Raw genomic sequence first — 61584 nt, forward strand, 5'->3', positions numbered from 1 at the left:
CCTCCTGCCACGCAACACAGCTGGGGAATTCAGTAACACCACCTGATGTTGTGGAGAGAAATGAATGAAAGACTAATTAAACTCACTGTTTTCACAAAGATTTTGGTAAGGGAAACCTCAGTTTACCAGAAGTGAAAGATACCTTAAGGGAAAGACCAATTTGTACAGATCTTCTATAGTCAGTATGTTTCTACAGATGCTGACACTGTATTTCTACTGAAGGTTATACATTGGGCTGGCTCAGTATTTGGTCTGTCTCAGGAAAGCTCTTCTTTAATAAGTCTACTAATTAGAAAAAGCGTTTCAGCATATTACTCCAAGATCTGAATTTGGCCTCCTACCTTAAATCTGAAAGACCGCTCTAAGACTGTACTTCAATACTAATTAAAATATCTGTTTCAGAATTAAAATTTTGAAATTTCTTGCATGTTTAAGATGATACCTATTTTTGCTGGGAACAACAGAGACATTTTTCTGTGTTAGCAACTCAGTTAGTTTCTGTCTGATTTCATTCACCTGCCGCTTACCCATTTGCACCCTGTTCCACAGGACGTCTAGGACAGGAACTTTCTTAGCATCTTTTGCTTATTTCTTTCCTACTACAGTAGCGTCCTGAGCAACAGCGTGTAGGCAATATTAAAATAAATCGCTAAAAGCAAACTGGTTATTTTGTAATGACGTTGTACAAAGGCGCAAAACTAGAAAGACCCTTAGAAGGCAGACGTCTGCCCACAAGAAGAGATGCCATCACTGGGAATGAGTCATTGAAAGACATTGTCTTTCAAGAACCAAGTGCATTGCAAAACTCAAACCCCGAAATTGTTAAACACCAAAGCAGTTCAGGAACAGAAAAGTCTTCTAATTATTTCGCCACCCAGTAAGTAATTCAGTACTGTAAATAATTTACTGACTCCATAATTTGCCTGCAGGCTAAAATACAACTGAAGATTCCCTAAAGCTTTGCAATGTATACAAATAAATGAGTATCGATGACTGCATAGGGCTTACTGACTACAGGCAAAAAACGCAACTGAAGATTCCCTAATGCTTTAAAATGTATACCAGCACTCACTAGCTCACCAAAACAAAAGTCCACTGAATGGGAGCCCAGGCACATAACAATCTCAACAGACCTTTATTGTAAGTATTAGAATGCAGTCAACATTATTGCTATTATAAAAAACAAATCACAGAAGAAAGTATTTTGCTTCTCTCATAGAAGATTTAATAATAGTGCACTGCTGCCTCTCTCAGAGTGTTTAGTGACAATACACTGACACACATGGCTACAGCTGAACAGAGGTGGCTCTGGCCAGTTTTAAAGAAAGGAAGGCTGCTGTTTGAAATAAACAGCGATTGAACTAGCTTTAGTTATTCAATCCATAGAATGAGGCTGGCTCATGTAGTGCTTACACACAGGCCTAGTGTGTATGGGAAGGGAAATTCACTCCTGAATGATTTTTCACGCTAGTTCATTTTCTCCATGTGGACTCCAATTTTTTCATTTGAGTTGTTCAGGCTGGTGCAGAATGGCTGCCAAATGCACAATCTGCTCTCTGTGCAGTGTATTTTCACCATCATTACATGCTCCATATTTGTTTTCCATATATAAACAGATATACACATAGTGTATAATACTTATTGCTAAAGACAGACCCCCACACCCAGTGCCCAGGACATAACAGAGTATAATAAAAACCATTACTGAAGTATTTCAAACATCCTCTGTAAAATGATCACCTAGAGCCATATGGACTCAGTACAACAGAAACAAAGAGTGTCAGCTAATAAAATGTGAGAATAGCAATGGGCATTTCAAAAGTGATTAAGCCTCTGACCTTAATACAGCCCCCCAAAATTAAGGTGCATGTACTGTAACACTTCTAAGCAGTAGAGAGAAAACCTACGGTTCCAGTGTTCTAAACCTGACATGGCAAAGATGGGTCCTGTTTGCAAATGAATGGCATCATTGCATGCACCCCGTTTACACATATAACTACTAACAGGGCGAAGTAGTCAAGATGGCCTGACTGCACACTTCTTGTTATGAAGCCCCTGTTTGCAGAGTGCTTCCCACCCCCTACTTTTGATGTTGATTTTTACATCAAGCTCCAGTTCAGTTCAGGACCTCTTTTGTGTCTAAATTTTAAAGTTTCAGTAAAGAAAAATAGTTGCAGTTTCCCTTCAAGTACAAAAGGACAACATTCTGGTTTGCAAACATCAAAATACTTCTATAATTTTATTGTGATCTTCGAGTGACTCCTTTACATCCCAACCTTCAGTTTGGTAAGGAGTGCTGGGGCCAAACAGTGCCAGAGAGGTTTTACTGTAATATGCGTTCAAGTCTAGTTAAGTTAGAAGCCAGATGGGAGTAGAGGCAGATCACCACTTGCCCAGGATCAGAAGAGACTCCCTAAAGGCAGGCAGCAAAAACATCTGAACTTTTTGATCACGGTACACACACTCCAACCGTGCACAGCTCATAGGACACACTGGAGGCTGAGGACAGGAGAGCAGAGACCTTTCCCTACGACTGCTTCCCACAGCAGCCAGAAAGAACTGGGCACAAGAACAGAGGAGTGAAACCCTCTGGGCATCACGGAAGAAGCCAGTATACAGTAGAGTATGCAGAAAGCTGAAGAACAAAAGGAGAAACAGGTGCAAGCTCCAGAACAGATGAGGAGCACATGTAGAAGCTCAGAGACAAAATCGAGACAGGTGCATGTCAGCCATACAAGAAGACTGCATCCATGGAAGAACAGTTTCAATTCTTTGCCACCAAGCAAGTACGTGAAATCCATCAGAAAACTGCAACCCACCTTCTTTGACTATTTTAAAGAGAACGACAGGCTTCTACCACTGTAAATTACTCCACAGTTGAACAAAGATCTACGCATCTAAGGCCAGAATACCCAAAATATGGGCACTACTCAACCTACAGCTACCCAAGAAAAGGGTTAGCTGGAAGCATCTTCCAACCCATTCCCTGCCACATCACTTAAAGTACCTCCACTTTGTCACTGAAACACAGGCAGCCCCATCATGTGGTACCTGATCATGTCAAGACTACATTTCATTTATGACTGCAATACTGATGTCCTACTGCCATCACTGCAACTGAAAATGCAGAATTCCTGATGTAGATGCCTACAGTATGGTCACAGGAAGGAGGAGGCTTTGAAATGAATCACCCTGATACCTCCATGAAAAAAACAACCAGCAGACAAAAAGCTGGGCATTTAAAGGCACCGCAAGTTTGCCATTTAGCCCTGTGAAACAGCATTTCCCTTTTGTTTATTACTATTGAAAACTTATATTAAGTTAAAAGAAGGCTGCAAATTTAAAACTTTTACTTCAAAAAGAAGTCCTTACATTGCCGTATACTATTTCTTCCTCAGAGAGGGTCTGCCTCCATCATCATACAGCACAAGCAATTGCAATTCACACCCCAATATATGATGCTGCAAATAGACTGCATGTAGATCCCTGGCTTATTTACAGAGGAAGTAGGAAGACAGATGGAAAACGATGCCTACAGGAAAAAGAGTCTCTCGATAAGGCCAACTAGAAGAAATACCGGTACGAGCCAGATCACATCAGGTTTGACTGGCACACAAGCAAAGCAATCAACTGTAGGTTACATTCTGTGCAAAACACTTAGCATTTTTATGGCACTTGACTTGTAAGTGTTTAAAGAAAAACTTCCAAAAGCATCCCAAACCTTTGAATACTTGAGAAACTGGGGCCAAAACTAATGTGCACGTTACAGACTAACATCACACTTCGAGAAAGCAAACTCAGACAAGTTTGTGAAGCATTCAAGCAATACACAATGCATCATAGCACTGTCCATAAGGACACTGAGACTGTATTTCTTAGAAGATATGAAAGCTAGCAGAAATTTTTATAATACATGACTACACAAGAAATGAAGATAAAAAAATAACGAACAGATTATTTGTTTTTGTAAGCACAGCCCATCCTGAATAAGGCAGGATCCTGAGGGATAAAATTACATACTCATGTAAATTTAGAGACCATTACATATACAAACAGAAGACAAGTTAAAGCTGCAAGGGCAACCTTAACTTTGACCTTACGATTTCCTTTTCAGAATACCATTCCTCCATCTCTGTAAAAATGAAACCTCCGTCCTCCCACCTGGAATCTCTCGGTCCAGCTAACCTTCAGCAACATTTACAATTATATTACATCACACGCATGCACACACATTGCATAATATTGCTACAGTGTATGCTGTATAAATTATGTAAATACACTCCACTTTGTTTCAAAGTAATTCATCCGGATTTACACTTCTCTTATACAGTACACACAGTACCACATTCAAGGATATGCAGCAAGTGAATAATATATAAAAGTCTCACATATCCAAAAGCAAGTAGGTCACTCAACTATTCATATTGTTTGAAGCAGTTATTTAAGCATCCAACTATATAACACAGAGTATTTTATTTATTAACAGTTGCTATAAAAATGTCAACAACTCCTCAGCTCTTGTATTCTTTCTGCATTATGAAGTTGCCAATCATGATTCCATAATTAACTTCCATGTTACCATGCAGCTCTGTAATGTCTCCTATAAGCTTGATGCGGCAAGACTTTTTAAATAGCAACCACTCTGTAACAGGGGTTTACAGTTTGCTTTGGACATCAAGAGTGATAATTTCAGATATGATAGACAGATAGGAAATGTCAGGGTAGGTTTATTTTAGCAATGAACCAGCCATGCTGCTTTCTTTCTCAATAATGGTTTTATCATGAAAGTTCAATGCACTGGTTGCAAAGTCTTTCCCAGATAATCCATCTTTGGCACATTTTAAAATTTTATGCATCCTCAAAAGGCATTCCAGGATTTTTTGATTTTTGATGGTCTGTACATTATAACAATCACTTTTTTACATTTGTATGTAGATCAGGAAGAAAAGTGGAAAATGTAGAGTATGCAGAATAGTTTTAATAAACAGTTTTACATACAGTACCTTACATATAGAACAGTGTGTTTGCAAATTTAAATAATTTTTGAATGTACAGTGGCTTGTACTCTTATCAAAAGGTAAATTCAAGTTTACTGTCTATCGGTTCTAAAATGCATTTATACAGATAACTAGAACTGATAAACAGATGTGAGGCATAAAATGTTCAAGTATCTTAATGTCATCAGTTAAATAGCCTCCTTTTAACAGTCATATTTTACAAATTTCAAAACCTGTACATACATTATTTTCAATTTTAGAAACTGCTTGTTAAAAGGTAACATTTCATGTTAACCACCAGTTCTTAAAGTCTATTGTAATAAAACTAGACATGTGTAGATATAAATGTATATAGTATGTATATATGTACATGTGTATCTATACACATATACATACACATACAAATATGTATGTAGCACTGGGTACAACGGCAACTTATAAGCACAGGGAAAGTCCTGGGCTCAAAATCCAGCAAGAGCTAACAGAGCAAGTAGGTTGCCTTTGGTTTCAGGACATTTCATTCACTGAAGCTGAAAGATTTTATAAAAACATCTTGGATAATCTATTTTGTGATATTTATTCTAGTGGTTTAGTATATTCAAAGCCACAGAGTTTTGCTGCTCTTGTCATTCCTCATCCCAGCTGAGGATGGTAAAGTTTCAGAGGGCCAACACCAGAACAAAGCTACCCAGGACAAAAATTGTACCTTAAATCCTGAATACTGCAATAGAACATAAAAAAAATATAAACTAGACACAATTTTGGATGGATTGCTGGCACCAAGTAGGACTTTGGAAAAGCCTTCATTTAAGTCGTAATTAAATTCTCATCCCAGTGGTTTTAATATTGTTTGGCACATCTGACCACTATTTGCCACTTATATTTTACAAGGAGCCTAAGGGTGCTGTAATAAGGATTTCTATTTAAAAAAATATTTTAAAAAGGAGACCATGATAAGTAATTTCTTTCAAAAAAAAAACAACAAAGCTAGTATGTTCGTTTTCCTGAACATTCACGAGAGAAGGAAATAATCTAAAAACTTTCCTTGTAGAGAGGATACATATCTCTCTGTGTCTATCTTTCACTAGCAAGATAAGAGGAATTCATTAAAAAAGCAGTTCCCAAGAATTTTTAGTCAGCTGAATTCTGCAAATTAATAATTTTTTGCCAAAGGTTTCAAGATAGTAGCATTGTTCTTCGCAGAGTTTTTGTTTGTTCAACTTTCTTGTATGCGGGCATTTTCTTGTTTATCATGTTAAAATGATATCAACATTTCTCAGTATGTAATATATTACATTTTGAAGCCTGGACATTGAATATTCAGATTTTCAATATACCAGATTCCTTACTCTAAATTTCCTCTCCCCTCTCTAAAGCTTCAGGCTATTAATGTAATCAGCAAAGAACCAGATAAATGCTCAGCTTTTTGCTGTCTTCCTGTCAGTCTTGTGGCTAGTAAGAAAATTCACTGTGAAGAATCTATTTGTATTTATTTATTCTTCCTTTTGTCATACAGAGCAAAGCGTTGCTATTTGCTGTACTTTTCCCATGTCAACTAAGAGCTGTTTGATACGTCGCTTGAGCTGAGGCAATCTTGCCAGAGGATCTGGTGGTTCCAGTTCTCCAGTGAAATCAAGCCAGCTTTCTAAAACTACAGAAGGAAAAGGAAGAAGCTGATTAGAAAAAGTCTTCAAGAAACAGTTTACATAAAAATTAAACTTTTCTTTCTTATTCTGTCTTTTATAAGAAGGGAAAATATACTGAGGCTGGGATTTTTAACAAAAGCAATTTTGATTAGGGAAACACCAATTAAGTCCGTGTTTCACTCAAACGATCCAAACATTTCTTCTGATTTGATTGTTACTATAAAAAGGTAACCTCGGAGCAAATTATACCCTTGGCTAACAATTTACCTTCTACACACATATAAGAAACTTTAGTTCATGATCTTCTTGCTATGACAGTTCTGCAACAGAAAAAGCAACCCTTAAATGCAAGGCTTGCTTCTGTCACTTTAACAGGCTCCTACTTAAAAGGTCCAGATTACAGAATGGTTTTCCAATCTTCAACAAACATTTTCAAGGAATTGCTATGCTTGTAGAGGCAGAGAAGGGAAAAGGTCAACCCTGTTAGCCTAGAAATACTGCCTAGTATGAGCAGGAATATTGAAAGTAAAACTGCAAATAGGAATAAGACAACTTTATTTGTCAAAAGATAATGAGACTCCTATGACTAGACTACAAACTCACCTCATTCTTAATTTTTATGACTCGTGACTAAACTTACGTGCTGTAATATTTACACCTACACTGTAATTTCATTCAGGTTTTCTCATGAAGCCTGATTTGCCTTCCCGAAACCAGTTACTTACTAATATATAGCAAACCAAAGTTGAAGGCAGAACGAATGCATTTTTTTTTCCTAAACATTGTCAATTACTAAACCAATCAGGCCAAAAACACTCCAGGCATAGAAAAATCCATCAACTTCATGATCCTTATCCAGACAAAGACTAGACAAGTTATCTAAGCTTTCTGAAGTCTGCCTAATATCACAAACTTGAGCCAAATTTTCAGGGGTCCTGAGTGCTTAAGCTACTTTATTGGGCACTGAAAACTTGTGGAAGGCGGTGGGGGGGGATCAAGGGTACAAGCTCTGGTTATAATTTTGGGTACCCAAATTTGAATACAATACTTAAAAAATCCATCCTCAGTGCCTTCAACACAGTGGCTATGAAATATGCTGTTACAGGTGTATTAACAAGTATCTGGTAATGCAGTTACCATCAACTTCTTTTTCAATCAGGTCCATTCTGCTGGTGACTTCGTTCTGTACATTCTCTATATGGGTAAGGAGATTTAGCTGCCATTGAAGATGTGTGTCCACTTGTTCTTCTGAGCCTTTTCTTTCATTACAAACAAACACAGTGTTTCCTTCAGCAGAATTCTTCTTCATAGGAGCAACAGAAAGAAAAAAATTGCCATTTAAGAGGGTTTTTTTTGTTTTGTGTTCTTTTAATTTCTGGTGTTGCTTTCAACACTTGAGTCATATGATAAACTATGCTGTTTTAGAATTGTACTTCTGACTACCTGACAAAAAAAGCATACTCAGAAAGCCACGTACCATGACACACCAATAGACTAAACCAAACAAAATGCAAATTCCATACAAATGAGCATGTATAGCACTGGGGGAGTGAGGCAAGAGGTAAAGTTTACCAGCTCAAGCACTTTGTTTAACGCAGTAAGACAGACTGCATTTCTGTGCCCTTTGTATATAAATTGTGACTTAAATCATTAAGTGAACTGCATTGGTCTACTGTCACCAAAAGATGTGCAAAACCCTAAGGGTTGTTTCAACTTTAGCCAGAGAATGAAGGAAAACTCTCTAAAATGCAGTAATATCTAAGACGTCAATCACTATTTTTCATAAACAAGCTGGCCATTCTATTTGTGGATTAAGACAAAAGACTTCTCTTCCTACTATTGCTATGGTCCCTTGCCACTTGCAAGCACAAGTCTGGGACAGAATTGTACATGTTTGGGGATAGTTACAAGGGCAGTAACACGCAGAGTTATGCAAACATAGTTTCTGAGGAAGATTGACTTCTTTGAAATAATTAGTATCTTCATAGCAAGTCAGACATAATACACAAGTTCCTTATCTTTCTGTATTTGACGTTTCAGCTCAGGGAAATGACCAAAGGAAGTATGCCGGATTTAATGAGTTAAAATGTTCAGCATCTCCGTTGATTAGCACGATTCACAGTTTCCATTTTATAACCACTATGACTTCATATCTGATGAAGTTCTTTCACTATTTATGATTCTATTTTAGGGACTAGAATGCTGCATACGTGTGCTCACGCAGTGTCAGTTCATGGCAAATGTCAGAGCAAGGAGTGAATTTTATCCTATTAATACACTTCTCTGAAGAAGCGCTCAGCTGATTTTTTTTCCACGTCACATAACAGACTTAACACCATTTTTTTCTTAAAGTATTTCTTCCTCCAGTCAAGAATGACAACAGTGAGAAGAGAGGGGAACAAAATAGGGACTGATGGATTTTAAGTTACTTCTTAAGCAGAACAACTTTCTTTTTAAGACTTAAAATCAATTAAAAAACCAAATCAAACTTGGACCAACCTGCTGGCAGCTTTATGAGCGAGTCCTGGAGAACAAGTATTGTTAATACTCACAATATTCATTAAAGGAGTTATTTATCAAAGATAGATTTTAAAAGTCATAAAAGCCTCTAAACTCCCAAACCTTTCAGATAAAATCTTTTTGCTCAAGACATCAAGTTTGCCTCTGGTGTTTTCACTATTCAAATTGATATTAATCTGATAAAGGTATTTTTCAGCATAAATAAGAAATGCCCTATGTATTACAATTTTCAGACCCTCTCTAAAACCACGAGAGAAGAATTCCCTTGCTGTACGAGGGCCCAAGTCCATAATTCTAAAATCAAGATCATCTGTTAGGTGAATCTTTTAGACGCCCACTGCAGTAAGTTAAAGTCTTAAAGCTAAATAACTTGTCATCTAAATAACATCATAAAAGACTTTTTCTTCCTTTTAATGGCCTCTGTATTTATTCAAATGGCTAGTAAATGGCTCCCTGAAACAAAACCCGCAAGACCGAACAGGTCCTTCTCTAAGCTAAGACATCAATGTAGGCAATCAGGGAGTGGTGGCAGGGGTAGTAAGAGAAGCAGAGTACAGGATCCAGTTTATGAAGAAGAAATAAACAGGAGGTTCAGGTGCGGAAGGCTTGTGCTTTCAGAAGCAGGAACAAGGAAACTAAATACAATTTTAAAGATGATGCATAGTCCAAAAAGGGACTTGATAACAGTCAATCTGGTTTATAAAGAGAAAGAAGATATGTAACAGAACTGTAGATCAGGATAAGACAAAACAGTATGGAAAATCAGAATATTCAAGGCTCTGCAGGTGCCAGAAGGGAGAATCCAAAGCCCCAGACAATATTTTGACAAGGAGAGGTGAAGAAGGCACTTTACAGAGAAGGCAGTTCTTGTAAAAATGGCACTTCAATGTCAGCGTCATCATGGTTTTAAGGTAAGTACAAACAGGTTCATGGAGAAACCAAGGAGAGCTTTTCAATGTGGATTAAGTCTAGACAGAAAGCCTTATTTCAGATATCAAGGCTGACTACTGACAACAAGGTGAACTAAATGTGTCCCAAAGGAAAGACACTGCCCCAAACAGATCTCTTCCTGGTTTAAAACAGACAGCACTTAGCTTTTTACATATATGCCTTGGTCTCTGAAGGAAACATTAGTTTGTTTCACTGCTCACATGTATTTTCTTTTAATTCTAAATATGTTTATATTATTTACAATGACAATTTAAGGTACTGTTGGAAGGAAAGTGTATTTCACACTGCTGCATATCTCCTTACTATAAAAACTGAATATAATCATGCGATTTAGCATACAAACAGTTATTTCTAACTAGAACGAGCCAAAATTTCCCATTCAGACTATATAGCTTACATGCCACATTTAAAACTAAAATTAAAAGAAAAAAGATGTATCTTACTCATTTCTTCCACACCAGAAACTGTACTTCAAAGGGGGGATGAGTTGGGCCATTTATTCTCACACAGTTGGTATTGTAGAAAACAGAAAGGTTTGTTTCACTTTGTTTTTTGCTCAACTTCTCTTCACTAAAGAACTCTTCACTAAAACCAGACTAACAAGTTCAGACCTTTTCCACAAAGTAATGGATTCAAACCATTAATGCAAAAATGAGAGAGAGATGTTTAAATAGCCAAATATAATCCTGACTAAAAACCTGTGAAACATTTAATTAGAAGAAATACGCAATATAAAAGACTCAAAACAAGTTGCACACGAGGTGAAATTAGTTGGTCAGTAAATTATTCCTTGTGGACAGAATTCTAGATAGCGTTGGTATTAAAAGAAGAACACAGTACAATAATAAACACTATTACAAACCTCAGTTTAACAAACAACAACAAAAAAACCCACACGTAGAAAACAGAATTGAGAGGAAGAAGGAAACTTGTCCCATTTTCCTCACCTCGCAAAAACACATAAGTTTTCTTCAAGACTCTGCATTTTAAGCATAAGATTCCCACCCATCCCATGCCCCTCAACACTGGACTGAGCATAAACAGTTTTAGCACAGGCAATACTTTAACCAAACTTTGCATTTCATTCACCAGCTGAAATGGGTATACTTCACCTGAAACTATTTCAGTCATCCAACTTTGCTTCTAGTGATTTCTGCTGACATTTGATAGAGTATGTCAACTTAGAACAATGAACATTTCTAAATACTTGTATGCACTTGAGGTTTATCAGATTGAACATATTTTTCCACCTAAGAAACTTCCCAGATGAAGAAGGATACTTACCTGCTCATTCATGCCATCATCTTTAAAAGAATATTGTAAACAGTTTTTATTCTCTGTGTGAAATTCCTGATCTTCCTCAAAACTACTTGTATCTTCATCATCTGAGCTGATAGGGTCAGTGACTGCTTTGCAGTCTTGACCAAAACTCTGTGGTTTTTGGTAACTGTGCTCACTTGTGATGTACGTTTCTTCCATCTTCTGGGGTATACTGGGCGGCTCTTTATGGTTTTGACTGTGACACGTCCTTTCAGTTGGATTAACAGCATCTGGCAAAGTCACTAATTTTTTCTCTACCCCAACAGTTATTTGTTCTTGTTCTTTTCGCATCCCTGAATAAGCCCAGAGATGAAGGTCTGGGTGATGCTTATTTCTGCAATGAAGGGGAGGAAAAAAGTAAGTTATAAAGATACCACTTACAGCCCTAAACTATTAAGCATCCACTTCTGCTATATCGGAGCTATTGATAAGCACCATTATCAAACATGTAAGTATTGCTAGGTCACTTATCAATTTAGGATAAATCCAGAATGTCCCTTTAACACAAAAACTGACTTTAAAAAAAACCAAAAAATCACCAATAATCCCAATGCACCGGATCTGCTCAGGTGCTGAACACCTAACTCCCACTGAAGCTGAGGGTATTCTACATCTTGAATTATTTAAACTATTATACAAGAAAGAACTTTAACGTGAGAGAATAAAGCATATGGAATAATGGTAGTCTCTGCTACCTAAATATATAAAGACGGAGAATAAACCTGGACTGATACTTACTTTAATATCCCAATCTTCAACTGCAGTCCATGCAATATTTCAGTTACACCATATACATCTGCCAGTAGGTGATGTGTTGACACAATCTTTTTGGCATTAAGATGAGAGTAGTTTTCTTTCAAAAATGATAATCCACACATGTGTCCATTGTTAAGCCAGTCTTTATCATAAAGATATTTGGCACTCCACCTCTGACCTGGGGTAAGCAATAAACAAATTGAGGGCCATCTAAAGCCACAGCAGAATTGTATTTAAAACTAGAGTGCTATAATTATATGCTGTACTCTCCTAAATGTCTCCTAACATCCATCAAATAATGATTCAAGATCTTGCTATTAATATATTAAAATTTAGTTTTCACGATTAAGAGGAAACTCTTAACAGTTATGTAAACAAAAATAAACCTGAAATCTCAAGACCTCTCTAAATGGCATTTGAAATGAAAATCTAATCACCTTTGCAATCAAAGTACAGGATATCAAGAGCTGTGCTATTATCAAACTGAAAAAAAAAAGTTTACATGAGTATTTTATTTATCTAACTACTGCAGCTTACTTCAAAAAAAAAAAAAGCAAACCTGAGTTACCAAGAGAAATTTCAGAGAGTGGATTTTATATGGACATATCCAAAACACCTAGTTCGTTTCTAAAAGACAAATATTTTGCTTCAGTACTGAAGTCAGTATCTATTTATTAGAAGCCAAGAGAAGACTTCATGAAAGCAGACATTTCAAAGTTATCTGACAGCACAGTTCTCACACTCTCCTCCGAGGTGCCTTTTACCAGGCACTACTAGACAGGATATTGATGTAAGTGGGCCTTAGGTCTCCCATCCTATGGCAACATCTACAATCGTAAACCAACAGGCATGACTGAGTATTTAGCTAATGCTTCTATAGTAACTTAATAACTATTTAAAAAAAAACAAACACAAAAAAAAACAAAAAACAAAACTAGAAATGTATAATGCTAGTTATTCCAATATTATTGTTTACAATGAAGAACCCAGATAAACAGACTGACTAAGACCGCAATATCTTACACTCAATTTCATATCAGACTATCATCATATACAGAACAAAGAATGGGTTGATGGAAGCCCTTCATACCTTTCAGGAGAATACCCTGTCTATCTCCTTTCTGCCCATTATCCCAATACACTTTAAAATACTGACATTGTGAATGACCTTTTTCTCCTGACATAGAAAGAAAAGAAGTAATGGTTAGGAAGGGAGAGAAGATAAAAATTAGGGACACAGTCTCTGCATAGCAGGGGATAACGAAGTACCTAGTACAGTGCAGGGAAAGAACACAAGACAAATTAGTTGGTTTTAATAAGAAAAAGCTTGACTGCTCAAAGAGTACACCACACAGAACTATCAAACAAGACTCTATATCATCAATTTAGATTCAGATTGGGGCAAATGGAAAAAGTCACATCTTTCCAGCTCTATTTTCCTAAATTTCCTTCTCAAAAATAACTAATAAAAATGGTGCTATTTTGTACCTCTGCAAACAATTTTCAGATTTCATTTCTTAAATTCAGAGTTAAAGGAAATTTGGGGGTGTAGTCTCATTACCCTTTTAAAACACCTGGACTGTTGGATATTTCACCAGAAGACACATATGTGCTTTTGTACCAACTGTCAGAAAAAAATACTAAAACCTTTCTTCCAAATCATATAGTTTTTCTCCAAATAACTGCTAAGAAAAATGGGTTCATGAACAGAACCATTTTTAAATCAACATCTTCCTAATCAAGTACATTCAGTTTAAAAGTAAATAAACTTTTCCTAATTCGTACCATTTCAAACTTATTCTAACAAGCCTGAGTTCAAGATGTGCTGTTTGTGCACCATCATTTACCATAAAAAGTGCTAGATTTTTTCATTTTACATATTCCGTTCCACACCTTTATTTACACAATTCTAGACAAGCACAAACATTATAAAATTGCAATTAATATGAAATGACATCCACAGTGCATTTCAGTGCACTGTGGTAATGAGTCCTTTTTCTCTAAAAAAAAAATTTAAATGAACAGGTGTGATTCCAAGTATAGGCAAAACAGATCGCTGAAAAGAATGATTTGTTTAGAAAGACTTTTCAGACTACAATGACATGAAAAAGTGCTAAGGTTTGGGGGGAATTAAGTTTCAACAACTAAAGCAATGGCAATTAAGATCATGAGTAAGATTTAGCATAGCTGAACAGGATGTTACTAACAGGAAAGCAAGTTTCTGCTCAGAGCCAAACTTCAAATCACTTGCCCCGAAGAAGTATAACAGATAACATAAAACAGACAGAGCTTTAACAATTTAAGCAATGCCTAACATCTCTGCTTAAAAATCCCAAGCAGACAGATGCAGATAAAGGTGGTTTACCCGTACCTGGTGGATCTCTGCAGATATAACAGATGTACTGCTCTGGAATGCTGTCCTCTAACAGTCCCATGCATACACTGTGCTGCCAACACAAGCACTCTTCACACTGACATCAGAAAAAAAACAAAAGCAAAAACTAAAACTGAGATAAGTAGATTAAAAAAATCAGAAGCTACTTCTTGTATCGTCAAAATGCAGAGAACAGCAGTTTAACTTAAATAGCTGGTTTGAGTAAGATTATTTTAGTTGGGCAATTTGTGTTTGGGTAGGCAAAGACATCAAGCTAAAAAAAAGCTCTAGTTCTGAAAGTTACCTCAACCACAAATTCCAGACTGGAAAAAAAAAAAAGAAATTGAAGATGTAATATTTAATAATATTTTATTACAACATTCAGTATTTTAGCACCTAAATATTTAGTAGTGAAACATAAGACAGGAGTATAATATTACAGTAAAGTAGAAAGATAATGTAATACATTACAGCATAACAGTGAAAAGTAGAAAACTCTTCAGTTTAATTATTTATATTTACAAAGCATCTCTCCAGTGCGCTAGAAAGATGTGTTTTTAATATCGCACCAATGGAAAATCTAAAAGAAAAAGAAAATGAAGAGAAAATGAAAGAGGAGAAACAAGAGAATAGGAGAGCAAAATAGAAGTGGTAAGACATGAGGGCCTAGAAACAGCAAACTGGTTGCTCTCAGTGAGACAAGGCATGAAGAGGAAAAATCAGGCTGTCATTGGACTTTAGAAACGGGCAGGAAACTACCACTTAAAAATACATTTCCTTTTCTCAACTGAGCGTTTGCCTGTGTTCTAAATATCTGCTGTTTTTCTACTGAAAGTCTCTCCTCTTTACTTTGACATGCTTTTGAGCATCAACCTATTCAAAACACTGAAGTCACCTTTCCTCTTGTTACACTGCTATGGCTACAACTTCCTCTCCTCTCTCCAAAAATTTCTACGCTAGTCCATTTTTCCACATTTTTAGCATAGCTGAACTCCTGCTTAGTTCCTCCAACACAGTGCTGCATTTCAGTGTGTTCCCAGGGACAGTCTTTGTGTCCTTCGTTTTCAGATCTTTCTGTCATTTCCCAGACTTTAAGTCCATTAACATAGGACAGCCATACTCCCTTCCTTCAAATCTCAACTAAAAAGGCTCCATATTTTCTACAGAAACTGTACCACTTAAATAGTTGAATACAAACCTGGTTTTCGAGTGGGGAAAAAAACCAACAAGAAGTTCATGGCTTTTTTAAAGTTACTGACAACTGAGTTCTTCCTCACTGTTGCTTTCATTTGATCTAATCGCTATATTATGAATTCCTTGAGACAAAAACTTTAAATTATTCATTACTAGATGGGAGATGCTCCCTTCATTGGAGTACAAATAAATAAGCAGCAGCAGTTGCAATCCATCAGCACTTGAATGCTGTGCAGACACTGTATACTCTTCTCCCCTGCTTTTACACCAAGTAAGATTTAAAATCTTAGCAGGTTCTAAAATGAGCTAGTGATTTCTAGTTTGAGAACTGCTATTCTAAAGATGAAGCATGCACATCACACACATCACAGTTACTGACAATATTAATGTCTGCATGGCAGAGATCTTGGATACAGCTGAGATACATTTACAGTGAGCAGAGTGGTTTCTACAATTGGTACTGCAAAGCACAAGGGCCAAACCAGAAGGGCTGGTATAATCGGGATGGTCTGTGGAGAGAAGTGATGATTTCTGTGTGGGAAAGGATACTTTATTCCAAATTTATCAACTGGCTATAAGGAAAAAGGTTACCTTTCCTTATAAATCTGTTCTACATATTGATTTGTTAGAGAAACCCCATCCTAGAGTAATAGTTCTGCATACATCGAACAGAGTCATGCCAAGTGCAGAACATAAAAATATTTTGTTATTGTTCACTTCTGTTTACAGCTCTCTACATAACTTTGGACTCCAACACATCAAAAGGGCACCTTCACAAGCAAGAAATTTAAATGGAAAATATACCATCCCCCCCAATTTCTTTACCTGAATCATAAAGCCATTTTCTTCATCCAGTTCACAAATGCATCTAACAATCTCATTGAGAGCATCATCTTCATCCTGAGACTCTTCAAAGTTAGTCGAATCAAAGTCCTGATTGTATTCATCACCACTAAGTAACAAACTCTCCGTAGAGGAATCATCCAAAAACTCCACATCTGAAAGGTCTAGTAAAAATAAATACATGTGAAATTGTGTGTGCAGAGATGCACTACTTTACAGAAATATAGAGGGTTTTGGCAGTTAAAAATCTTAACCTGCATATAGCAAAAAATGGCTCTCAAACACACTGCTGGTATATTAAATTTCTGATGAATTTTGCAAAACGCCTTTAATGTGATCTCCTCAGAAGCAGAGTAGCAACACTTAACCAAAGCAAGTACAATGCAGAACAGCTTAAGGAGTGTAAGCATTTTGATTTAAATAGATGAAGTGTAAATCAGTCACTACATTTATAGCTACAATCCCAAACACAAACCAAATTATTTCCTTAGCATTCTCTCCCTTAAAGAATTAAACCTACAAACTGAAAGTTGCTGTTCAGCCAACCTACTTTCTCCACTAAGGTCAACAGACAAGATAGCTCTTGGATACTGGTATGATGTATTCTTCTCTGAGAACATGCTGCGCAAAGTCAGAGAGCTCCCCGAGGACCGTGTTAATGGAGAGGAGCACCTGTCCAAGAATTCAACAGAACTGTCTTCATAATCTGAATAATCTGAAAAGTTACAAGAAAATAAGTTGCTGTTACAAAAGTAAAGTTTATGACAAATTAAAAAAAAATAAAAATTAAGTATAATGCAACATTATGTTCAGAAGTAAAGAATATCAACATTGAGGTATTAGGATGATGAAACTGTAAATATGAAATGACAAAAGCTCTTCCTAACATATTTTATAAATATATTTCCAGTAAGAAACATAATGACATTTAATAGCCAAGACAAGCATTACCCATTTAACTTCCCTCTCCCTCCCATCTCTGAATGTACAGAGGAATAATTTTCCCTAGAACATTATACAGTTGCCTTTTTCCAAAATTCATCCTGTACCATCTGCTATCCTTAGAGATGCTGCTGGTAGCTCTCTCTTTTTGCTTTAGGTCTGTTGGTAGCGCTACCAACATTGCTACCTAGAAGTAACTCCAGATGGTCCTGTCAGGTTAAGTGATAAAAGCTTGTCTGCACACCTGCAGAGGAGCACAGGAAGCCCAAAGAAAACATTCCTGGGATGCTCCCAGACCCATCCCAGGAGCCATCAGTGATTGATGGGCCAATGGCTCCTGGGATGGGCCTGGGAGCATCCCAGCAGGGTATGCACAAGCCCAGAGGAGCAAGAAGAGCAGGCAAACAACAAACACACCCTGCCCGCAGCCCTCCCAGGGCTGTCCCCGCCGTGCCATCACCCCCCTTATCCAGGCATGAAACCCATCACAACGTGTCACCCAGAGCAGCTCTCCAGATCACCTTTTGGACTAAGGGCTTTTGCAGCCCAGGGTGGGGCACACTATGGGATATAGGGGAAAATCATTTTGGGATTGGAAGACTTATTATAGAATGTTTAGGGAAGGAACCAAAGGTGGGGAAAATGGATGGGCCTAAGTGATTTGGGAAGGAACAAGTGTGGGGAAAATAGAGGAATAAGAGGATAAAAAGGGCCAGTCGTGCATAAACAGTTTGCTGGTCAGTACAGTTATCTGGCCATGCTCTGCATCTGATCAGCACCGCCTGTCCTGGCTGTGCTGGCAGAGGTGGTGGAGTCTCCCTCCTGGGAGATACTGAAAAGTTGTCTGGACATAGTCCTGGGCAACCAGCTTTAGGTGGCCCTGCTTGGGCAGGGGGGGTTGGACCAGAGATCCTTTCCAACCTCAACTATTCTATGATTCTTATTAAACCCCATTACTAACTCTTACCCAGGTGAGAAGCTCTTTATTCAGTGTGCAGGTGTGTATATGGGGGTCTAAGTGCCAGCAAATGAAGTCAGGGACAGGTCAAAAAGCCCATGTGTCTGTGGTGCCAGCACCTGGAGAGACTGGAGCAACCAAAGTGTCAGCCACTTGCAAAGGATCTCTGGCCACAGAGGCCCATGAGTTCACGCTGCAGCACCTGGAGCCAGTGCCCGTGTCTGATTGCTAGCAGAGACCAAGGTGGGCCAGCTGGTGAGCAGATGAAGTGGCCTGGGAGCCAGGGGTGAGTGGGTCTGCGAGGGCCAGCTCTGGGTGTCAGCACCTAAGGGTGAGAGCCAGGGGGCTATGGGAATCTGGGGAGTCCTGGCCAACGCTGGCAGTGTGCGAGAGTGCACATACGAGTGAGATGGTCTGTACTGCAGCGGGGCTGTGGCCCCACGGACACGTGTCTCCAGGTGCCAGCAACTCCAGAGGCAGCTACTGGGCAGACAGTGTCTGAGCTCAACTGTGGGAGAGATCCACTCTGTACACGTATACTTCTGTGTATTCTCACCAGTGGACCCCCATCCTGCTCAGCCAGAGAGGGGAGCAGGATGAGGCTGTTAGAGCACACACACAAGCACAGACAGCACCGTGCACTTGTGCCTACTGATAATACAGCAGTATTGACATTTATATTAATACCAGCATGATATATTTTCCTCTAACATACACTATTTGCAACAGTCTCAAGTAAAACAGTTCCAAGCCTAAGTCATGGAATCAGAAATCACAGAATGGTTTGGGTTGGAAGGGACCTTACAGACCATGTAGTTCCAATCTCCTGCCACAGGCAGGGACACCTTCCACTAGACCAGGTTGCTCAAAGCCCCATCCAGCCTGGCCTTGAACACTGCCAGGGATGGGGCATCCACAACCTCTATGGGAAACATGTTTCAGTGCCTCACCACCCTCACAGGGAAGGACTTCTTTCTAATATCTGCTCTAAATCTACCCTCTTTCAGTTTAAAACTGTCACCTCTCGTCCTATTGCTACACTCCCTGTTGAAGAGTCCCCCCCATCTTTCCTATAAGCCCCCTTTAAGTACTGGAAGGCTGCGATCAGGTCTTCCCAGAGCCTTCTCTCCTAGGCTAAACAGCCTCTCAGCCTGACCTCACAGGAGAGGTGCTCCAGCCCCCTGATCATCTTCATGCCCGTCCTCTGGACCCACTTGAGCAGGTCCATGTTGTTCTTATGCTGGTCAAATGGTAATTAAGAGTAGCCATCCATTTACTCCTCTTAAAACTTACTGTTTTGAATATGTGAGTAATCAGATACCTACAATTTCATCCTTCTGTAAGGAAGCATTCCCGCTACCACCTGTACCTACAGTTTTCTTGCAGTGGGTTCCACAATATGCTTCTCTCCTAAATACCTTCCATAAAGCCAGTATTCACATTTACTTTCTCCTTCTGTCAAAAACACACTATCTACCACATTTCCTAAGTATATTCACTGTAGGGGAATCAGCTCAATGTGTAGTTGAGTTGATTACCTCATGTTGTATTGCTACTAACCTCACTGTAACAGAACAGTATAAATAACAGAAATTACCTACCTTCTGCGTTACATGGATTTTATACAAACAAACATGCATATACTCAAAGCACAAAAAAAAGGTTTTGTTGGGGTTTTTTTGATTGTTTTAAAGCCTTGCACAAAACTTGTCTTAAGCACACAATGTGCCTGCTTCTTGTTCTTCCCCAAGATGCCTCAATTTGATTCCAAAGGAATGAAGCATGCCTCACACCCTTTCATTTTTGCCCATGCCCTGAGTGAGCTAGTACTGGAGAAAAAGAAGACTACATCTTTTGACAGATTATTTTTCAATGGTCTTTCTCAAGGTCAGACACTGGAGTCAGAATCTGCCAAAGCATTCATTTTTCCCCAGTTTAAAAAAAAAAAAAAAAAAAGATCCAGGCAGAATACCTCTAGATTTCTAGAAACAGATTTTCACTAGAAGAATTTGCAAAGAATAAAATGCTCAAGTTTTACTCACACTGCTTTCTGCATCTGGATTTAAGATTCCTATTTTGGGGGGCACTGGGAGGTATATGGTTTTCTCCTAATATTTAGAAGCATTGGACATGGCCCCTAGAAGTTGGAACCTAATCATGGTACCTCTGCCAAGTTTCTAAGTTTCAAGACAAGTTGGCAAAAAGACCAACGGAATAAAAAGAATTAAATACCACCTCACCCACAACAAACTGCCTCACGACCTCAACAAGATAAAACCAAAGAACAATAGTGAGCAGAACACAGCTCTGTGTTAATTTGCAAGAGGTACTCTATTTGTATCAATTTGGAAGAAAAGGGTTTGCAGAACCCACTGCATGTCAGAGCTGCATGGAACCAGAGAACCATGTGCACCCCAGACAGTCCGAAGCCTTAGACTCTCTGATCTCAAGCACAGCGCTTCGCGAAACAGCCAAGCGTCACATGCTCAGATGAGAACCACCAGTTTGACCAACTCCTCCAAAACCTTCTAAATTGTGCGCTACCATCAGCCTTTTCTGATGATTCATCTAAATTCCAGGATTCAACACCAAAGATGATAGAAAACTTCTCTATTTACCTCTTTCTTTGGAAATATAAGAAACAGAAGGCTCAGGGAAATACTATATCAATGTTTCCCCATTACAAAATATACATATGTAGTTCTAACCTTATTTCAAATCTGTAGCTTAACTTGTTACCTATTAAAACAGTTCTGCTCAAAAGATCTTTTTTCAAATTCTTCAATCATTATTTTGCTTATTTTTATCCAAGTTCTTTTTCAAATTCTTTTACACCAACACTCAATGTCATATACTCAAAGGATAGAAGAGCTATAAAACATTTTTCTCACTCTTATCAAACTACATTGAGAGCGCTACTGGGGATATTGCTGTACACAAGGTGATGGCATATTACTTTTGAACATATTCCTAAAAACAGAACTAGTAGAGCATATTAACTCCCTCTGCCATGTCTTAATAATCACAGATGAAGTAGCCAAGACTGCAGAGGGTCTTGGGGTTTTTGTTCTTTTCTTTGGTTCTTGCATACCTAGCATTTACCAATATCTTCCTGCAAAGACTTAGATGCCTTCCCAGTGCAAGTAAAAAACTCCTAATAATTTTTAGGTAAAATAAGCAATTTAAGTTTACAGTTTAAAATTATATTACTCCAGTATAAAGATGGTGAAGTACGTGAAACCTAGATTATTGCAGTTCACATCCAAGCACTGCATGATTTGGGAGCATTTTCATGTTATAGCACAAATTTTGGACAAAGGCGTAACTACTCTAGAGATCCACAAGGCATCTTTAAAAGTCTGTCGTCAGAAGCTCTTTTAATGCATAGAGTTTTTCCACATGGTCTTGAGGAAAAGTTTCTAGAAAATTCTTTGTTTGATAGGTTTTGAATTTTCACATTCTCATATTTTAAGAAATTTTAAATCAAAGTTATTACAACTGATATCTAGTAAAGTACACTGTCAATGTACATGAAAGTAAAGTCACTCTGATAGGCACAGAAAGGACAGTCTATGTTCTCATTTCTAAATTTTTGAATATTTAAAGATGTTCTCAAAAAAAAACCCCAAACAAACAGACACCACAAACCAGCAGCAAGATAAAATAAGTAGTATTATTTTAAGCCCTGAAATGCTTTTTGAAGTAAGCAGGCATAGTACACGAAAAAAAGTTCAGTCTTCGGCAAGAAGGAAAGACAGAATGAGTCTGTATTTGCCCATGATGTTGTTTTTATTGCCATAATGCTGCAACAAAGACTGCACTGGATGCAAAAAAAGGTAAACCAAGGAATCTGTAACATGATTTTATGGGAGATTAAAAGAACCAAAGGCTGTGGAAAAAGGGAAGAAATACAAAGAAACAATAAAACTGTACTGGTCAGTAGGGTAGTTATCTTTTTATTAAAAAAAGAAACCCCAAACATTGTCCATTTTTTTCCACAGAAATCATACCAAGAAGAGTTACAGAAAGGATGGTGCTAAAACTTTAAACCACAGTCTTACAGGAGTACTTCTAAAACAAGGAGAAAAAAAAAAAGCAGAAAGTGGTTTGAAAGGGTTTGTTTTATTAAAAAAGCTCAAGCTACCTAGAGCCTCATAGCTAAAAAACAAATTATTTTTGTCCCTCTAGGGAATAAAATTACAGAGAAAAGAAAAAGAGGAGTGATATGATCAAAGAATTGGAAACAGGGAAGTGAGATGAAGACAAACGGAATCACCATTTGTCAAGACAACAGACAAGGTTGTTGCTGAGGTGCCAACCTCAGCTGCTAAGAATTAACTGTTAAGGAGGGGCTGCATTTTAAACAGTAAATCGCTGAAATTCAGCAACAGACTAGATACTAGAATAATTTTAACATCCAAGCAAAATAGGTAGGATGTGTATACAGAGCTTCAAATGAAGGACTTGAAGAGCTTAGAAGGGCAAGCATATCTTTTGAAGGAAGAAAAAAAATAAATCTATGAAATATCTATGTCCATCGCACAGAGACAGGCTATAAACACAAAAATGAGGTCATAGACATAAGTGTCTTTTCAACATTTAAAGCCAAAACTTATTCTCTGAAATTTCTAAAATTTGACATTTATATTGTTTAAAACAAGTTTTAATATCTAATGCCATAAATACACTGAATGATTTTGCTTAATTTAAAAAAAAAAAATATTGAACTTACCATGCTGTTTAGATTTCTTCTTTTTTTTCTTCTTCTTTTTCTGTTTTGATTTATGATCTTTCTCCTTTTTCTCTTTTTTCTCCTTTTCCTTTTCTTTCTTTTTACCTGAAGTAGAAGTTAGTAATTTTAAAACAGCAGTACCATTCCAAATTACTTGCTTCATTTGGCTTAACCTAAACATGACATTCAAAATCAAGTATTCCAGTTGCCTAGTCCGATCAAAATGATTCGGTTAATTTACTTGATATCTTGGGCCTGTCTCTTATTAATTGCTGGCAGAATGGTTCAAAGGAATCTCAACAAACAACATTTTACCATTGTAAGTATTTCCAAATGAGATATCATAGCAGAAGATATAGGAAAGCACACAAAATAAGTGACATTATTTAAATAGCTTATAATATCCATTTTACTTACAGCTTATAACAAAAAGGTTTGGGCAAGACAAAAAGCTTTCAAAAGTGCAGAATTCCAAACTAAAAAGATAACATTGTCTTAAAAACACATATTAGACCTACAGAAAGTGATCCGAAGGAAATTTCAGTATCACAAAACTGCTGATGCTGTCAGCACTTTCTACTACACAGCGACATCCTCACGGAAAACGGATTCTGGCTAAAATTTAGGATATATTTTTTTACACTGCAGCTCACTTCTAATCACTGTTGGTATACGCATGAGGACAAGTACTTTGTCTCAGAAAATTCTGTTTATCCTGTTAATTCTCCCAAGACAAAATACATCCCACAATATTTTCACTCCATAATCATTTTCTAAGTAATCAGCAGTGAGATAAATAATGAGTAAATTCACTTGTTACAGAAACTAAGTCCTTAAAGTCAGTATTTAAGGATTGTTTCCTGCACACAAATTAGAGTGTTATTATCTTCTTGGGGAATACAGAAACAGAAATCTTACCTCTTGGAAAAACAAGGTATAATCACTTCTAAATTCTTGTTCATCTCTAAAATTTTTTTTTTTTTTTTTTAAAGACAGGATAAAACCAAAGCCCTCTTAATTTATATTTGCTTTCAAGAATTGCCAAATGTTTTGCTAGTAACACGTAACTGTTTTCTCCTCCCCTTGCCAAAGCGGTCAGTACAAGTAAATAAAGGCAGTATCCCTAATTCAACTAAAAAAAACCCAAACACACACAAACTTTTTTTTCTTCCAGGCCTCTCATAGGTACTTTTGGATCCTTCTAAATCCTTGCTATGGGCACTTTCATTTCCTCTTATAAAATTATCCTTCTACTATAAACTTGTCATATATATAGAAACTGTTTTTAAGACCTAAACAAACAAAACAAGCGCAGCTGGGCCCAGGAAATATTTTACACTTTTACATTCGCTCTTCAAAGACATCAAGTGCTAGAGAATTTTTCCTTTTTTCCTAAAAATATTATTGCTCTGTACATACCATATGTTGAAGAACTTTTCTCTTCCAGTTTTCCTTTTCTTTCCACTCTCACTGCACCTGCAAATTGAAGAAGAATATGTGACATAAGTGCAATGTCTGGCTGATGACCCACTTTCTTGTAAAATCATTAGACCGTAAAAAGTCCTAATGGTACATAATAAGAAGAAACATACAAACAATAAAATTATTTTTAATGCCACTTTACAATTATTTTTATTGTCTAAAGCACTGGAAACAAAAAGTATTGTAGTTTACCAACTTCTGAATGCTTGTCCTTCTCAATCACGTTCTTTAATATTTTCTCCTTCAGACTCTCAAAACATTTCTCCTTTATGGGCACAGAGCACTGTATCTCTGTCCCTTCAGAGCTCACTGATGTGGAAGACCTCTTTTTTTTACTATTCCCTTTGGGTAACTTTAGACTATTGGTTAAAGGCATTTCCAGATGCAAGGCATGTACATGGGACGAGGGTGCTGAAAACAAGAAGACAGATTTACTAGGCATTCTGTAAGGATTGCAGCCAGATCACTGGCTGGGTCAGATCACTGAAATGTCAAGTACTAGTAATAATATCATCACACTTAACATATAATTACTGCATATGAATGCCTAGGTCTTAGTCTTACATACAAGACAATACATGCCACAGAAGGTTTCTTTGTTTTGGAATTTGCACTCGCTTTTTAAACTACTTGTATTGTTTAAGTGTACTTTTGCTGCTTTTAAGCCTTTTTGTTTCCTTTTTATTTTACTGTAATAGAAACCCGCGTCAACAATAAGGGTTAAAGGTGCTGACATTGTCAATATCATTTAAGTTAACACTCCATTGTCCGAACAGAGAAACTGAGCTCTGGTACAACATTTTTAGTGCTATGTATAAAATTCACACTTCTGCTTATTGCATTTTTCATTGATTCCAATAATGTTTAAATCGTTCACTGTCTTTCATGTGTGTGTTTAATCCACATTTGAATTACATGCAAAATACTGTGATAATTTGTCAGAATTCAGCATCATATACTGACAGTTCTTACCTTACACTATTCAGAAAAGTTTATTCAGTGAAATATTTAGTTGATTTTTAATCTTATTCTGATGCAAATTAGGAAATAACATGGTAAAATAAAACTCAAATTATAATTTTTCAAATAATCAAACTAAAATAAAAGTTATTTAAAATTCTCTATTACTGTGTTCAATATTGTGAGAGCTTAAAGTTTCATTTATATGTAATTAGGAAAGCCTAATCTTCATGAGGCCATTGAGGACATTTCAGGACTGTGCTGAGGACATACTGTACAAAAATGCATCTCTGCAAAGTCACAAAGGGTTCAGGTTTTTCAATGCCAGCTGTAAATACTTGGAGGCACCAGACACCTTTGGTGTCTCTCAACTTATGAGCCCAGCTAAAGTATCAGCACATAAAAAACACTCGTGGGTTAAAGTGCTGAACCGAAAAAAAAAAAGTCCTGAAAAAATACCTGCTAGCATGCTAGCGGTCAAGATATTAAACAAGACAAAATACGAAGCTGATCTGGAGTGATCTTTGAGCTCCCCCCCCCCACCCTTTTTATAAAAAAAAAAATTCACTAATAACAAAAAACATTTAAATAAGCAGTGTTAAGATAGTTTAGTAAATTCATCAGCCATAAAAGGATTCTGGGGAAAAGGCAAGAACATCTCGGGGTTGACTCTGTAAGGCGGCCTTCCAGGCTTGGACAGACCAACCCAATTCTACTACACTACAACATACACGTTACATGAACTTACTCCAGCTCCTAGGCAGACTTCTCAGGAAAACAATGAAAATGCCATAAAGTAAGAAAGCCGCAGGGGCACTGAGAGCAACAGAAAGTGGTGCATCACCTACCACACCACACAGCACTTTTAATGCCAGACGTTCCCAGCTGCAAGATGCAAGACATCGCCATACCATGCAGTCTAGCCAGCAGCCAGAAGCAGCTGCTCGGTTCTGCGTGCTGGCTTCTAACACAAGACACGAGCTGCATGACCATGGCTGAGGCTACCTGCGCCTTTCCACTACGTCAGATCAACAATCTCACCTAAGACCATAATCCTTTCAAGAGTGGTCTACTATTCAAGCTCTTGCCTTTGTCTGTATTTCAAGCGGACTTAGTTTGCTGGGATACTTCTCGACACAAAACATTACCCAAATTATTCTTTTCTTGGGTTTCCTAATTAGCATTTGTCTCTGTTACAGGACTGAACTGCTTTGCCATCTGTGGAGCAATGAGTATATTTTAGCACCTCAGTAAAAGAAAAAAGTGACACTTCTCCACATCATCATGCTATCAACGTCTTGTCTCGTTTCTAAAAAGAGCACAAAAGGATCACCCAAACGCACATAATTTGGTTAGGTCACTGCCGTTTTGATGAAAAGATGTGAGAATACTCCATCCAAACAATCTCAAGAGAAATTTAGTCTCAATATCAGATTAATTAGTATTTAAACTTCATTACTCAGAAGAAATCCTGACCTCAGACATTCAAACATGCTCGGATATTGATAGCCACAACACAACAAACTTCAGTATCTCAACAATTTTCAACACAAGCACATCTGACAAAGTAATCAGCTAGTAACTAAATAATTCTTTGAGGGAACATTTATGATGGGCAGAAATCTGCTACAGTCACACAAATATCCATCTCAATGACAGAGCTCTCCAGACAGCCTTTCTATGGTAACCTGAAAGGAGAAATTACTATTATGCCTGCACACACTGCAATGTTATTCTTGGCTTTTACTTTTATTAATCAGAAATCGTTCTCGACTGAGAATCTTAAATTCTCAAATCCTAAATAAAGTGTTAAGGCTTGCAAAGTCTAATTTTCAAATGTGCAATCACTACGCTGCACAAGTAACCACAAAATTAGACAAAGTAGGCAATCACAGTCTGAAGGGCAAGTACCAAATACAGCAAGATAAATATTAGTTTATACAAAATCTCCTTTATAGAAATATTAACTTTTTTTTTAACTGTTACTTTTAATTGCAATTTTATTCCTGTTAAGGAGTCTAGTCAGCCACCTCCCACACAGTGAAGTGTGGGAGGTCTGCAGTTAACACTCAGCAGAAAGATGCTTAGAGATTAGACTTGATAAACTACTGATTATGTCATTGTTCTAAAATCAATTTTATCATCAGAAGACTGATTTCAGATGAAAACCAAATGCAAACTACAGCACTTTCCAGTCCGGTTTATGACATGTTTCCAATGCTACCTCTCCTCGTCTGGCACGGTGAAGTGACACAAGCCCCTCCTCGTGCAAGTACAGGCACAGAACAGGATGCTGTGCTACAAGCGCAGCAGCACAGACAGGCTTTTAAGTAGTACTGCTTATTTCAGTTCAGCAAATTAAAATAAATTGTACTAATGTGAAGTGACTTATTTTGTTGCATGATACTCTATTCCATGGCTTTTGATGTTTCAACTTTCCTAATAACAGACATATCATCATCATCTGCATTCAACTTAAATCATAACATGACCAGCATAATTCATGGTTCTATCATAATTAACTGTGTTTTGAATTCCCAGTGCATAGGATGAATTTTATATCTAAATGCATTTTAAATACATATTACAGATTAATACCAGATCCCGCACAAAATTATCTCTTTAGGAAGGATGAGGACATGAAAATTTCTTGCTTGCCTTCAGGTATCTACCCCAAGAATCAGCTGAGAACTTCAGGGCAGAGATTAGAATGGCAGACATTCAAATTAGGGAGTAAACCTGACTGTCACTAGATGTTTGGAGTAAAACAAAAAGCTCCAAAGTAACAAGAGCTTTAGCTCACTAGAGTCTACATACCTCTTAAAAGCAGGGCAGCCAGTAACACTGGCAAGAGTTTATTAAAAAGCGACTGATCTCATTTTCTGAAAATTTTGTACATCAGCCATTTCTTGTTCCTGCTGCAGTAAAGTGTTATCAATAAAATTATGTAAAAGTATACAATGCTTTTTCTTTTCGCCTACGTGAAAATTACTCCCATATAGTTAACCTGATGTTACCCTACTAGCAAAATAATCTAGACTGAGCTACAACAGGAAATAACAGCTAATGATAATATTGTTATATTACTACTATAATTATGTTAATATTGCTATATTAGCAAATGTAACAATATTTTCTTCTTTCTTAAATTTTAAAACCCAGATTGCTTGCTGAAATTGTTTACACAATACATAACAGTTAAACTAACATAAATGGTGTAGAGTTACAAAAACGAAGAAAAACCATCACAAATTTAAGAAAATTATAGCTACAGAAAGATCTGAACTTCGTGTAGTCAGAACTAGAAAACTACAGTGTTCTGCATGCATTTAGACTGACTGTGAATTTAAAGTCTAAGTGACAAAAAGGCCGCTTATCTCCATTTTAAGCAGTTTGACAAATGAAAGCAAGGATTCTTAGTTATGTATGCAATATCAAGTGATCACATGTAGGTCCTTGCACCAGTTTAGGCAAAGCAGTACCTCTGTTCAATAATTAACTGGTAGTGTACTAGTGTCTACCAAAGTGCACAGTACTTCCACATAGCCTGTGGACTGAAGGAATTGATCATAGTGCTTTTGTGCTGCCTTTATGCTGTTGTGCTGCCTTTCATGCTGTTCATTTTGAGCAATGATCTGGAGAAGGAATCTATATGTTAATACTATGGGTTACCATTTATGCTTCTGCACTTCAGTGCACTTTATCCCTCCTCCCCGAAAAACACCAACTTACTATCTTTTTAGTGAAGAAGTCATTGAAATGCATCATTTTCAACAACATAAAATTATGGATAATTTCTGAAACTATCTACAGTTATCTGTTTCAATGATTACGAAGACAGCAGGTCCAACTTAAGCGCACTTAGCAAATTCCATAGTGCTGTCAAAATCTAGAATACCAGATCTGTCCAGACTGTGTCAATCAAATCTAAAAAGCAGAAATATCATAAAAGGACATAGATTTAAAATAGCTCTTTCAGATTAAAAAAAACAATTACAGGATAGTCTGGATTTTACACCAGAGTTCTCAAATTGCAACCTATAGAGTCACAATGCATACACTAAACAATGCAATATATTAAATCACACTTAGGCAGGCAGATGTTCCTGCATAATGCAAATTAACTTTTCTCAACAATTTCAAGCATCAACAAGAATGAGAAAGGAAAGCTTTGGACACCTCTCCTTTATATATTATCTGGCTATTGTTTAAACAGGTTCATTAGAAAAGGAAAAGTGATAAATAGAGTGGATTCTATTAATTCTCCTGAGGCATGCGAGAATTTGGTAGAATTATGTGTGCTTAAGTAACATGACTTGAGAACCTGTGCTGTTTCAAAAGTAAAAAGATGCCTTCTAAAGCAGAGAACACACCAAAAACTATTCAACAGTGTAGAGTAACTCTAGAGTTTTCAAACCTGAAATAAATGCTATGTTTTTCTTTTTTTACTAAGAAGAATATGAGGATAGGACACAAACAAGTTTCACCAGAGTTAGAAACCCAAGATGAACCCAAAAGACATATGAACTTCAGTTATAGAGTCCTAGAGATACTACTGACAGAGGCAGCTACCTCCAAAAGTTTCTATGAAATCTCTGAATTAAAGATATCAAACTGCTTAGATTAGTCTTTCAGATCACAAAGCTTATACTGCTCAAGTGGAGGCTGGGCTGAATACTTCTGAAAACTTCTAACATTTGGGCAAAAAGTCAGTATGAAAGCTCAAGACAGAGTTCTATTGCATGGAAGAAAACTGTAATACGTGAAAATTAGGAACAATACACAGGTCTTTCCAGAAGGCAAAAAAACCAGAAGACAAAAAGGGAGCTGGCAAATCAGTTCCTTAAGAGCTTATAACTCTTAAAATCATGTAGGTCCAAAAAAGCTCCATTAAGCTTTAAATACAGTATGAACTGTATCCTCTAGCATAGGTTGCAAGTGCTTCCATCCTCCCATTCTGGACTCAAGTAGTAATAAGAGAGAATTTTGTTGGGGAATGGTTTCCCCTCACACAAAGTGTGTGGACATGTCAAATATTTTTGACTCATAAATAAAAGTGGCTATAAATGAAACATATTATTTCTTTAATTGGACTCAGCTGTGACCAAGACCCAGCTCAACAAACAGGTAGAAGTGTACTCATGGACACTGGGTTTAGAACCAGCTTGCTCAGACTCCAAGCCAGTCCCATGACGGAAGCGGGCAACAAAATAGATACCCGTTAGCATTACCAACTACACATTAAATGATCCAGAAAATATATCAGACAAGCCAAAAGTTAAATTGCTAGCAACTGAAGTGAGTTCTAATAAACAAGAAACAGATGGTAGCTGGAAGCTGTTGGTTTCTTTTATAATCTTGTTCTATGAATGGGCAAATATACAACTCCCAAAAGCACTTCTCTTAGTGGCAGAAGACATGAGATAAAAGGACATTTACAGAAGTAATTTTCCCAGGAATCTGCAATTCTACTGCTATGCAATGTATCAAAGGCAAACAAAGACTGTCACATGTTTTCACGTGAGAAATTAAATAATATTTTTAAAAGCTTATGTGGCAGCTCATTAGAAATTCCCATAGCCCTTATTTTGACAAATTAGTTTAAGAGATTAATAGATTATTTTTTTTCCAGGGAGAGAGAGAACGGATAATTAACAATCACCTATTTTAATCTACGCAATATTGATCCAAGAATCCGACCCTGCTTTTGCTACATCAGGTTAAATAGCTATGCTACAACTCGATGAAGTGATCACCTTACACTTTCAGTGGGAGTATGTGTGGGCAGACACCCAAGAAGGGGCTGTACGTACTAAATAAAATGCTTCACTGACCTATTGAGCACTGCAGCTATACTATCAGCTTAATGCAAAGCTGTTGCTTCCCCCCCCCCCAGCAAACAACACTAAGTTATAATTTGAGTGCCATAATTATATACTTTAAGGTCGTGTTGTCCTCCTTTACTATTGATCACATTTACCAAAAAACTTCCCCAGAAGAGTAGAATAACTTGATTTTTTCCTCCACTTACTTTATTGAACAATTTTCTCATTTAAATAAAAAAAAAAGGCTTTTGAGAAAACTCTTTCTTGGAAGCCAGTTAAAAAAAGTATATGGACACCTAACAGAAAATGGATGAAAACCCACTTTTAGGTTCTGCAAATCACTATTTAAACTGTCCCCCACATCTCTAATTGCCTGTATCCAAGTGATTCACTTAAACCACAGTAGCCAGTAAACTGTTACAAAGTGAAAGGCAGCACAAAGTTCCAGTATTGGGCTCTATGCTAACTCTGTGAGGGTGAACCAAGTCTATGTAAGTTTCAGAGGATTTTTCAGAAATATTTTCAAGTAACATTTTGTAGCAAGCGACAAAATTTCCACTGCAAACAGGAGCAAAGGTAGAGGAATGCTGACTGCCTCACAAAATGCTACTAAGTTTTAAAGCTGAAGCTAGAAGATCAATGAGTACATCCAGGTTTAGTGTATATTAGTATGTTAGTAAACAACTTCATAAATTATTTTTACAAGTTTTAACAATATAAAATATTTTTGAAAGAAATACCGCTTTTTATACTCCACACTCTCAGATCCCCCTTAAAGTGTGTTAGAAAAAGTGCTAATTCAGCTCAAAGCCAGTGGAAGATGAAGAATATGCACATGGATGGACCCCAGAATGAGTGGCAGGTTTGTAAGTGTGCAGAAAGGGGAAAAAAAAAGTATCCTCTCTTTGTGTGACATACACGTTTCAACCCTGTAACTATAAACCTAACTGGTTGTATACTGAATCTCTTTACCTGACGCTGTTGTAGCTACTCTTCCATCAGTTACTGCTTTGGAAGAAAGATAAGTAATCATCTGAATATCTTCCTTGTCTTTACTGGGATATTCATTACGGAAAGTGGATTCTGTGGATAATGGTGCTGTAACTTCCGAACTACGGCTTAAATCAAGAGGGAGACATGGTCCACGCTTCTCAAGTGACATATGAGCAACATCAGGTACTACATAAAAGAAAAAATGTAATATTAAAAAAGATACATAGGTCCAACAAACAACAGTTTGGATTGCAGCGTTACATAACATAGGAACAGCATACAGCTTTAGCTACAGTAAGTCAAAATATCCCATTAGATGAAAACCGTGAAAGGTCTAATTTTTAGGATTCAATTTCTCTTGGGCAGTTCTTTATTAGATTAAGATACATTACCCTCCAATTTTGATGACTGTTGGTTTTGACCACTGATGGAGAACACTTTTCCATCAGTAACTGAAGAGGGAGAAGAAACTTTTTCTACAGAATCATCAGGCAAGGAGCAAGTGGCTAAACGCTGTGATCTTCTTCTCCGTTGGCTATGTTTGTAGGATCTAGGGGAATTCACTGGCTGTGATGGACCTAAAAAGAGATCTTTCAATGTTCATGAAGCAGAGAGATATACCATAATCTTACTGCAGTATTTGAGATCTAAAGATGGGGAGTGCTTTAAATAACTCTTATTTGCAAAGCTGGTAATCACAGCAGAACCGGTAAAAGTAATTATAAACTGTGACTACCAGGAGCAAAAGGAGTTATGCTCAAGATATGATTCTGCTTTTAGCTTATTACACATTACGAGGGCATCTACTTCCCCACTGATAAAGGCTGTTGTTTTAGGCAAACAGTGTACTTAAAATAAGCAACCCCCCCATATAACCCATGAGAGTAGGCTACTTATAATGGAAGGGGGCAATAGAATTTAACAGTAAACAGAACAAATGATCACAGTTAAAGATCTAAAAAGTATGGATAGTGGTAACATACAACTTAAAAAAAAAAATCAAAAGCAGTGGTTAATTTTATATCCCACCTCCCATCTTCTGCTAACCTGTTATCAATACTCCAGCTATATTTCAAATGCACACTGCCAACACGTGGCACAGTAAGAAGGCTCAAGAACCTTATAGTTGGTTTTTTTTTTGTAAAAAAAAAGGGGGGGGGAGAATTGATATAGGTTAATATAGGCCTGATTCATTAAAAACAAAAAACTCACACTCCTCTGTATCTCTCCAATTTTACCCAGTTTCACAAATTCTGCCTTGGAAAACATTTAAGTCATTATTACACTATAAAACACTGTTCTCTCCTTTCCTTAAGCAGTTTTTAGAGTCAAAGATGTACAGATTTAAAAACAGACACAGCAAAATTAAATTTCCATTAGAGGTGGTAAAGACTTGAAAGTCAAAGTTGAAAGACAGCACTAACAAGATCTAATGTATTAAGTAACCAATTTTTAAATTAGCTAATATTTAAAATATTGCTACAGAGAAGTCTAACTTACTCCAAAATACAAACATGCTCAAGGAAAACTACTTACCATTATTTTAGGGGTGGGGAGGGAAGGCATATTACAATATAGATGACCAGTAATATTTTGTGGGGACAAAATACAATTTATACCTATGTGTCCTGAATAAATAGACGGCTGAATTTGTACCCCTCCCTTTCCCATTCATTTAAAGTTATCTGTGAGAAAAGATTAAAAGAAACTTATCTCCTAAGGGAAAATATCAAATCAAGGTTAAGGGGAAGCGATGCAGGTTTAGTCTTCCATCCTCAATCACTATTCTAAAAGGGAAACAAAAATGTAGCTTTTGACTCACTGGAACCCACATTTATTTTAACTTTTGGCCTCATCATTTAATGTTCTTCAGGCAACAAAGAGCCTGACCCTAAGCAACACTAAAAACCTAATGTAATCTCAAAAAAAATTATAGAAGTTTTAACATTCACAAAAAATAGCATATTCAAGGATGCAGCATGAACCTTCCCTGTTCTTCTGACAACCAATATTTTGGTACTTTGCAAATCAGTTACACATGTTTGAGAAGCTTGTATTTTTCCAAGACAAAGAAACCTGATTTTTTTGTATTTCCCCACCACAGATCTTGAACCCATCTTCTCTTTCACATCGTATTTGGAGGAAGTATCACATAAGGTGAAGAATGCCACAGCCAACAGGTACAGCATATCAGCCTGCTGAAGGTGGAATTTCTCAGAGAAGGAAAGGTCCACAACCAAGGTGTACGTCTTTTCTTTTTAATGAATCAGGCCCCTTCAGATGAGAGGTTTGATTTTTCCTGTATCACTGTTAATACTAATGTGAAGATTTAAGCTGGAGGGAAAGCCAACCGTTAAAAGCCATGACTCCGTAAATATAAATGTATTATTTAAATGTATTATTTCCGGTAGAGTAATTCATATGCCTTATTATCTGACTTGACTTTTAAAATACTGAGCTACCCCTAAATCTCCCGCTTGGACCTTTTATTTAAAGCAGATTCATTTTTAAAAGCAATAGCGATTTACAACCAAAAAAAATTTCTGTATATCTCTTATAAGTAAGTACGGTATTTTTTTTAAAATGTCTGTGCTCACTAGTTTTATTTATCACAGAAGAAGGAAGCTGAGAGACCAGCGTCAAATCCTCGACTTGTATTAATTCTGGGGAAAGTGGTGATTTAGGGGGCTTTATACACCCAGAAGAATCTCCAGATTCTTGTTTGCATTTCTTGCTGCGAGCCTTTCCTGAAGACAAAGTTGAGGATAACAGTGCAGGTTTCTGAATGTTGGCAGAACTGCTAATATCAGCTTCATTTTTTTTCTGACTTTGTGGTTTAGGTGAAATCTCCTGAATAAATAATAAAAAATTGATACTTTTATTTCAGTTTCTTCGCTGTAGTTCTTGTATTCTATTTTGATTTTTTTAAAAGCAACTTTAGTATTCAAAACACATTTTAAAGCAACATTATTTTCAGTGCAAATGAAAACTATTTAAAATTCATCAAACAACTTTTTTAAAGGAGCAACATCAATTAGTTTCAGTGTTCAGAACACCCTCATTTCTTACTATTTGAAACATATGCAAAAAGCCTGAAAACAAAACATTTTTCCTCTATTCCCATTTTAAAAATTCACCAAAGTCTTTTTAGTTTCTGTCTCTTTCATTTTCAGTAGACCAGGATCGTCAGTGCTTCCTCAAAGTACAACTTGGAGAACACTTGTTACAAGCTAGAATACATACACTGATGTATAATCATAGAACATCTCAATTTGGAAGTGACCCGTAAGGATCATCAAGTCCAACTCCCTGCTCCTCGCAAGACTACCTAACACTAAACTATATGACTATCATCCAGACAATCCCTGAACTCTGACAGGCTTTTGCACTGCTATGAGCAAGCGATCCTTGTTCAGAGGACTGCAGTTCTAAAAAAAGTTGCCAAGATTTCCCTTCACGGTCCTCTCCCTGACCATAGCAAAAAAAATTGAAAAAGATCCTCAGGAAAACCTTGTTTAACATGAATTTCATTTTTAGAAAAGAACCTGAAAAAGTTGATAATGCTCCTTTAAGGAATGTCTGAAAACAACAAAAAGTTTCCAAATACTGAACACACTCTCACAACAACCCCTTTCAGTGCTGGGAGTCTGGATTTCACCACATTATATGTTTGTGCAAACACATGAAGAAATCACAACTTCTAGCACACAGGGTTAAATAGATTGCTAACTGTTGGGGAAAAATGAGCAGATAAAGAGTTAAAACAGTTTTTGAAGAAAAAAAAGAAAAAATTCTACATATAATGCAGTTTTCCAATTTCATCAATTTTCATCCTTCTTAATACACATACTTAAGTATTATTTGTAGACAATTAGCATGCATTGACAGACATTAGCATTTTAGATTTTTAACTGGAAGTTCTTCCTACTTTACTGAATAAACTGTGCATGTGTTACAACTTGCCCAGTAATGGCAAACTACAATATCTGAACATAATTCCTTAAACCTGTCCCCTTTCTTGTCCCAGTTACATCACACAGCATAGTACCATCTATTAAAACCATAACTAACAAAGTAGAAAGTTATTTCTAGAATGTGTGCACCACTTTATCCAAACTAAAAAGTCACATTTCTGATGATTTGAGGGTATTATTGGGTTTTGTTATAAATGGCAATTTTATTTTCCACTAGAACTTTCCATGTTCCAATGGAGGGGGAAAAAAAAAAGTAAAACAAAAACCCACAAGTGCACGTTCTATGTTTGCAAAAGGGCACCCCTGAATGCTACATGAATAGCTTGCTGGAAGTATCCTGTAAAGATCCGGTGCAAAACATCCCATTCAGCAGACATCAGTTCTACCTTGAATAACTCAATTACACATGTACTAAGTGCAGTTTATTCATTTAAATAAAATATTCCATGAACTGTGGAGTATACCTATGCTGGTTATGAGAGGTATTACCAGAAATTAATTAGAGTCGTAACTTGTAAATAAACAATTTTATTGTTCATCTTCACAGATGTGAAAGACATTACTACAGCATCCATTACTTTCAAATTACAAAGTTATTTAAACAAGATTAAAAAAATTAAATTAATATTTTGATAAGGTGCTTAACCTCTTAACAGGACAAATTAACATTAAAAACCTTAATGAATTAAAGTTATTCATCTAACCAGGTCTTGGTCAAAAGGAAATATAACATGACATACCCTAATACAGTTAAATAAACTACTGTATCTGCAACTAATCGTCTGAGGTTTTGGGTTTAAGACAACTGTAAACTAAAAATATATAAATATAAATAAAATAAACTTCCATCAACAAAGTCAGTTTTCGGCTATTGGCCTGAATACTTCTACCATGTTCTGTATTACATTATTAAAAAAACCTACAAGATATTTTACCCATTCAATTTTATAGCAGTAGCAGACAAAACCTCTAAGGAATGTCAGCTTTGCTATTGGAAAACCTTTTGGGGAGGTTTATAACTCGGCCATTTTAATTTGAGTTTGGGCAGGAACTTAGCGAAAAAAGCTTTAAGCTCAAAAATTTTCCTCCCCACAGTTAATCATTTAAATATTTGCAAGGTTTCTGGTTTTAATTAGAAGCAAAGGAATAGGACAATTTGGGATTTTAGATGCCTCTTTAAAGGAGCTTAACTACTATTTCCAAAAATGAGTTTTTTTCAGACCATTAGCATGTAAACAATGACAGAGACATCTTTTTTTTATGTTTAATCAATAAAACAGAAACAGCCGAGTTACTAAGTTTAAGAAGTAACAAAAAGGTTTTAGTAAATATGCACTGTAGTTTATACTGTTGCATACACAGTCTATGTAAACCACAAAGTCCCATTCACTCTAATGGGATTCTGCATGATAAGATTTACATTGTAATGATTCTTCCAAAAACAACATGCTGTAAGCCATTTCACAGTTTTTTGCACATTGAAAATATCACACACAGTAGCAATAAAATCATAGCATCTTTAATATGCAAAAAATTTGAGAAATGGAATGTCATGTCAATACATTGTAAACCTTTATGCAAAATATCGGTCAATGCATTGACACCGTAGTGGCTCAGTTAGCCGTTACAGTGACAGCATTAAAAACAGAAAATCATATTCCATTGACAAGATTTGCATCCAACGCAGTGTCAATGGAAAAACCACAGCAATGCAATTATATATCAGCTCTAAAGAACCAGTACAACCAAAATATCAAATAAAGTTTGGGGTAGGGACTGTTCATAGAGTGTGCCGGGGCTTAAGAACAGAAGTGCTCTTTTAAGAATTGCGAGCAGCAAGGCTATTTTATTCAAATGCTGCTGTTAAAGAAGAATGAAAATGAATACAAAAAAGCTGTATTAAAACTACATTAAGGCTCTGATTTAAATCATTGGAAAACAAAGGTGTCCTGAATCAAGACTACTATTCATCCTTAGCTTGCTTTACCATGCTTAGGCATTCAGCCCTTTTAATATGCAAGATAATGCACAACTCGGAGTCAAGCAATGCCTGAACACAATGGAAGAAGCCAAAGATAAAATGGCAGCCTTCAGGTCCTGCAAATATGCAGGTTTAAAAATCAGACCCTTAACATTATTTAAAAGTTTCTTTTTTGTATTTATTAAAATACACACCCCTGCAAAATGTATGGCTCATTGAGCAGTTCATAAAACACATACAAGCCTACAACACCAAATTCGTACAATATAAAAGAATCTTCTTTTAAAAGAAGTTCTACGTGATGTCAAAAACCCTGTTCCAAACACAAATTACATTTGTGTAAGGGCCTTTTCCTAAGCCAGTCATGGTCATGGTTCCAGCTATAAAACTGGACCTTGGGACACTGGTCTCCTCACATTTGTTGCATGGAGACTTCATTTTTCTTTGTTTTCTGTTAGTTTTCTAACACAAAAGCTGATTACTGAAATCCAAGTCAACACTGTGTTTAGAGACAATTAAATTCCATACTTCTGGCTCTGCCAGAAATGTAAACATAAGATCAATTTTCAGTTCCCTGTTATATCTGAAGGGGCAAATTTTAATGTTGTAGGTACTACATCTCCATGGCACACTCCAGTGGGAACCTTGCAAAAGAATCAAACTCTACCATTTCATACCTGCTCCAGGACTGGAGCTGTTTCTTTGTTGCCTTCCTTTTTTTCAGCACCATCTGCAACAACAGCTTTGGATGCCAATAAACCTTAGGAGAAAAGTTGCAGAGATTTTTAGTTAGAAGGAGCTTGCAACAAGAATTTGTGGAAAACAAGGCAAAACAGTGAGATGAGAAACATGAACTGCTTATATCTACCACATAATTATCTCTGAAACAGCTCCACACAAAGCTGAACACTTTAAATTAGAAGAAACAAAAAGTTAAAGGACATTCCCATGATGGTGTCCTTTCACAAGAGGTACTTCTCTGGCATTTCCACTAACAAGATGAAAATCAAATTATCAATTGTAAAATAATTCCTCACCATCCTTATAAAGCCCAAGCACTTGGGCTTTAAAACCAAGCCTGCAATATTTAAGTAAGTTCTGAGAGATCAAAATTATTTACAAACCTTTTCTACCTCTCCCATCAGAATTTGTATTACTTCTTAACTCTAACACATGCAAAACTTTCTTAGACATAATAGAACAAGGGATTTAATTTCCAAATGAATATTCTGAGCAGTGAAGCTCCCAAATTACCTCAATAACAAGACCATATTGGGAGCAAATACATCAGAATATGTCACCTGATTCATGAACTCATATATAATACCACTACTACTAAAAATCTGTAAAACACAAGGAAACATAAATAGGAGAAAGCTTTTTGTCGGCTAAGCATATAGCAATAGCTTCAATTCTACTTCACACAATAACTTCAATTACCTAGGTACACAGAGGAAGAAAAAGTTCTATGCCATAAGACAAAGCACAACTGATAAAACCTGAAATACACAAATCTGAATAAAAGTTGCTATTATAATCCCTGGGAATGTCAATACTAGAGGCGGAGAGTTTAAGTCCTCAAAAATAACTTGAGCTGACAAATCCACAGGAAATTCCTGTTGCATTCCATGAAAAATTAGATAAGCTCAAAATTAATTTACAGTGCACAATGCCCAAGGAATTATAAATTATTTAAGCCTGGGCTCTCAGGAAGCGTTCAGGACATTAACAAACACCAAAACATGCACACAAAAAACCCACTGTGGTATTTTGCTAGAGAGCTATCACATTTCAGCATTCCACAGTAAATACTAGGTGCTCTGTTTCCTTTACTCTTTATGTTAGATTAAGTTATGCTTCAGTTTACTGGAAAGCAGTTATGTTTTAAATAAACTTTTTCAGAACACCATGTCCATAACAAGAGCTGTAAACTAATTGATTTTACAGCTAAATAGGTTAACTGAAAAGCAGAAACTTACTTAGCCCTATTATATTAATACAAATAAAATTATCAGGTAAGATTGTAATTCTGCATTAGGCTCCATAAAAGATTTAGGTTCCATGGACCTAAATAAACATTTGTAACTCAAATTATCCTGTTTAAATCAAGTTGCAAAATTAGCTATGTTCTCTATATTGACAATCATACATTTAAAATGAAAAGCATAAAATAATTTTCAAAATTAAGTGAAGTAGAGTTTTAAATACTAAACAACAAACTACAGCCTATAAGGCAGCTTTTGTGGTTCTACAAACCACAGGCTGGACCAGAGAAGTGGATGCCCCATCACTGGCAGTGTTCAAGGTCAGGCTGGACAGGGCCTTGAGCAGCCTGATCCAGTGGAAGATGTCCCTGTCCATGGCAGGGGGGGTTGGAACTAGATGATTTTTAAAGGTCCCTTCCAACCCCAACCATTCTATGATTTTTATTTCTAGCTAGCTGCTCGGTGCTTAGAAAGTAAAGCTGTGAAATGAACCTAGATTCTGTCAGACCTGTGAATATATAACCCTTCTTTCTTCCATTTTCTCTACCCCATTACTTATCTTCCCAACAAATCACCGTGTCTGTAGAAAGACAAAACCAACTCCACAAGCTACTACAGCAGCAGGACTACAGGTTTACCATCCTCTGTCAGTAACAGCACATAACAAATAAAAAGCATGGGGTGGCACAGTGAATCAGAACTGTTTTGTTCTGTAAGCTTGCTGCAGATGTTATCTGTTCTTTTAGGTATCAACACTGCAGCAGGAGATGTGGAAGCAAGCATTCCAACAGAGGCAAAAACTAACTGGAAGAAGACATGAATACATGCTTAGCAGGAGACATCCTTCACCTTCAGGAAATGTAATTACCCCCAGTAGTGGTAGCAGAGGGAAAAGGAGCAAAGGAAGCAACTTTATTTTGTTGAATGGTGAGCAAAAGAACACCAGATGCAGCTGTGGTCCTTGTGGCAGACAAGGAGAACCTTCTGCAACAAATACTGAATGCTGAATTGAAATCCAGGAAACAGTTCCCTTCAGACAGCCTCTTACAACCACATTATTTGCTCTATTTCCTCAATACGGCCATAAGACACTTGGTAAATGAATATTTTCCTAGCAGCCACAACGCTTTATGATTCTTTTGTAGCCATTCTGATGGGTACACCAGCATAATTCCCAACCTTCCTTCAAATCTAAAAGCTCATGTCGCAGACACAAACAACAATTTACAAATATTTCAAGCATAAGAAATACACATGTAGCAAGAGAAAGTTTGATCATCAGCAGTTACATTTTCAAAATACTCTATTATATGCAACAATAAAAACCTACTACAGTATGAGTTGCAAAAGTGCATTAATTTGAGAACAGCTACACAAGGTAGCTACCAAGCATGACAAATTTCATCTTGTAATTAAAGGATTAATTCACTTTCGCTAAAAGGTAACATATTCTCTGCCAGCAAAGTATGCTTTCACGGAGACAGAGACACGCTGGTTTTAGAATGATAACAAAGTCAAAGGCTGCAACATTATGTTTTCTGATTATTCAGTTCAGTCTATATGAGCCCGCCCGACTGCTATTATTCTCAAAAAGCTCCTTAGAAAAGGAGAATCTATCCACAAGCACAGAAAAATATAATTTCTAGAGCTACTGGTCTTTCTTTGGTATCTTCTGCTACTAACTGCTATTGGAAAGAAATTAACAGGGCTCTGTAAATATATATCAACAGTATATATATCTTATACTTCTACTGCTCATGGGAGAAATTATATTGGGACTTAACTGAGAGTTTATGCAGTATGGGCAAAGAAGAGTAGAAATAAGGCTGATAAATCAGACATCTGTTAACTTAGTACCAAATAAGAAGCCTTCCAGGAAAGAAAATCCTGGAGGCAGAAGATGGGTTTTTCTAAAGACTGTTTGCTTCATATCATGTTCCATACTGGCCCATTTCATTTATTTTCTCCTTTAGATTGAAGTACTGACTGAGAGACTGAAACAGAACCATACTCATAAGAAAACTGACTAAACATCCTCCACTGCTGACTTATGAAAGATTGGATCAACCAAAACAAGTCTGAAAAAATGCTCATCACACAGTTTACTAAATCAGGTTATTTTTATCTTATAGAAACAAGAAAGACTTTTTATATGAATGACCATACCCTATTACTACAAAAAATAAACACACACACAAAAAAAACCCTCTCATCTGTAGCATAGAAAACTTTGCCAGATTTCACACAAAATATTATTTACTAGAATAATGAGTGGAATGCATTTCTATCTTACCGTCTGTCCAAGGGGGCCCTGTACCCTCTGCTAAGGGGAGGACGTCACAACTTTTTTCCACCCAGCTTTTGAAATGCGTGATACTTTCCCAGCACAGGTACAAATTACCTCATCCTAAATACCGACAGGATTAATGCTGGCAATACAATTTGCTTATTGGGATGCATGGGGGAGGAGAGATACCAACTGAAATAATTTTTTCACAGTTAAGTAAATTTCTATTGAATTTTGGAATAAAATGCATTTTTCAACTTTTAAAGATAAGACCAATTATCTATTAATGTATTCTATAGCTTTCTATTCTGTATTCTTTCTATTCTATATTTGCTTTCCATTAATAACCTTGAGTAATAAATGTGGGGAATGAATGCCTTAGCCACTGAAAAAAACATTTCAGATCATCATTGCTTTGATTTGTAGCTAGGCTTGTATACTTTTAAATGACATATTGTAAACTCTTTTCAGCATCAGTTTTACTTCATGACAAACTATGACAAAACATTTAGTTTTTCCATAGCTAACAAAAGCTTTAATTTACAGTGGTAGTATGTAACTCATGACTGTTAAGAAGTTGTACAAACCCCAAATTCACCCGATAATGTAGAAAACTGTGCAGCTGGAATTAAAACACACTCAAGAAATTCATCAGTTCAGGATGGCTACCTTCCTAAAAAACTAAAAAGACCAAGTCAAGTCTGAGACTATTCTCTGAACTTATGAACAAGGTAGATTTTATTACCATTTATAGATTTCTTTAAAATTCCAAACATGTAAAAGACTGTAGTGAATATCTGCTTCATGAATGTGATTTTATCAGTCTACTTTAGTACCTTGTGAGTAAGCATGTATATTTCACTACATGAAAAAGGAAAAAAGTCAACAACAAAAAAAAGTATTTTACCAGTGATCTTGTTAAGACGAGCTCTCTTTGCCTGAAATGAGTTGCCTAGACTACTTTTCCTCTTGTGTGATAACGTGCTCTCTGCCTGCACAAAGGCCATCTTTGGAACATCCACTACAGGAAATCCTACTTTTAAACACAAGAGAAATCTAATAAATGCACATTTCATAAATACGTAACAACACACAAAATACTTCAATATTTCAGAACTCCTGTTACAATTCGCAGTAAAGAAACTTTACAATTCTATTAAAAATGAAAATGACACATTCTGAAGATTTAGTACTACACATTGAAGCATTAGATGCAGATTACCTCAAAACTTGTAATTTTTACTCAATATTATGGAAATCAGTATTAAAGACTATTAAAATGAACAAATTCTTATCAACCTAGAAATAGTTTCAAACAACCCTTAATATAGATATATCATCCATACTGGAATTCTTTTTTTCTTAGTACAAGATCAGGGATTATCTCACATGTAACAGAAGATGCAGGAATATGAACTAAAGCATACAATTAAGTCATTCAAAAAATCTATGTTCTGCTCTTGTTAGAACTACTTAGAAATTCTGCACAAGGAGTAAATGCTGACTGAACTAAATTTATCTGATAATTGTTTCTAAACTGATTAATGTTATGTACCATAAAGCTATCATAATAGCAAATGAAACATCTTCCTCTCAAAATACTAGTTATCACTTAACTGCAAAATTAACAACAGGAATTCTACTTCAACATTAAAGAAAAACCTATTTAATCTTTTATAGAATTTGTTTTTACCAAATGTGTCACTAGATGTAGGCTCCTCTTCCTTTTTTTGGACTTCCTGCATGATTGTAGAGGTTGAGGTTTCTTCCTTTTTTGAAGGAACTTTTAGCCATTTTCTGTCCTCTTTATCCTTATTGCTGTTTGCGCTGGTTCGAGGTTTACTTCCTGCTTTGTTCTTGGCTGCTGCTGCAGCAGCAGCTTTGACCAAAGCTATCCAATCCTCCAAAAAGGAAAAAATGGTAAGTAAGTATTAAAAAGTGCCTGAGACTCAAATAGAAAATACTTATAAACCCAGTGAAACTTCATCTAGAAATGTTCAAGAGCAGTTGAATTTATTTTTATGGCTACTACTCAGAGAGTGGCAAAATGAGTTTCCCAAATTGCCTAAATAAACTTGAAGTATTATCAGTATGCCACATGGATAAAAAGCAAAAAGAAAAAACCTTCAAAAAAACACTGTGCATAGAATTCTGGCTGCACACATTCCCTGCTACCTATTTTATATGTCATAGCTTTAGAAACCCAGAAGCTCCCAAACCCAGAACGCTGGGTTTTTTCTTACCCTTCTGGCTGTGAAATACACCAATTCCATTGTTGCTGGAATTTAACAATTATTCAAAACTACAATCAACTCAAAGCATGATCCAGCAGCTGCATGATTGGGCAGAGTTCTTCCTGAATTAAACTGATAAAGCGGGGATAACTCTTACCTAATTATATCTGTGTTTCTAGAGTAACTATAGATAGCACTCGCTTTGTATTACATAATACAAGTTTCATTCAACAATTTCAATAAAGTGCTCTATAATGTGACTGAATTCCACAGTCTACATTTAAGATAATAAATGTGACCATACAGAAACATCCAAGGAGTGCACAACAGAATATACAGCCCAAATTAATCTACTTTTTGGCATGTAGATGAAGTCTAGCCACCCTATAAGCCAATGGAGAAAACTAAATACTTCCAAGGCCGAGCCACGCTCTTTCCACTAGTTCGGAATGACTCCTGCCTTATGTCTCCTGGATGTCAGGGATCAATCTGATTGCAAAAATTTTAACTTGTTCCTTTTTACTGAAGTATTTTTTCACATTTTCTATAACATCAAGGTACACAATTTTTCCATGGAGAAGTAATATGCGATATAAAAACCAATAGCAGTGTTCATCCTCCACCAGTAAGAATTACGCATCTGAGTGTTTTGAACAATAATTAATTTACTACATGGCAGTTTGGCTATAACAGTATTTGCAGATTTGTACTACCACGTATAAAAAAGGTACGATAAAGACTATTTTTTGTCTAGTTTTACTATTTGTAAAACACTCATGCAATTTCTCCCCCCCCCCAACTGTAGACAGACTATATTTTATCCTGGACTGTTTCCTTATTGTTATGTTATCATACAAGGTACCTAAGTATCTTGATTTTATAAATCTTATTTCAATGCAACTTTTTCCCCACTCATTATGTATTATAAGCCTTTCAAATTTCTGTCTTATTGAGGGTTTCTTTGCCTTTGATGTATGAGAAAAGCATAATACAAAATACAAAGCATCACTTTTCCTTGTATTATGCTTTTCCTTTTCCATAGCTCAATACTTTTAAATCACTGCTTTACATAGGTTATGCTTCTACTTTGCATCAAGCTATGTACTTAGAAACACCAACAGTTTTGATTCCTCTAAGATGAAGTGTTCCGTGTCCAAACTGTCAATGCAAGATGCATAGACTCAGTCTAGCTAGCAGCAGCAACGTTTGGAAGTGCTTTGGCAATGCTTACACGACAGGCAACTACCCAGGCCATTTGGTGACATGCCAGCCACAAAGAGCGTGTCTAACTGCCAGCTGCATAGTCAATCAAAAACACACATACCTCTTTTTTGGCCAGCCAAAACGAGCACACACATTAGCTCCAGTCCATCCAGAGCCTTGCCCATCCAGCAGGACAAAAAAAGGATTGAGCTATTTGTGCTGGTGAGGAGTTAGGAGACCTGAGAGTAGAAGTCTTACACTGTACCCTGGCCAAGGGATGAAGAGGATCAGTAAAATGGCTGGAGCTTGGATCTTATGATAAAAGTGGGAAGCAAAGGAAGCGCAGCCTGCATCAAAACAGCTTCTAAACAGCATTTTAATTTTCAGTCAAGCTAAGCACCCTGAAATCGGAAGCTTTCAGAAGATACCTAGCTTTAAGGACCACACTGAACTAAGTATCCTGTTCTAATGGTAGCTGTACTGGTGCAACATGAAGGGGGTTTTTGTTTGCATTTTATTTCATTGTTTGGATACTTAAGACATGGAGCTTACAAAGGGTAGCAGGACACATATAACAATGAAGCAAACAAAGGTTAAACATTCAGAAGCCAGAGGAGAGCGGCATTAATTATGGCAATAGTTATACTTTTTTCCTAGATTAACATGCAAATTTAAACTCAGTGAAGAGAACCTCGAGGGGGGGGGAGACAAGATTATCGCAAGAGTTCCCTTCCAACCTCAACTATTTTGTGATTCTGAATTGGCCAGAAACTCTGTGGGTCCATTTTTATTTTGGCTCCAGAGTAAACATACAGGCACTAAAGTGACACAGGTAATTCCTGCTTTTTAACCTTGAATTCCTGTGGAGCAACTGCTTAGCTGCACAGCTCCTGACATGTGAGAACTATTTAGCACCTAAGATGCTAAGGTGACGATGTTTCTTTTGAAGAGCACAGGAACTCCTCCTTCAAAAAGGATATATTTGTGCCTTTTTCAGAATTTTTAGAAAATATTAACAAAAAATGGGAAAATAACAGTGGGAGCCTAAAGCACAATGAATTCTGAAATCTGTCTCAGGGTCATTTTAAGATATCTACTCTGTCAACCATAATAGCAGGACACTAAGTATCATAGATATAACAAAAACTAGTTGCAAATCTTTAATAGCAGGACTTTTCCCAAGAGCATTCAATATACACAAAGCCAAGGGCCCAAATATGAACACATTAACAATTCATAACGTAAAAGCAAAATCCTCCTAAGAGAAGTTTTCCCTACTTCTCCCTCATGTCCTGACATTTTCCCTCTATTGGCTGTGGTTTTATAATTCTGCACCAGTTACTCTGCACCACCCAGCCTGATTTCCTGCCTCCCACAATATCTCACCCCAGTGAGTTTCTCATTTACATATATAACTTAACAAAAAAGAAAGAAATACACTTTTTTTTCCTTACTAGAATTCATCTTTCAAGTAAGCTGAGAAAATTGACAGGAGAGAAGTAATGGTACACTGTAGTTAAAAGACAAAACATTACTTTATCACTACTGAGGAAAACTGTCATTATGCTAATCAGAGTCACTAAATCAAAGCACAGGAAATTGCACGATCAAGAAATATGTTAGTAGAAATTACACAACAGCCTTACATATTGGCTAAAACCCTTGCATTTTAAAATATTCCTTTGCGTAACCTTAAACCTGCAACAGTGGGAAGACAAAACCAGAGTAATTTCTAAAATCCAACCCTTGCACAAATGGAATTCACACACACATCGTTCTCCCTTCACCTGCCTACAACCACCACCTTTTTGCTTCTCTAGAGTACTAAAGAGTCGGCTGTTTTTCCTCTCCTGACACATCACAACTCCCAACTCCCACACATTCATACATACACATATATAAAACATCATCAATCTATTGACTGGCTGATTCCACATCAAGCCTGGATTCCTTACCCTCACCTTTCAATTCTAAACAGTCTGCCCCACCTACATCTTGGCTCACATTGTCTCCTGTCACATCTTCTTTTTTCCTCTGTCCCAATCGCAAATCCATGCTTTTTCCTCAGCTTCCTCTTCCTGTGTGCCAAGTCCCCTCCCTCTCCTTCAAAACCCTCCTCAAAACTCACTTCTTTTGGTTCGATTTCCGTCACTAATCTCAGCTCCGGCGCTATCTGCTCCCTCTCGCGCGCCTAATTACATCGAAGATAAAACAAAAAACATGAAACAGAAAAAGTAAGTTATCCGAATACTTCATATGTGCTCTCACAAGGGCAGTCTCAATATCCCCATCTTTTTTTATTTTCTCTCTATACTACGTTAGCTACATTTCTGTGTGATTTCAATTAAATTGCTCTTATCTGCAGAGCAACCTAACCTATAGTCTCATTGCATTGAACCACACAAGTATTTTCCACTCTTTAAAAATTTTGCCTTTCCATCCTCACAGCTGAGTCTTATTAAAACACACTTCTGCCGCAACTCAAAAATAGTTGAGTGTTATAGTGTTTACAGTCTCTTCCTTTAAGACATGCTAAGCTCAAATCAAAGAATTAACTAGTCTGTATCTCGCTTCTTCCATGTAATTCAAATTCTGCATGCTTAGCACACACCTTCCAAACAGATCTTATATTTGTTAAATTTGCTAATGCACTAGCACTTCAAGTATCTTAAGCTTACACTCATCTCTTGAAATGTATTTTCTTCCTTTGGAAACAGATAAAAAAACAAGCCATAGGTTTAAATTAAGCAAAAAGTGTTGGCTCTGCCAACTCAACTATTTTTCAAATCAAGTTATAGTCTTGGCTTTTTTTTTTTTAAGGTTTACATAATTTTTAGTAAATGTCATCTTATAAAATAAATAATGCAAAAAACCCAAAACATCCATTTAAGTTCTAGGCTTAGACAAAGCTCCATTTCAGAAAACTGATTTTCAAACCAAATCTTAGATCACGTTTTTATTCTTAAATACCACAAAAATATTTTGAAAAACAAACTTATTACCATAGCATAATGATATAGGAGATGTTGCAGGGAAAAAAAAAAAGTATCTTTGCCTCTGAAAACTACAAACTTAATGCCTATCTCTAATTTTGCAGAATGCAATGCTATGACTAGTATAAATTAGCATTATAGAAAGCATAATTGGTGTTCTTGCTGCAAGACAACTTAAAAATTCTAAATTCATCTCAGAAAGTGTAAATTTGGCCCCCTTATTGTTTCTCAAGACTTCACTGAAGCCACCTACATTCAGCCCGAGAGATGCACGAGACTGACACTGTAACTCTCAATTACTGAGAAAAATCAGAAATAATAATAATGAGCTGGTCTGCCACCAAGCATGTCTGGATGTCAAAATGGTTGCTAAGGAATGGATTTACTTTTTTTTTTTTTTTAAAGCTGAAAATGCCTGTGGCCTAAGAGTAGTAACTCCAGATTAGACACAACATAGCTCCCTAGAAAAAGTACAGAGTAAAGGACTTCACATTGTCACAGAAGGGCTATTTCAGTTCAATTAAAACCACATTACCCAAGTTTTCCTTTTTATGAAGTAAAATTAAATATTCTGGCTTCCTAACTTACTGTCGTACTGAAAGTATTGTTTGAAATATTATATACTGGTTCAATAGTTATTGTAAGACTGCAGCAAGAAGCCAGTGTTAGCGCAACTAAGGATTTCAGTTTAACCCGTTTAAGGAAACATAGTTTAAATAGTGCAGTGTTGCCTGCACAAAGCTCCAGTGTTCTTTGCATAGATGATCAACTCTAGTGTACAGCTACCTGTAACCTGGAGGGCAAGATATAGAAATGCTTTCAAGCCAATTTGCTATCCATCTGCCCTTGTTACAGTATAGATGGTTACCAACAGTAATTATTAAATACCCAAATTTTGTTTGCCAAGTTAGGAGTATTCTGAAGAAAACTGAGAGCAAATAAGAGCATTTTTTTCACATTTCTTTCAATTTCAGTGAAGTAATTCCTCATTAACTATGAGAATACAGTTACCATGCAAGTTCAATGCAATGGCATTTCCACTGAAAGCATGTAACAGTTTTCAACGCTGTTTTCCTTTTGCAAGGAAAGATATGCCTAGTGACTAAATCATCTCCTCTACTTCACAGCCTCCCTCAACTTCTACTCAGCATCTCTTCTTTAACAGCAACTGAACATTATCAGAGATAAAGAAATATTCATCTGTCTGAATCCCCAAAAGTTCTGATACAGGGGAGAGAATACCCACAGAACAGTCATGTTAATAAGAACATGTGGGCAAAAAGCTACCACAGTAGCAAACAAATGAGATGGGGTGGAGGGTGGGGAAGAAAAAAAAAAAGGAAGAAAAAAAATTTAAAAATCAGCAGCACAGACTTCTGACAAGCTAAAGCTTTATCCTGAAAGGACACCAGAGAAAAAGGTCTCTGGATGACCCTGGTTTTGTAAACTCTGCAAGACAAAACTCTGGGAACAGATTAGTCAGCAATGGAGTGTACGGCAGCTAGGCATTTCAGAGAGAGGCAAGACTACTTGAGCAGCATACTCTGGGGCATCATCCATAAAACTGGTGAAGCAAGGCAGTGCAGGACCTAGAATAAAGACTGTAATCTAAAACTAGTTGTGCTAGATAGCATTTTTACTATCTTAAGATGTTTGAAAAAAAAATCTATATAAAACATAACAAAGAGATACCTAAAGTATTCTTACCTGCCCTTTTGCATCCTCTGGCATAGATTTGATATGCATCCTCTTAAGACATCGAATAACACCATCATAGAACTGTACTGTGAACGTTCCTAGAAAAGGATTGATGTAATCACTATGAGTAGTTAAGAAACAAACACACCTTGTTACTATGAAAGCTTTAGCAAAATGTTTTGTAGGCTATATGAACAAAATAATCAGGTGTTACCTATAGTCAGGATAGAGAATTTTAAGACAAAAACAAAACTGACAGCCTCAATGAAACCCGGCTTTTATATTGTTACTCTTTGTCCACTTGGACAATTTCAAGCATGTTTAAGCTACTGTGTCACTTTTGCTCATAATTCAATGAAAGAATGATGTAATATTTAAGTTGCCACAATAGGGAAACAACTCAATTCACAGTCAAATCCTTGTTTACTTTAAACTACAGTAAAAACTTTGACTTCTATTTATGTTCATTAGAAATATCACTCCATTGTGAAGTATTGCATCTAAGGTGTTCCTTTATTTCCCCATTTCCATTGCTTTTCTTCAACAAACAGAACTTTAAATATATTTACCATTTCTAAAACAAGTATGAAAATTTAAATATATTGTTAGCCCAAATCAACAATACTACAAAACACTTGTAACACTGTGCAGAGGATATTCTTCTCATCACTAAGAAATCATTAAGTATTTTGTCTTCCAGGAGAAATTCCAGTTTTCTAATTTCATACAGATAAAAGACAAACCTCTTACTGAACTTGATAGAAACATTTTCACTTAATATTGAGGCAGTGAGGAAAACTTTATACACATGTCAGTTTTTTAACCAGACTACAGCTACAGCATAGCATATGCAAACAGTCCTTACCAACGGACCATACATGAATACATACCCTCTTTATTAATTGCTTCAATCTTTGCAGGGTAATATCGACAGTCTGTCCAACGAGCTAGGACTTCTTCTCCAGGTTTAAAATCCTATTTTATACAAATTTAGTCATTAATATTTTAATCATTTAGATTTTTTCCTAAAAAGAATGAAACATTGTGTGCTAGAGAGATTTAATGTAGGAAAACAAGTAGGACAGTTTACAAAAAAAAAAAGTCAAAGACAAAATAAATGTGCCACTTACGACAAATTCTTCATCATCTTTCAGCCCTTCCTTCCTTAACGCTGGTCGCTCCAAGGGTCGCAACCTATTGCTGTCCCAGTAAATCCACTCGTCGTAGCGATGACTCCAACGTTCAAAATGGACCAACATCTTCCCCTCTTCATAATCTATTTTCTCAATACGAGATGGATACCTTGAATGATAAACGTAAACTGATAAATTTCAAAGCTTTTTCAAAGGTTTTTATTTTTTTCATACAACAGTGCTTACATGACCATTCAGAATATAGTAACATCTTGTACTGAGAAATCTCCAAGTCTGAAAAAGATGAAGCTACTAAATTGATAGTAGGGTAACATTTAGTTTAAGAGTTAACTACACACATCAGTGATATGTCATCAGCTTCATCCTAGTCAAATGATTATACACAAATTTAAACCTCAAACTCCCAGACCAAAACTGCCTGAAATTGGCATTAGATGTTTGTGCTTATCAGTTTTAAAACCTGTGTCTGTCTAAAGCAAAATCCTGTAGGAGTTTGTTTGCTTTGGGATGGAAAGGATATAAAACAGTTTTAGGAGTACATTCATTACTTTCATAATACAAAATATTTAATCAGACTATAACATTGATTCCAGACAAATCCGAGCAACTAATCAAACCCAGAAGTCAACAGAACATTCTTAATCTAAGCCACTTACTAAATTATAGATTAGCTTCCACGATTTCACTGCCATTAAATTTGATTCCTAGTGACTATTTTTTAGCAGTCATCTCTTTTACTCCACATGCACTAAAATAAATATGTCAGTCTTAATTAACACATGGATTTTACTCTCACCAAACATTGTACGTGCTCAGTAGAACTAATCAGGACTGAGCTGCAACCAGATCAAGTTTTAGGCATATAATTTTGGGTATGGCATAGATGTAGTTTAGGAACCATAAAGGTTGAGATTACATTTGTAAGGAAAAAATGGCAAATTTCTCTAACTTCAACAATTACTATTCAGTCCTACTATTGCTGTTTCACCAAAGTGATATATTTCACAAAATTGTAGTAGGGGAGCAAGGCACAAACTGGTTTTTTCACACTACTTCCTCCACTGTATGAAATGCAGAGAAAATTGGAACGAGGCAGAATTCAGCTCCTTCTGCACTTCACAAAAGTAGTGAAATGGATTCAAAAGTGCAAAGAATTAAAAAAAACAAACTAGATCATCAAAATTTCTCCAGAGTTTATATTAGGGATGGTCTAAAGTTAACAAAACACATATTGAAAAGAAAGACCACAGTAAAAGGACAGCTGTCTTTCATTAAGAGACAACCTTTTTCTAACAAAGTGCTACTGTGGAGCAATAGTAAGAAAGCAGAGCTTGAGCAACCAATTTCCAGTCCTACTGAAAATTCTATCAGCTAGAAGTGCAACTGACATATACAGGAACCCTGACAACGTTTTCAATTTTGAATACTTTCTCTCTAAAATACTGACAGTGCTGACAAAGGAGTCTTTAACACTACGCTCTGAGTAAAATATAAGTTCTCAGGAAATACAGGCTTTCCTTGTTTTCTGGTGACTAAAACAGGTCATTAAAACAAAAGGTGTCAATCTCAATTTGGTCCTTCATTTCTCCAGTCCTATTTCTTCAGCTGCATCACAGCTTCCCAACATCTAAATATCTTGGGACTTGCTGAATGAGAAAAACTCTGATTTTCTAGGTTACTACTGCAACTACTTCAGCCACATTTCACCCTCGCATCAGAATGCACAGACAGTCCAGCCTCTTGTTGCATTTGTCTCATCCATACATTTCAGAAATGCAAAATATTTTCATAGCCGTTCTTTAAGTTCCCAACTTCTTCTCACTGAACGTTAAAAACAAAGAAAGAAAGTCTTAGTCTCAAACTGGAGACTCTCATTTGCCATCCTACTAACAAAATCTTTTTCAGGTTAGGAGAACTCCATGCAACTTCTTTCAGAAGAGCAACAAGATCAACGCCCTTTCCCCCCCTCAAGCAGACTGACAACAACAATCTAACAAGAACACTGAAGCTGATGTTATATTGTATCAAAACAGAAAGTAAAACTCTTAAGTCAAAACCTGAATCCCATCATCAGCATTCTGGTTTAACTTTGAACAAGGCTTCAAGAAAATAAGTCAGCCAAGAGGCGGTTTTCCTAAGCCCTGCCTCTGACAACGCTTTCTTCTTAAGTCCACATGCTGCTACATTTAGGAATATTATTACAAAATAGTTTTTTCATTGTCCCAAGTATACCAATTTCAGACTTCTTATAACTAGACACCAAGTGTCAGAATAAGCAGGAAGAGCAGCAAAGCAGAGGGAAAAGTAAAGTTACTGTTACTACAGCAAATTGTATGAGTAGTGATGTTACCTAAAAGAGTTCCAAAGAGAAGTAAAGGATGACAGAGAAAGCATTTAACAGAGGGAAAGAAGGAAAAACATCAGAAGAGCAAGAGGATAGGAAGTTCACTTTGTAACCATCAAAAATGTGAGCCTTGTGCACAAGCACTGAAGCTGCAGTAGTGAAATGGAAGGCAAGAACTATGCTGCTCTTTCTCACTACAGTTGGAAATTTCAGGTTCATCAAATGTGAGCAAGGTACTGATGCAAAACTACGGTTATTTAACAAAATTCAGGGACCATCAGCCAAAAGACAGAATTCTCCTTTTCCTACCCATCTAGAATGCAAATATTCTTTCCCCATTATGCCACTACCCTATAGCAGTTGTCTTGCTACATTTTTATTGCTGTTATGGCTGGTAGCTTTCACTGGTCATGGTCAGCAAAGTCACCATTCCAAGCATTGTGTGTAGAAGACAACAGAAGGGATAAACTGGCAAAATAAGGTACACTGTCCTGGAAAGAGAAAACTGAGTGAGAGAGGGAGGTAAAATACAGAGTATGGTTTAGAGACAAATGTATAAAAATTAAGTTAGTTTTAAGGAAAATTCAGCAAGCCAAGAATCAAGACGTTAATATATATGGGGGGGGAAATAAAGTGCAAAGCTAGCATCAGTTAATAAAAAAAGATATGCAAAATATTAAGTCCCATTGGGGATCATTCAACAGAGGAAATGCAGCACCAGGTATTTATTAATTTCTCTTTGATAGATACAATTTCTGCTATCAAAGTCTTTTTAAAATGTCATTATTAGTTCTGAATCAAAGTCCATGATACTCCTTTTGCACAGTTAAATCTTATAATAATCATATCATCACATAATGGCTTTATTCCAGTAATTTATGTTTCTTCAATGTGTGTTAAGACAGTGGTTGCAAGATGAATATAGCCAAAACCTGCACTCAACTCCAATCCTCAGAGATGGAAGATTTAGCAAATCTTTGAACCACCCAAGCTATAAACAATTGGTTATTAGGCAAACCAAAAATAACTTTGTATGGATTTAGCAACAAGCTATTACCCTCAGTACCCACTAAATTTAGCCACACAATGTGCTACAAATATGTATAAACAGCAATATTTCACAATACTGATCCCATAGTAGAAAAGAGCAGAACATACGTATTGCAGAATTTACTATTGCAAATTTTACACTGCACAGAAACATTTTTCTGGTGTTACAGCTTTTGTACTTTTACTGAAAATAATCAATTTCATAAACTGCAAAATCATACAAATATTTCAAAGGTAAGTATGCATTTCCTGCTAATAAAATGGCAACATAAATTTTTTAATCCGCCTCTTTAAAGAATTATAGTAACAATGCATACCGGAAAGCTTTTACTAGGGCTAAGAGCAATGTTTATATCTATTCTGTAGAAAGAAGATTAATATGAAGATGGTTACATCTTGTACACATAAGAAATTTTATGTAGAAATTCCTTCCATTGCAAAGCTACAAGTAGGCATTATGAAGAAGTACTACAAAGGGGAATACAAACATCACTTTTTTCAGTACTGAAGTGTAACGATGTCTAAGGCCCAAACAACCTTCCAAGTCAGGTTAATTCTCCCCATTCACCCCCAGCAAGTACTCCACACTAAGGGATCAGAATGAATTTGGTATACAGACAGATTTGCCAACATTTGTTCAGCACAAACCAGAAAAATACACTCTAAAGAACTGAGGGAAAAGTCTTTAATTTTCACAGAAAAAAAAAAAAGACCATCATGCTCCAGTTCAATAATGAAACTGTTCTTTTTGTGGGAAGAAACAATAACCTGCAAGTTTTGGGTGTGTGGTTTTTAATAGTGTGCTGGAAATAGTATTTAATTATCCAAACAAAGTTTAATCCAAATTTCGGGGGGGGGGGTATTCTTCTTCTTTAAAGAACAAGAAAACTATTGTTAGCTGATAGCATTTGCCCAGTTTACACATTTGCACGTTCTCCATTCTCAGGTTCTACTGATTCCAACCCATAAGAATTATGCAACATTTTTGTAAAGCTGCAAAATTGAATATGGCTTACATTTTACACTATGAAGCACCAGTCAGACAACAACAATGGTCCAACGTTCATATGGAAAACTTGCAGTTTTCATTTCTTGACAGTGTAAAAGAAAAAAATACCCATTTTCTCCAACACACTCTACACACATTAATGGCCACACAGACAGTATTTTACATTTTTACATCATCACCACCTTCCTTTTGATCCTTCAAAAGTAACCAAAAAGTGGAGAATTGCCCTGTGAGCTGGCACAACAGTTATTTCAGACTGTAAAAAAGGATGCAAAAACATTAGTAAATTTGCCCATGTTTGCACCTACAAACTCTAGAAACAGACACATACTTCCTGCCTTCACAGTAATGGTATAAAGAGTCTTTCCTTCTACTTGGTAGAGGATATAAAACCAGATACCCTTCATTCTGACTTCTCCACAAAAAGTCTTCTTGTATCTGCAAAATCTGCAAACACCTATTTTTAACTCCCCGGTTTTTATTACATATATTGTATTATATCAATACAAAGCAGAATCTTCATAGTCCTTTCAAATACCTGGCTGTCAGGAAACCCAGTCAACTGAAATCCAAAGCAAGGACTACAAAATAAGGTTTCCCAGTCTTACAGGCAAAAAGCTTCCTCCATACTGAAAAAAGAAAAAAATCCATCCAGATAAACAAATACACCAAGTCAAAGTACTGCTGCTCTGATAACTAACTTTAGTGAGCTGTTTCCATTTCAGAACTGCAACAAGGGTCATGTATCTGTGCTTCCTTCATTACCTAACTCATAGTTTAGAACAAGCAGATTAATAAAGACTATTGTCTCAGAAAAATAACAACTGTTTTTTTCAAAGCAATATCTGGCACTTAAAGGACAACCAGTAGGGAGCTAGAGCTACAAAAGACACAAGAAAAGAGAAAAAAGGAAGAGATGCATCTTTAAATACATCAACCTTGCAGAGACTGTGTCCTACTTGTGGGAGCTAACAGCTTAAGAACCAGTCTTACACATGGGCGCGTACTTTCAGGTAAGTGCAGTTTTATTGCTGTTTCACTTGTTTTGTCAGTGAGAGGTGGGGGGGGGGGGGGTGTGCACATGTATGAGTTTTTTATGAGATCATAAGATAATTCAAGTTGGAAGGGACCTCAGTAAGCCTCTAGTCCAACCTCCCACTCAAAGCAGGGTCAGCTATGGGATCAGACCAGGTTTTCCAGAGTTTTATCGAGCCCAGTCTTGAAAACCTCCAATGCTGGAGACTCCCCAAACTCTTTGGGCAACCTGATCCACTGCTTGACTGTCCCATGGGGAAAAAAAGCTTCTCCCTCTACCTAGCCTGAATCTCTCGTTTCAACTTGTGCCTGTTGTCTCTTGTCCTCCAACCACGCGCTACTGTGGAGAGCTTAGCTAAGTCTTCTTGATGACATCAGTGCAGATATTGGAAGGCTGCTAGTGGGTCTCCTGAAGCGTTCTCCAGGGTAAACAAGTCCAGTTTCCTCGCCCTCTCTTCACAAGTTGTACTCTCCAGGCCCCTGATCATCTCGTATATATTTAATAATTTTCTATTATCAGTCAATCCTATCTCATTTACTATCTGCTGACAGATGATCACATTGATTTTGATTAGCGCTGCATTTCATAGTTTGCTTTAGTGATTTTAAATTTAACAGTTGGTACAAATTCATTAGGTAAGATGACCTCCCCTGTAACAGTATACGGTTGCACTTGATAAAGAAGCAATGGCAGTTACCTCCACAATAAAGCAAAAATAAACACGCTCATTGACAGCCTGTCTTTGCTGATCAGTTTGACCAGGCTTTCTTCTACTCGGTAGCTGTACAAGCCAAATGATATTGACCCAAACGCTGTCTGCAAAAACTTTCCCATTTAAAAGTACAGAGGTTTTAAGCAATAAATAGTCAAGGTACACAATAACCTCTCCAAAGTTTACAGAATTCAAACAGAACACCAGATTCCATGAGATGATTTTCAGCAACTACTACACAGATGAAAATTTAAGACCTGCAGAAGTGCCTCAGAAAGCAAAACCATAATTTACTATATTTTTTTCCCATCCTCTAGAAGCCTTTCTTGATTAATATTTTAACTGGTCATGAGCACTGGATCTTTAAATGACAGCAGGCTTTCAGAAAAATGGAGAAAAAAACTAAAACCCTTTCAAAGGCTATTTTTCAGCAAATGTTCTCAATTTGTCACCTGTAGAAAGAGTAAGCTAAGCAATATTACTGCTCTTCAATTTTGGTTTTGTTAAAAAATATAGAGATTTCACGTAAGTTCAGCAACTTTATTTTCTTTAAAGTATGTATTTCTGCATGCAGATGAGGGGAATGCATACAGCTTATATATAGAAAGAATTTAAAAAACATCCACCACCCCCTTATGCAACAGAAAGCTAAGAAAAAAAAAAATTCCACAGACTATTATTCTGGCCCATGTCACCCGAATAATAAGACAGTAGGCTTCCTCTAACAAGCTCTTTGGTTATGTACATGAGTATTATTTCATTTGAAAGAGTCCTGTTTGTAGTGTTGCTGTACCTGCAAAATTTTAATATTAACTGTCTGCTCCCATATATGGCACCACAAAAGTTCACAAACATATAAACTTGACCTCTTCTACCTGGTGGTCCAAATGATGAATCAATTCCTAGAAAGTTCAGGATAAAATCTATTCTGCTTGAAAATACCAAGCAACTCAGCTGCAGAGCTTGCGACAGGGCTCACACCTGACAAGGCCAAACCTAGACAAGTACTCCAGAACTGACATGTGACCTTTCCCTGTGAAAAGGCTGGGCAGATCTGATACAAACTATACACTGCATATTCAGTGATTTTTTTTTTTTGATGCAATTAATTTGAAGCTGGTTTTACATATTAACTTTTGTTATCTGGTTACATTAACTAATTATCTCTAGTCACAGAAGATGCTATAAAAAGTTCCATTAAAATTATTTTATTTTTATAGCATTATTCAGACAGTTTCATGATCTTAGCAGTCAGTTATAGAATTAGTATGTTGAAAACCCACTCTACAGCAACAGATAAGAACAAGAACTGTTCTGTAAACTGTATTTTCCTTTAGAGATAGTTTATTAAAGCAAACACCTTTGCTATAGTTAAAATCAAAGCTCTACAGATAAAAAGTTTAACCCAACTTTTTATACAGAGCATATAGCTACTGAAGTAAGCATGTAAATAATACACAGACTTCTCTATCGCATAACTTGGAGTTAGCAGGATCAGACATTTACAGCAACATGCTTAGCTCTCTAGGAACACAACAGAAAAGCAGCTACAGGCCTCTACATTTCTTAGCCCTAATTAGTCAGAGAGCAGCTAAGAAAAAACTGGGTATAAGCTTCAACTTCCTTTGTCAGCTACTTTAACAAAACCAGGGATTTTTCAAACTGAAAGAGCATGGCCAGCATACATCATGAAATTAGCCCACTTGCATTAATAAAATTTTGACTGACAATTTATTTCAAAAGAACAACTCCTTTCACAACACACATGCTGTGTAGCATGATCCTTATGCCCACAAATTTCCATTTTATAGTCTTGACTCTTACGATATGACTGGCTGGTGCAGAATCAGAATTTTAAGCACTTCATTCCTCCAACTGTTTGATACAAATACAATCACACTTGCCTAGTCCACAAACTCCGATTAAGGATGTTTTCTTTTTTTAAAGTCAGTTTTGTGAATTATGAAGTGTGATAACTGAATACAAAGCAAATTTCCTTGCATGCCTTCAAACTAAAACAAAAGAAGTCTTTAGTCACAGAAGTTTGCCACATTAACGTACTGATCGTCTTGCACATGGCGCTGCATTCCACACTACTCTCGAAATGCTCTTTGCTTACTACAGCTGCACAAGCATCTACAAGCAAACAAATGAAAACCTGTAGAAAACGTCAGTTTGATTACTGAAGAGAGAATATTTTCCTAAAAACTAACAGTTTTAAGAGACTTATTATGTGGAAATTCATAAAGTTCACACGTGAGGCAGTCAATAAGCGCACTAAGTTTTATAGTTAGACATCAAAACATAAACTATACACAACATAATTACGCTCTTAGCAAACACTGCACAATGTCTTCCATACCATTTCTGTAAATAGTCCAGTGCCTCCAAACGAGCACCAATCTCAAATGTGATTCCAGGACGATTTGGAGGCTTTTTACTCATCTTGATATTTTCTTTTTCACTACCTTTGGATAGAGGAAAAAAAAAAAAAGTCATATTAAAACACATAATGTTGTCTAAAACATGTCACTGACAGCAAATATATTCCAGAGGGTAGAAAAGATGTGAAATTTCTATCCTGACGTTCCATTAACTGCTCAGTTTTCAGAAGTATAGTCAAGGCCCAAAGGCGGCATTAAAAAAATTCACGTTTTTACTCAGATTTCTTTCCCTTCCAAAAAAAAAAAAACCACCACCAAACAAACAACTAGTTGTCAACCATAAGTAAAAAAAAATATAATAAAATCTGGTGCTCATCTCTGGAACTGTACTGCACTGTAATTCCTTGACATCCTTTTGGAGCATAATTTTAAGAGTTACCTAGAGCCAAGGTGTGTTCTCTCGTCTGGTGTGGAAAGGGTAAAAAGAAGAAAAACCTGCCTTACCAAGAACAGAAATTTAAAGATAAACACAGCCTAAAGGACAGGTAAGATGAAATTAGCAAAAACAAAAACAAACAAACAAAAAAGCCATCTTCAGCCTTTCTATGCGCTCCGGAGCCTCACTCACAGCACCGAGCAAGTTTCGGTCACAAGCGCCTTTTGATGGTTTTTTTGGCAATTCAGTCACCGTTTAAAAAAGAAAATAATAAAATAAAAAAAATCACTCTTCTGCCCGGCTACCACCGCTGTTACCGTGACTTTCTGAGCTACTACCACCTCTGTCACCCCGAAGCACAGAGCGGCTCGCCGCGGCCGCCTGCTGCACGCCCACTGAAGACCAAGGGTTCCAGGCTGCAGGGCCGGAGCCTCCTCGGTCCGGTCGGCGAGAGGAACGGCGCCCGGACCCCCAGTTTTTAAGCGGGGCTCCCCTCGCCAACGCTGGCACCGCGACCGGGGCCGGCCGCCGCGGAGGCGGTGGCCGACCCGAGGAAGCCCACGCCGCTCCGCGACCGCGGAGGACACAAAGGGGTCCAGCCCGGCCGGGCT

At 36.7% G+C, this 61584-nt stretch overlaps 1 protein-coding gene across 4 annotated transcripts; it reads right to left on the minus strand.

The window, feature by feature from the left end:
* Positions 1–4956: 4956 nt before the first annotated feature.
* PHF20L1 (PHD finger protein 20-like 1) lies at positions 4957–60616 on the minus strand. Of its 4 annotated transcripts, none has more exons than XM_010576906.1 (21): positions 60516–60616; positions 51979–52150; positions 51739–51823; positions 50858–50946; positions 48286–48348; positions 44414–44621; positions 43628–43753; positions 39126–39208; positions 35091–35343; positions 32886–33071; positions 32473–32679; positions 24908–25126; positions 24653–24709; positions 23234–23338; positions 17152–17316; positions 16584–16765; positions 14562–14661; positions 12173–12368; positions 11399–11768; positions 7781–7946; positions 4957–6648 (listed from the first exon to the last, which is right to left on the minus strand). In XM_010576906.1, exons 1-21 carry the CDS (start codon positions 60596–60598, stop codon positions 6506–6508), a joined length of 3258 nt encoding a protein of 1085 aa, XP_010575208.1. In that variant the 5' UTR covers positions 60599–60616; the 3' UTR covers positions 4957–6505. The 4 variants fall into 4 exon arrangements, with proteins under 4 accessions (XP_010575208.1, XP_010575207.1, XP_010575209.1 ...); XM_010576905.1 differs by having other exon boundaries at positions 7781–7943; positions 43628–43756; XM_010576907.1 differs by lacking the exon at positions 48286–48348.
* Positions 60617–61584: the final 968 nt, after the last annotated feature.

The sequence above is a fragment of the Haliaeetus leucocephalus genome, unplaced genomic scaffold (genome assembly GCF_000737465.1).
Source record: "Haliaeetus leucocephalus isolate CR32 unplaced genomic scaffold, Haliaeetus_leucocephalus-4.0 Scaffold555, whole genome shotgun sequence".
NCBI classification, from domain to species: domain Eukaryota; kingdom Metazoa; phylum Chordata; class Aves; order Accipitriformes; family Accipitridae; genus Haliaeetus; species Haliaeetus leucocephalus.

Coding starts and splice junctions, on each gene's coding strand:
- PHF20L1 (XM_010576906.1), bottom strand. CDS start 60,598: ATGAGTAAAAAGCCTCCAAATCGTCCTGGAATCACATTTGAGATTGGT. Junction 32,680..32,885: donor ACAGTCATCAAAATTGGAGG/GTAATGTATCTT, acceptor TCTTTTATGTAG/TACCTGATGTTGCTCATATG. Junction 14,662..16,583: donor AAAATGGCTTTATGATTCAG/GTAAAGAAATTG, acceptor TTCTGATGTCAG/TGTGAAGAGTGCTTGTGTTG.